Raw genomic sequence first — 65,524 nt, 5'->3', positions numbered from 1 at the left:
TATATGCAGTTCAAATTAATTTTTAGCGTAAAAATTCGAGATAGTAGTCATACTACTTGGATTCTAATAGATATCTCTGTTATTTCTCTTATTATCAGATATTGATATTCTTTATTTTTATGAGATTGTAATATTTTATTTGTTAATAGTTGCAGGTTTTCTTGTTCCTCTTGAACAGGTAAACTTTGTTCTACTGTTTTAACAGCATAGCCTATCTTTAGATTAAAATTTCCTCTTTTATAAACATATGAAATTGAGACTTTTGGTATGTTTCAGTTTTGGATGTGTTGTTCAATATTATTTATAACTACTTCTTCTTTATTTTTACTCTTAGAGTATTTTTAGACGAGGATAATGTTTTATTTGATAAGGTTTTAATAAAATTTTCCATTTATCGATACGAATACTGACTCAAGTCCACCTCTTACTTCTTGAATGACCTGAGCGGCTCTTCTTGGCCTGAATGGTCTGTAACGACTGGGCGACAATGAGTCTTAACTCTACCGTATAAATAGATAATTTTATTAGAAACTTATCATCTAAACACTATTCACACCTAGAAATAGTCTAACAATAAATGATAAGAAGGTCTAATGGCTTTGATACCAAAAAGCATGCCAAGATCTAAATTTTACTTTTATCTAATTTTATCTTAAAATCATTGAAAATACTGTAGTATAATCTAATAGATAACGTAAAAGCGCATTATAATATAGGAAGCAACATAGAATCATAATAAGGGAAATAACAGAGATATCTATTAGAATCCAAATAGTATGACTACTATCTCGAATTTTTACGCTAAAAATTAATTTGAACTGCATATAAACAAATTTTATTCAAATCAAAGCACTTACAAGTTACAAAGGCAGTAGCTGGAAAAGAGTGCCCATTCGTCCGACAGAACGAAAGTACTTGATGCAAATTACAATCACACATCTGACAAAGTAACAAAAGAAAAATAGGAAGAGTTTTTACATAAAATCACTCGTCTGCGCACATCATGCAAATAGGAGAAAATATAAACATAAGTATGAAAAGATCTTTACTCAATAAGAGCTTGCCATCAGAAAGAGAAGTCGACAAAGCTTTCAAGAACAAGTGTTGAGTAAGTAGAGAAGAGAGAAGGATTTGTAAAGATGAGATCGTAGAGAGGGAGATTTCGACCTACCTTCGAATGAAGGTGTTGAGGGATTTTATAGATGAAAGAAGTAGCTGTGGTGGAATATTCGAGGCTCAAAGAGGTGACATAACGTTGTGGTAGCTGAGGTGGAAGATTCGAGGCTCAGGACGATAAAACAGATGCGAAGAACTTGAGGTGGGAAGATTCGCGAAGATACAAAGAGAAGTGGTGATGTGATGTAAAGAAAAAAGAGAAGACATAAAGAAAGAGATGATGTGATGTAAAGTAAGAGAGAAAAGTAGAGAAGACGTAAAGAAAAAGCTGGACGTGACTGGACGTAACATAAAGCTAAAAGTAAAAAGCAAAGGAATTTTGCATAGTATCTTTTGTCGGTCGGTGGAATCTTCTTTTGTCATTTTCTTGTACTGTGGCAATCTTTAATATTCGTCTTTTGTCATATTCTGGTGGCATCTTTTGAGGTGGCATTGCGTCTTTCGTTGTGTTTTGGAGGTAGCATCTTTTCTTTTGAGGTGGCAGGAGTAGCGTTTTTTGCAGAGAATCTTTGTACAGAGTTGAGCTTTGGTTTTGAAACGATAGCAGGGAATCTTTGTACTTGGCGACAGCGGGGATTGTGCACAGGATGTGTTGGCGGCAGCAGAGATTATGTACAGGATTTATCCGGGCTTTTATTTGGGCCTTTGACTGAATTCTTCTTTTATAGGTTCAGGCTGAGAGGTAGCATCTGAAGCTTCTTCTTCAATAATTTTTAGTAATTGGGTTTCAAGTTCTTCCTTTGTTGCTCTTGGGTTTTGCTTTCTCATTTGTCTGATATATTCAGAGAATTTATTTAGGTCAAATTCAGGAGTATTATCAGTCTGATATTTTGTAAAAGAAGGAGGGATTCGTTTTAGCCTAATTTAAATCGGGTCCATGCTGAATATATCCCACCATTTAACAAATATTCGTTTTCTCAATCGAGGGATATATTCATAATTATTACTGGTATTTTCTGATATTCCATATTCCCATTTGAGGATCCACGGTATTTGATGTATTGCCATGAAATATAAATGATAATCAATATCCGTATCTATAATATTATATTCAGCAATTTAGCCTGAGCAGTTTGGAATGCATCTGGTAATATTTGGGTTCCTGACCCCCATATTAAGAACCAATATCTGAACCAACTCGGGAATCGTTCAAGAATAGGCATCTTAAATTGGATATACCATGTATGAGAATTATTCATATTTTGATAAGCAAATATTTTGTGCCATGCATCCATATATTCTGTATATTTATAAGATTTGTATTGATATTCTTGTGCTTGCATCTTTTTTCCTTGGGTTGGGGTACATCCCCAATCATCATACGATAATATTTTCTTTATCAGTATCTTAGAGTAAGATATAACTTTAGTAGTAGGATTAAAGAAGTGTTTAAGAGATATAGAACCTGTTTCCATGAGAACGGTCTCATACCATTCTCGAGTTTTGTTTTCATTGGAAGGATTAAGATCATTTTGGAGATATAGAGGAGCCAGCTTATTTGGGTATATATGGATATGTTTATCGTCAATAATAATATCTATTGAAAAGGTTGTTTCTTCAAATATGACATTGTGTGAGGTAGAGCTGGTTGCTTTATTTTGGTTGGATATCGGGGTAAATATAGGACTTGGAATTTGGGTAGATTGTTCAAGGTAATTCAAAGATCTGGCTGGTGATAATGGTGGGTGCATAGATATAGATGAGCCGGGGTTTACTATAGGAATAAGGTCCATTAGAGTTTGTAAATTCTTGCCTGGTCGTTGATTAGGAGTATGAGGAGTATTAATATTCATATTAAAGAGCTGTATTGCTAATGGGGTTTCTTCAAACTCAAACTCAAACTGTGGTAGATCGAGACCCCCCTACAAAAATTCACGGGTGAGGAAATCAGGGAGAGAGTTAGCAGAGCCGTGAAGATGTTCAATGGTAAAATCAAAAGCCGATAAAATAGCTTGCCACCGAGCAAAAATTTGTTTAGAAACAAGATTTTGAACATATTTTTGTAGAATATCTTTAGCAGATTTACAGTCGGTGCGAATAAGAAAATAAATATTAAGAATATCACTTTGAAATTTATTCACACGAGGAACTATAGCTAAAATTTCTTTTTTAATAGTCGAATAATTCTGCTGTGCAGAGTTCCAAGCTTTAGATGTATATCTAACTAATTGTTCGTTATTGCTATTACTTCGCTGTTTAAGAATTCCACCTAATCCTATTTTTGAAGCATCGCATTCAATAATTTTAAATGCAGTAGGATCGGATAAAACTACACAGGGTAGTTCTTTTGATTTGCTTTTCAGAAGTCGAATAGCATTTGTATGTTGATCCGTCCATTTAGGCGGATTCTTTTTTAATCGATCAAATAATGGTTTGGCAATAGTAGAAAAGTCTTGAATAAAATCTGTTATATAATTTAAACATCCTAAGAAGCGTTGTAATTCTACTTTTGTTAAGATTACATCAGGAAATTTATTAAAAAATTCAATAGCTCTATCAATAGGAATGATTGTGCCTTGGAAGATGTTATGTCCTAAGAATCGAACTTTTGTTTGACAAAGAGCTAATTTTTTAACAGAGACGACAAGTCCCGCAGTTTTTACTGTATTAAGGAATATATTTAAATGTTTAAAATATTGATGTATGTCAGTAGCAAAAATAAGAACATCATTTGATGTAGACTATCATAAATTTTAAATAGGGATTAAATACATCATTCATAATTTTCTGGAATTCAGATGGGGCATATTTTAATCCAAATGGTATAACGTTCCATTCATATTGTCCAAAAAGAAAATTAAATGCCGTTTTATAGCGGTCTTGTTTATTTATTTGTATTTGCCAATAACCTGACTTTAAATCAAATTTTGAAAAAATGCAGGCATTGAGAAGTCTATCTAATAAATCCTTTTTTTTGGTATTGGATATCTTATCCATTTTAAAACTTTGTTTAGTGGTTTATAGTTGATGACTATTCTAGGAACGCCTCGTTCCTTTTCTGCATTATTTTCTACATAGAAAGCGGCACAGCTCCATGGTGATGAGCTAGGCCTTATTAATTCTTTAGTTAGGAGAGAATCTATTTCATTTTTACATATTTCTACCATTTTTGTATTCATTTGAATTGGTCGAGCTTTAGTTGGTATTTTTGATTCAGAAAAGGTTTTTTCATAGGGTCGTGATACTATATGTTTATGTCGATTCCAAAAAGCAGTAGGTATTTCGCTACAAATTTATGTTTTTATTTGCTTTTTAATTTGACTTATTGTTTTTTGAATTTCAATTAGTAACAGTTGTTCTTCAATTGTTTTATATTTTATTTCAGCTTGTAATTGATATAAAAATGTCTCTTTGTTTTGTATGTTTTGTTTTACATTATTTATTTCTTTTATTTTTTGTTTATCAATAAATTCAAATTTGACTTTTATTCTTTCTATTGTTGATTCTATTCCGGTATGGTGTATATTTATCGGATATAGCATACTGAGAAATGGAGTTCCTAAAATCACCGCTTGATTTAGTCCTCTGACCATAATAAATGGTACTTCTAAGCAAATACCACTATTACATATAGCAGCATTTGATAATTTATAATTTATTTTTAATTTACTTCCATCGGCTGTATTTAATACTTGTGTTGTTTTCTGAAAGTATTTTGTGCGAACTAATCCTTCGTTTATACAATTTAAATCAGCACCTGAGTCTATGAGGGCTAATGTTTGGAAGGTAAATTTGTTTTTTACTATAATTTAAATTAATGTGTACCATTTTTGGTTTAGTATTTTGTTGATTAAATTTAATTGAAGTTCTTGGTTAGAGGATTCAGGTTTATCTTCTATGTTATGTAATAAATTTGCAAATTCTATGTCTTCTTCATCTTCAGAATTATTATCTGTTAATTCGGTTAATTCCAATAATTTGATTCTGTTTTTTAACTTAATTAGTTCAGATTTTACTTCATTAATTTTGTGTTTTAGCTTAGCAATAGTAGGTTCTTTTTTACTGTTATTCTTTTGGCCAATTCGTTTAAGAATTTTTTAGAAACTATATTCTTCTGGTGGTTTGATTAACGGAGTTGGTTTATTCCTAGCTTTTGCTATTTGAATATATTGACTGATTATTATTCTTTTATGTTCAGTATTATGTATTTTGTCTATAATTTCTAGAATTAAATTGTCTTCTTTGGTAAGTGTATGACAAAAACATTTATTATCTTGATCAGATAAAGATGATGTTTCATTTAATAAATCTTCATCTTTTATTATTCCTATATCTGATTCGTCATCAGAATTTTCTGAAGATGAGGAAGAGGTTGTTCTTATATCCTTATCTTGATCATAAAGCTGAATAATTTCATATAATTGATTTCTTATATTTTCATCTAATATTAAGGATTCTATCTTTTTCTTAACATTATAATTATTTTTATAAGGTCCTAATTTTCCACATTTGTAACACCTAGGTATTTTTCTTTTATATCTTTCTCTGTCTTTTGGGGTTTTCTCGTGTTTTTCGTCTTTATATTTAGGTTTCCTTTTATGATATAGTTTTTTGTATGATTTTTGTCTTTTTTCTAGCTTTCTATGTTTATGAGGTTTATTATGGGAAAGATCTAAACTATATCCGAATTGTTCGCAAAAGTCGCCTAGTTCCTTTTTTCCAGTCATTTTTTGTTTCTCAAGTTGTCATTTTAATTTTAGGTCGGTGCAGAGAGGTAACCCTTCTCCACAGATCTCGGCTGACAATTCGCCTAGGGTAAAGAGAGGATAAGGAATAATCCCCCCATTTTTTTGTTTTGAGACGATTACAGACTTTTTCAGCAAACAAATGGGAAAGGTCGGAGATGAATTTTTCTTTCCAATGATCGGCACTACTATCTTCACGTATGAAGAGTCTAGAAAAGAAAACATTTTTATACCATTTATAATGGGAAAGAGTTGGATATCAAAGATTATTTAGCAAGTCTTCAGATCGGGCTTCAAGCCGTACTTCCAACAAAATGGAGTGTAATTGTGTTTATTAATGTATTAACTGCATCAATTTTGGATTGTATGATATCTCGATTTGCTTCATTTTTAATGTAAGATTGTTTAGTGGCAGTTAAAATTTGTTGCTTGGATATATCATTTAGGTGAAAATCCCACCATCCTTTAAGCCAACCTGTAAAACCACAGATAATGTCCTGTGCTACATCTTGGTCATGGGCTCTAGAGACCTTGCATGCAGTGGCATACATGGGCGTATGTTTCATTGTGTTAAGGATTTGTAATTCAGACATTTCATCTATATTCCAGTTAACTATAGTTCTTCCTCAATGGGATACAGTATGGGATATCAAATCTTCTTCGAATTGTACATCGACTGGAGTGGATCTATGATGGTACATTCTAGATTGGGATGTAATTCTCATTTTTTTACCATAATCGATTATATTAATCTTATCTTCTTGGGTAAAGGCATCTTTAATATTAGTAATGGTATTTGGAATTTTTGGAATTTCATGGAGCATCATGGCAGCTGGTTCTGCTATTTTTATTACTGATTCTTTACTCTTAGATTTTTCTTTTTCTTTAATATCTAGAGTTGCTAATTTGGTAATTAACTGCTGCATTAATTCAGATGAAGATTCTTCTTTCATTTGAAATCTATCCTTATTTATTAGAGGAGGTTTAAAGAATATTACCTTTTTCTTTTCTTCTATTTTCTGTTGTGGTTGTTGGATAATGTTTTCTATCCTAGTGGTCTGTTTTCCTATGGTTTGTAAAAATAAATTTGTATAATTATTTTGTTCAACCAAATGAGGTAACAATTCTATTTGAAGATAATTTTCTCCAGGAAGTGTTTTATATGGAGTAGCTAGAGTTTCTAATTCTTGTTTTTTATCTATTATTTTTATACTTTCTTCGGGAGGATGAATACTACGGATATGTTTCTGTTGACTTGTAATATAAGTGTCATATTGATTTTCAAGAGTATGTAATTGGAATTCAGGAATTTTTATTCCTTTTAATAATAATGTTGTTTTAAGCCATTCAAAAAATCCTATAGTCATTTTTTCTTTTTTCAAATATTTATTATATCGTTTATGTGTCATCTGTATTAATTCTTTTGAAAAAGTGGTTAAATACCAATTTCGAAAATCTTTATTAGTTTAACTTATATAGTCATGTTTTATATAATATGTATTTACTTTTTTCTCCTTTTGTAATGTTAATAATTGAAAATCAGGTGATTCATTATAGATGGGTTGATATACTGGTTTAAGTATATTTTCCTGAGTTCTTATTAGTCCTTGTATTTTAGGTTCTGAAGTCGAAGAAGTTTCAGGTCTTGTAATACTAGACACAGACTTTCGTGAGGCTAAGAAAGTTGTTGGTAATGATCTTCTTGGCATTGGAAGATAAGTATCATCTGTACTGGTTATAGGAGGAGATTTTTTATTAAATTGGATCTCTATTTCGCTGTCTACATGTTCAATAATTTGATTTGGAATATTATTTTTTGGAGTTTTTACTGACTGATTGGAGGTTTGAATCTTCTAATCCTGTGGAAGTTTTATTTGAGACTATTGGATCGTTTTGGGAATTATTATATTTGATTTTTTAGAATTTGTTTGAAAGAAAGTCGTTTGTCCTTTTGTATCTATTTGTATTACATTAGGACATAAAGTGGTCATTATTTTTTAATAGATTCGATATACAATCGCTAAATTTTGAGATCCTTGCAACATATCAAAACCTTGTGTTTTAATATTGAAAGTTAATACTTTTAGTAAGTTAGGGTTATGTAAAGATATGACATAATTTGGGAAACAATTAAAATTAATTGGTCCGTTACATAAACTTGACTCAATTATTCCTAAAAGTGAATCAGAAAAATTGTTATGCCTTTCATCTCGTAGACATAATAAAATGGACGTATTTAATCCTAGTCTAGTTAACGGTTTTACCGCTACTTGTATTAATCCTATATGAAGATATTGATATTCTTTATTTTTATGAAATTGTAATATTTTATTTTTTAATAGTTGCAGGTTTTCTTGTTCCTCTTGAACAGGTAAACTTTGTTCTACTGTTTTAATAGCATAGCCTATCTTTAGATTAAAATTTCCTCTTTTATAAACATCTGAAACTGGGACTTTGGGTATGTTCTAGTTTTGGATGTGTTGTTCAATATTATCTATAACTACTTCTTCTTTATTTTTTACCCTTAGAGTATTTTTGGATAAGGATAGTGTTTTATTTGATAAGGGTTTAATAAAATTTTCCATTTATCGATACAAATACTGACTCTAGTCAACCTCTTACATCTTGAATGACCTGAGCGGCTCTTCTTGGCCTGAATGGTCTCTAACGACTGGGCAACAATGAGTCTTAACTCTACCGTATAAATAGATACTTTTATTAGAAACTTATTATCTAAACACTATTCACAACTAAAAATAGTCTAACAATAAATCATAAGAAGGTCTAATGGCTCTGATATCAAAAAGCACGCCAAGATCTAAATTTTACTTTTATCTAATTTTATCTTAAAATCATTGAAAATACTATATATATATAGCATATCCTGTTAGCTCACAGGCTGATAGTTACAATGTCAATCAATGGTCCAGATTGAATCTGGGTCTAATCCAATGGTCACGATTTTATTTTATATTTGAACTTTCAATTTTTTTAATACAAATCTAAATCACTTGAATTTTTGAGTATTTATTCTTAAAAAATATTATAATCTAATTAAAATATTTTAAAAATAATTTAAAAAATATAAATTGATCAAAACACCCCTAAAAGTTTCAGAAGTATTTTGGTTAATTTATTTTTTTCGAATTATTATTTTTAATATTTCTATTAGGTGTGCATTGATGAGTAGAATCTATGTCTAAATTTTCAAGTGATTTGAATTTATAGAAAATAACAATGAAAATTCAAATACAAAATAAGGTCGTGACCGTCAGATCAGTCCAGATTCAATCTGGGTCATTGGCTGATACTGTAGAGGTCAGCCCGTGGGCTCACATAATCCATTCATATATATATATATATATATACGCCAACAAAGCAGTGCTTCATACGAAATGGAGGGTGATTGTATATATTAGTGTGTTGACTGCATCTCCTTCTTGGATTATATTGTCTTGGTCAGTTTCAGTTTTGACTAGCCATTATTTTGAGGCATTCAATATTTGATTTTTTGATTCTTCATCCATATGAAAATTCCACCAATCTCTTAACCATCTTGTAAATCCACATATTATGGCCTTGGTTATTTGCATATTGGATTAGTTCAAATAGCTGTCAAACCATTGACAAGAACGAGATTAAATAATCCTGTTCTACTTTGTTTAAGAGATAGCCGACATAAAAGATTCACTGATTCTTTATTAGGAATAGTCGAATCTAGTCTCTGTAATGACCCAATATACTTTAATTGTTTTCTAAATTTCTCTGTAGCCTTAACCAATCCAAATCTGTTAAAAGTCCCAACTCTAAACCTAAAGACTCAAGGTTTTGATATGGACCCTGGTTCTCAAAACTTAGTATTTGTTTATAGGATCTGTTATAAAGTAATGAATACTTTATGCCCAAATGCCAGACAAATGGACTTAAAAGGACAAATTATATTTTTCCAGACAAATATGAAAAAATCAAATTTAGTCATATCCTAATCAATGGCATGGTCTCAGGTAAAGTAACCAGAGCGTTGAGTTTTACAATTTGAAACTCAGATTAAAGTTACTGAAAATAAAGATCCAGAACAAATAATAGAATACACTAACGGAGAAATAGAAATCTGTTTTCCATCTTCAAGAAGGACTACACTAAGGATTGATAATTCCAAATAAGAGTATAAGCTATCATAAAACTGACTGTCATAAACTTAAACTATAAACAAATATAACATCAACAAGCTATAAGCACAATGAACAACTATAAAACCTTACATTTCCCAACTATAGAGGCTTGATGAAAATATGCAACAACAAGACTTTAACTGCTAATCTTAACTGCTTGAACTCCAAGAGAAATCACACATATACTTAAGCACTCATCAATCTCTCACACACTTACAGACTCAGAAAAATGGAAGCTAGATGGTTGGATACACCACTAGAGATATCCACTAAGAGAGAGAGAGAGGAAAGAGAATGACCCAAAAGAATATTACAAGTCGGAGGTCAACAACTCAGCTCTTCCAGGCTCCAAATCCCCCTGTAGATGGGAGATGGGTTCTGCTTCTTATAGCCAGAGGAGTTAGGCGGATTTGAAATCTCTTTGAAATCCGCACCAACAATCTTTTTCAAGATGCTTATCTATTTTAGTCAGTTTTTTGTAGTGGCTACAGTAAAAAGTAGATTCTATCGATAGTGACTACAGTAAAAAGTAGATTATGTCGGTGAAGGGATACGTGTCCTGGATATGGGTGGAGTCATCCAGGTCCCTCTGTGAATTTTCTTTACTTTGAAGAAAATTCAATTCCTTAACAGTTATCCCCGTTCATTGGACTGTAGTCTTCTTGTTCATCACTCTGAGTAGAGGTGGACATTTTTTCATTGTCGTCTATGGCACTCCAGAGCTTCCTTTTAAGCTATTCTTTAGATAGTTTAGGGTTTTGTTGCTGTAATATTGTAACATATTCTGCTATTTTCATTTTTTCTTTTTGAGATGAAACTGAAGGTATAAGTTTCATTTTTATTTTGTCTGGACTAGGGGATTCATTTTTATAACTATCCCACCATTTGATGTATATTTATCTCCTTAATTCGGGAATATAATCCCAGCTATCTATAGGATCTTCTGAGATTTGATAATCCCATTTTAAAGTCCACGGGACCTGATATAAGGTCATAAAATATAGATGATAGTCTCTTTTAAGACTTTGACTATTCTAATAAGAGATTTTTCTCTGTGAAATTTGTATATTTGTGGGTCGAATTTGGCTTGATGATCCCCATATAGAAAACCAATTTTTAAACCAATTGGGAAACTCATTTGGCTCAGTTAATTTAAACTGAATATACCAGCTATGTAAATTTTTTGTATTATGGTATGCAAAAACTTCATCCCAAGCTTTTATGTCTTCGAATTAGTAATATGATTTAATTTTAAATCCTTTCGTATTGCTGATGCTTGGTTTTAAAGGATCTAGTCCCCATTCTTGGTAAGAAATAACTTTTTGATTTGGAATTTGGAGTATGCTATTTTTGCATCATTGTTTCGGTAGTGGTGTACTATAAATACCAAACCTGTTTCCATATGGATATTTTCATACCATTCCCTGCATCTTTCATTCATATTGGGATGCATATGTTGCATTAAATATATGACAGCTATTTCAGTCGGGTTTTTCGACTGGTGGTCATTTTCTATAATCAGCAAAGGAATATATGTTGTTTCCAAATATGTGGTTTTAGTACTAAGAATTTGAGTACTTATTGGTGTTTGAAGGGGAGATATATTAATATCTTGTATTTGCCTTCTTATTAAAGCGTTTGATGTTGATGGTGATGTCAGGGTTTTCCCCAGGCAAGGGATTATTTCCATCGATCGCTTTTGTTGATTCCTTCTGCCTTCCCTGCAAAAATTCTCGTGTTAAAAGGGAGGCAAATAATTAGTATTACCATTAATATGTTCTATAGTAAATTCAAAAGTAGAGAGAATACCTTATCATCTCGAGAAGATTTTTTTTGAAACGAGATTTTTTACATCTTTCTGAAGAATATCCCTGGCTGCTTTACAGTCAGTTCGTATAAGGAATGATTGGTTAAGCAGATTACTCAAGAATTTTGTGATAGCATAGACAACAGCAAGTATCTCCTTTTTGACTGCTGAATATTTTTGTTGGGCGGGGTTCCAGGTTTTAAAAGTAAACAGGACCAATTGCTGTTGATTATTGATTCTCTGTTTTAATACAGCACCAAGTCCCTTTTTGAGACGTCTGTTTCTACTATTTTAAACGTTGTAGGACTGGATAGGGCTAAACATGGTAATTCTTTAGCTTTTATTTTAATCTTTTTGACCACCTTTGTATGTTCATTAGTCCATTCTGGAGGATGCTTTTTCAGTCTTTAAAATAAAGGTTTTGCATCCAGGGCCAGATCTTTATAGAAATCAGAAATATAATTTAAACATCCAAGAAATCTTAGTAATTCAGTTTTTTCTTTTATTACATCTGGAAATTTAGATGCGAATTCTATTGCTCTATCAATGGGAATGATTCTTCCTTGAAAAATATTATGTCCTAAGAATCTTATTTTTGTTTGGTATAGATTTATCTTTTTTGCTGAAACTACTAAGCTAGCATTCTTTATTGCTTTTATAAATGCAATTAAATGTTTCGAATGTTCATCAATAGATTCTGAGAAAACAAGTACATCATCAATATAAACAATCATAAATTTAGTATGTAGATTAAAAATTTTATTTATGATATTTTGAAGTTCTGATGGTTCATTCTTTAATTCAAAGGGCATGACATTCCATTCAAATTGTCCAAATGGGACATTAAAAGTAATTTTGTATATGCCATTTTTATCAATCTAGATTTGTCAGTAACCTGATTTGAGATCAAATTTTAAGAAGATACAGGCGTTAGCCAGTCTATCCAGAAGGTCTCTTTTATTTGGGATCAGATATCTGATCCATCTAAGAACTTTGTTGAGTGGTTTATAATTTATAACCAACCTAGGAGCTCCTCTGTCTATTTCCGAGGCTTTTTCAACATAAAAGGCTGAGCAACTCCAGGGTGATGAACTTTTTCTGATAAGCTTTTTGTCTAGTAATTCTTTATTTCCTTTTTACAGATTTCAAGTAGCTTATTGTTCATTTGAATAGGCATTGCTTTAGTAGGAATTTTTTCCTCTCGAAAATCCTGTTCATAAGGAAGTTTCACAATATGTTGTTTTCTATCCTAGAAAGCATTAGGGATATCAGCGCGTATGTCCTTTTCAATGTCTATTTTTAAAGATTTAATTTTATTTTGTATCTCGGGAAGTAGTAATTTTTCTTCTATATTTTTATATTTTATTTCTTCTTTTAGATGGTAAAGAAATTCATCTTTAGAAAAAATCTTATCCCTAATATTATTAATCTCATGGATTCTATGCTTGTCAATAAAGGTAAATTTAACCTTATGTCCTTCAATATTAACTTATATCCCTGTGTCATCAATTTTAATTGGATAGAGCATGTTTAAAAAGGGAGTTTTTAAAATTACAGGTTGACTTAAACCTTTACCATTATGAAAGGGAATCTGAAACAAGCACCATTATTGCATACTGCAGAATCTGATAACCTGTAATTAATAAGCATTTTACTACCATCGGCAGTATTTAGCACTTGGGTAGTTTTGTTAAAGTATTTTGTTGGTACTAACCCTTCATTTATGCAATTCAGGTCAGCTCCTGAGTCTATCAGGGCAGTAGTTTGAAAACTGTATTCCTTTTGTACTACAATTTTGATGTTAGCAAACCATTTTTGGGTTATTATCTTGTTGATCAGGTTTACAAACTTGCAATTCTGTACCTTTTCTAACATATTCATATTAGCTTTAGACGCCTCAGATCCTTCCTTTGTTTTAGAAACGGTATCCTCCACTTCGGGTGGTAAAGAAATATCATATTCAGTTACCAGATTATCGGATTCTAATTCTATGTTTTCATTTTCAATTTCTTCCTTAGTAGGTTTTTGAGTTAATTATAGGATTTGAACCCTTGTCTTTACAGTTATTAACTCGTTTCTTACCTCATTTTTCTCATGTTTTAATTCAGAGATTGAGGGTTTTCTATCAACCTGGGTTTTGTTTTGCACTCTTTTAAGGATATCATGAAAACTATAATCTTCTTTTGTAGGAACAAGAGAAGACCTTGCCTTTTCAGATGGAGTTTTGGACATGTTGATATATTGAACTAAGCTTCCCTTTTAGTCTCTGGATCCGTTATTTTGTCGATAAGATCTATAATTAGATCTTCTTTTTTTGTAAGAGTGTTGATACTTAACCCATTCATATCAACGCTACCTTGTAAAAATTACGTTGGCAATTTTTTTCTTTTTTATTATTTTCATCATCAGAGTCTGAATCAGAACTACTAATGATAATATCTCCATCATCATTGATTTCTCCAATTAACATTTCATTTTCTGAATCAGAAGAATCAAAAGTTTCTTCTTTTATTTGGAGTATCTCAAATAATTGGGTTTTAACACTATTATCTATTTCTAGAAAGTTAATTTTTCTTTTAACTCTACATTTATTTATGTAATGGCCTACTTTGCCACAATTATAACAAACAAGAAATTTTCTTTTTTCCTTACCTTTAAAGGGTGGTTTGTCTTGTAAAAATTTCCTGGAAATTTTTTTTCTTTTCTTTGAAGATTGTTTAAATTTTTTCTTTCTGAAATTTTCGTGCTTTTCTTTCCGAAAGGGTTTTGAAAGGGGTAGGGCATTATAACCAAACTGTTCATAGAATTCTCCTAACTCCTTTCTCCTTGTTATTCTCTGTTTTTCCAATTGTCTTCGAAGCTTTAGGTCTATACATAATGCTAGACCTTCAACACAGATTATGACTGATAGTTCTCCAAGGGTATACAGAGAATAAAGAATAATTCCACCACGCTTATTTTTAAGCCTTGTTTTTACCTTTTCTGCAAAAAGGTGTGGTAGTCCAGCTACAAACTTTTCTTTCCAATGGTTTGATTTACTATCCTCTCTTGATAGTAATCTTGAGAAAAATACATCTTTATACTATTTATAATAAGAGAGTATAAGATATCTTAGATTTGATAATAAATCTTCAGATCTTGCTGCAAACAAAGCAGTGCTTCCTACGAAATGGAGGGTGATTGTATATATTAGAGTTGACTGCATCTCGTTCTTGGATTATATTGTCTTGGCCAGTTTCATTCTTGACTAGCCATTGTTTTGAGGCATTCAATATTTGATTTTTTGATTTTTCATCCATATGAAAATCCCACCAACCTCTTAACCATCCTGTAAATCCACATATTATGGCCTTGGCTATCTCGCGGTCCTGATTTCCACTCGCCTTGCAAGCAGTGGCATACATAGTCATGTGTTTCATAAGATCTACGATTTGATTTTCAGCCATGCCGTCTATATTCCAGTTTACTATGGATTTCCATGAATAGGAGACCGATGTAGAAATTAGGTCTTTTTCTATTTGAATATCTACTGCGATAGTACATGCCAGTTTGGGATACTGGTCTAATTTTTCTCCCATAATCAATTCTATTAACTTCTAAGCTTTCCGTTTTAAAAGCTTTTTCTATATCAGAAATTTCCTGATGAGGTTCTTTTTGTAGGACTTTAATATCTCCTTCCTTGGCTTTAGAAGACTGACCTTTCTCCCTTTCATCGATTTTCAATTTTTCCAATCTTTTAACCAATTCATCGACTAATTCCCTATTGTCTTCTTTTTTCTTTATTCCTTGTAAGCTAAACTTTCCTGTCTCAATAGTTTGAGGAGGTTTAAACATAACAACCTCTTTTTGCTTACCAATTTTTTTATCTTCTGCAGTTGGTTTTAAATTATTAACTGCATTTTCTATTCTTGTAGCTTGCTTTCCGATTGTTTGGAGGAAAACATTTGTATAATTATTTTGTTCAATAATAGATGGTATTCCTTCAAGCTCGGCCATATTATGGTAAGCTTTTTTAGGTCCTATTTTAAAGGGTGAGGCTTTAACTTCAATTTTTCTCCCCAAACTTTTCAAGCAAAACCCCACATTATTTATATACCATATCAGTTTCCATAAAATCCCCCATACGTGTGCATACTACTAAAGTCCAGTCAAGAAGTGAAGGTTCAACATTTATATGACATGCAAAGTGAAGTGTGACAAAAGAATGAGAAGAACTAGGGTCTATCAAAATTCTAGCTTCTTTACCACAAACAAAGAGCATACCTTGGATCACTGAGGTAGACGCCTTAGCTTCTTGTTCTGTGAGCGTAAACACCGGACCTTGAGTCCTTGGTCGGTTCTCCGGCCTCTTCATAGGGCAATCCTTGATTAGGTGGCCAAGCTTGTCACAACCAAAACACATTTTTGACCTCTTGTGGCACTCCGTCGTAGAGTGGTTATTCATTCCGCAATATGAGCAGGCCAGGCCTTGGTTATCCCTCATATTGCACGAAAAGGCCTTTTGAATTTTCTGGTTGCCCTGAGTCGTCCTTCCCCCAAAGTCTTTTCTAGGAGGTGGCTGAGTCTTCCTCCCAAAATTCCTCGATGGTGCAGACCTTACTTTCCAGTCTTTCTTCAATCGGAACTCTTCACAATCCCTCTCAATCTTCATAGCAAGGTTCACTAATGGGGAGAACATCTTGAGATTAGCTGATATTTAGCTAACGACCCCTTTCAAACGTGCTTACCTTACACGCCTCTGTATTGACGACGTATGACGCGTAACAGGAAAGCTCTGCGAATTCTGCTGCATATTGTTCCACTGACAGTTTCCCATGTTGCAGCTCAATAAATTCCACTTCTTTTCTCTCGCGGACTGAGTCAGGGAAGTATTTGTCATTAAATGCCCTCTAGAAAGTCTCCCCAAGTCGCTACAGTCCCTGACTCCTCTTAGGATTGCCTCACCGAATTCCCCGAGTGCTCAGTATCCCCTTCTAACATGAAGGTCCCCAGTCTCACTTTCTGCTCACCAGAACAGTGCAATACTTCAAAAATCTTCTCCACTTGCCTCCTCCATCTTTCAGCTTTTTCCACTCCTTCATGTCCTGAGAATGTGGGAGGGGCAAGTCTTCTAAACCTCTCAATCAACCCACTGTCTTCTGGGTATGAGATGGAGGCAGCCGGGCCCCGCATGTAATTTTTCATAATTTGGGTCATGGCCCCTAGTGTCTTGAAAAATTCTTCGAAGGCCTTAGTGTTCTCATTGCTAGAACTCGCATTGTTAGCACGAGTCCTTGTCATCTTGACCTAAAACAGGAACACTCAGTTACTAGCCTATTCAAAAGTCATATTAAGGACATTTCTAAGACTCTCTAGGCCAAGAATCCTATCCTGGGTACTCTGATACTATAAATTTGTCACAGCCCCCCCTGCCCCCATACCATACTTGCCGGACGGTAACAGGGTGCCGGACCATGACCAGAGGTAGTGAATGCCACTTTGGTCGGAGTGCACTCTATGCTTTATAAAGAATGAATCACAGCAAACCACGAAAGAAAGAGAAAGCTCTAAATGCAAACATGCAAAGATCTGGATGAAACAAAACCAATTTATATACAAGCTCCAAAATTCATTACAATTATGTCCAAACAAAGACCCAACAATAAAATATATAGCTTCAACATAAAACAACTATATGGCCCACAACCATCTAACACCTATAAACAAAAGAAGTTTCCTCGTCAAGTGTGGGTCTTCTGCCACTAAAAATAATCACCCAACCGTCCGTCCTTGACTCCCAAGCTATTACTCTACGTTGGAGAAGGTCAAAGGGATGAGCTATAAGCCTAGTAGGCCGATCAAGCATCATGCATTCTTGTCTACATAATGTTATTTCTAATCATCCCCAAGATTCATGCAAGTGTTATAACATGGAGCCATATATCATAATTCATTAGTAACAGAGGAATAAGCACAAATCAGACACTAGAATATCATACATCGTATGAGTTAACAGTCAAAATAACAGATTACTAAATCAGGCAAATATATATATATATATATATATTAACTACAGGCAATCCTAACATCACCTACTCCCGAAGTAGAAGTCCTATCAATCAGATCAAGCCAATCATGTTATTAGGGACTTCTACCTTTACACACATACACAATCCCCCAGCACGCTTTGGGGCTTTTTGATAGGTAGAGGCCTTGTAAAACACGACCCTCTCCTATGCCCTTCTGGCAAGAGAGCGTTACACTACTATTGGATGACCCAATGGATAGTGCCCATATAGAATTGGGGGGTGCGACCCTCCCAAATAATCCATTCACATCTTAACGCCTGTCCTATCATGGGGAGTCAGGGAAAAATCTCAATTATTGACACAATTTTCTTATTATATCACATTACACTATCGACAGATGACCTGTTGCGTAGTGCCTCATATCACGTCTCTGGCATGTCTAATTACAACCATGCACATTCACTATCACATAGGCATGTCTTATTACAACCATGCATATTCAATAATTTATAAGCATTCGCTCTCTCATAAGCATGTCTCATTACAACCATGCCTATTTAATATTTCACAAGCATTCCATATTTCATAAGTTGTCTTATTACAACCATGCTATTTCAATATTTCATAAGCATTCACTATTTTATAAGCATGTCTGATTACAACCATACTCTTTCAATATTTCATAATAGAGCATAAATTTAGCGTAACAGTCTCTTAGAATAACGAGCATAGTTTTCACTCCACAGAGAATTTCGACATGGTTCCAAAACCATTTTTGAAGTAGATTCACTCATCTTTCATTCAAAAGTAGTTTGAGCTCATTTAGATGTGATTTGGCTAGTAAACAATTCATTACAAAAACATGTAACAATTATAAAAATTCCCTGCAATGATTAATAATTTCCAAACAAAAATAGGTATTAACACAAGGTCTTTTTCATCTTAAAGGAGATCCACATGGGTGTTTTTCCACCAACATTTCATAACCAACAGAAAGACTTTCATTACTCAATCTATCATGTAAATAAGAGTCACAGTCTTGGAAAAGCAGGGCACATTCTAGCAAGCCACATCCACATTAAAAAATCATACTTATAACCATGCTTAAATTTCATGATTCAACAAACTTATGGAGTCATAGATACTAGATCTACTTACATGTACCAAAAAGTACTCCAAATTTCCCCCATAGGTCATGCCTCCAAGCTTCCAAGAATGGTTCCAAGAGGCTGAAATTCTAAGTGTTTAGAAGGGAGGTCGTGAGAGAGAGAGAGGGCACAATTTCTTGAAGAGGTGAGAAGAGCAATACTTATAACCAAAGAGGGGGAGGCAGCAGGCAGGTGGCAAGCAAGGGGCTATAGATGTCATACAGCAGAAACATGCATGTCGGCTAACCAAAACACACACGGGGGCTGGCCCTCTTTCATGCATGGTGGAAACCTCTCTCTTCTGGAGCGCACGATGGCATCGCGCACGACGACATACTCTCTCTTCATCGCACACGGTAACTTACTCTCTCCTCGTAACGCACGTCGACTTACTCTCTCCTCGTCGCGCATGGCGGCTTACTCTCTCCTCATCGCGTGCGGCGGCTTACTCTCTCCTCTTCTCTCCTTGTCACGCGTGGCGACTTACTCTCTCTTGTTGCTTACTCTCTCCTCATTGCGCACGAGGGCTTACTCTCTCCTGGTCGCGCATGACAGCTTACTCTCTCCTCATCGCGCATGATGGCATTCTCTCTTATGCCTGAAAACCTTGGTCCTTACACTGGCTCATGGTAATAGCACCTCCAATACCTACGGATGGCAATGGAGTTGGACCCGACCCATACCCGTCGGGTATACCCAACACGGGTACGAGTATGGGTCCAAGTTTTGGACCCACGGGTAGGATCCGGTTCCAATAAATGATACCTGGATAGTCTCGGGTCCGGGTATGGGTTTTGCTATACTAGACCCGGCAGGTACCTGAACCCAAATTTTTGTTTACCTAAAGGCTAAAGCCCTAAACCTAAAATTATTTCAGCACTTTTCGTCTTCCCCTAGTTCCCTAAACGGCCAAACCCCATTGCCATCCTCCCTCTTTGCAATTCTCCCTCTCTCAGTTTCGTGGAGACATAGATCTCTCTTTGGATCTCGAATGTCTCTGTCTCTCTAATCGCCCACCCTTCAGAAATTAGTTCTATGTTGTTTTCCATTGTAGGCTACAATAAAGGAAGCTCATAATGAAGGTGACAATAGACTCGGGATCCGATGGGCTAGACCCGAGACCTGACGGGTACGGGTTTGGGTCCAACTTTTGGACCCGACGGGTCAGGTCTCGGTCCAAAACTTGGACCCGAACACATTTCGGTCTGGGTCCCGGTCCAGTCGGACCCGATCCATTGCCACCCTTACCAATACCTAGATACCTCGTTGTGGCTTTCAATCTTACTCACACCATCCATTGACACCTTAAAAAAAAGATTAACTACCTAATTTATCTGAAAAAAGGGTTGGGGCCTGTCTTCCCTGCTAAAGTAACCAAAAAATTAAAAATAAACTTTGTTTTTTAGAGAGAGAGAGGCAGGAAGAGATTTACCCAAAAATAGGTGTGAATGGCAAGATAGGGTGTCAATTTCATTTTTAATGAAAGCATGGCAAAACAGTCCATGACCTATTTTCTTATTCTTTCCATGACCCATTTTATGATTCTTACGTCAATGAGTGAGTGCTAATTTAAAAAAATCCAAACATTATATGGCTAAAGTCTTTAAAAGTCACAACTTGCAGGTTTTTTTAGCATAAATTTCTCCATTGCCCTTTTTTTTTGGCACCCATTTCACAGGGGACCAAAGATTTTATACTATTTTTGGCAGCATTAAGTATTTATCTTTTCTATCTTCTAACCCTCTATACTCTTTTGACCTTATATTGTTTACCTAAACAAGATTTGAATTGACCACTTTTTATCAAAACGTGAAGTCCTGTTAATCCTTCATCTCTCTCTCTCAAAACTTCGTCAATCTTTCTCTCTCAAAACTCCTTTCTCTCTTGCCCCTCTCTCTCTATCATGCCCCAAATCAATAGGTTTTTGCTACAACTCTCCCCATTCTCTCTCTCCCCCTTTCTCTCTCTCCCTCTCAAAACTCCGTCATTCTCTCTCAGCCCCCATCCTCTTTTTCTCTCTCAAAACCCAATCAATGGATTTCTGCTGCAACTCTCCCCATTGTATCTCTCTCTCCTCTCTTTCTATTTATTTCTGAATAATTCTGTTTATTGGGTACTTTTTTATAGAAATGGAGAAACATTTACGTAGCTCATATGCGCTTCTTTTCTACTCTTCCAGGATAGAATTTTTCATGGGCTTTCCATTGCCAATTCTCTGGTTTTAATTTATTTCTTTTTGGCAAGCATGGTACTTTTATATATATATATATATATATCTTTGAGATTTTTACGTAACTTTATTATTCAATTTTCTCCTTCTTCTCTGACTTACCAAGTTTTGGGCATATTTGATAATCGGTGATAGTAAGGTGTTGTTTTATTGTAATATTTGCTACAATAATACATTTTGATAATTTTGAGTACTTTTTTTTTTTTTTTTGCTATAATGAGAATTGAGTACTATTTTCCTTTTCTATTCCTTTTTAAAGCTTAATCTTCTTACTAGTTGTGCTCTCTCATAAATGTTTTGGTTTTGAGTCTTGGGTCCTTGGTTTTTGTATTTGTCCTTTCTTCTAAATTTTATGCACTGACTTTGGGTCTTGAGAGAGAAAGAGAGAAAGGGGCTTAGAGAGAAAGATGGAGTTTTGCTAGGGAGAGTAACAAAGTTTTGAGAGGGAGAGAGAGAGAGAGCGGAGAAAGAGAGACGATGGAGAGAGTTGCAGTAACAGCTCACTGATTTTAGGCATGAGAGAGAGAGGGGTGAGAGAGAAAGGAGTTGAGAAAGAGAGATTGAGGGAGTTTTGAGAGAGAGACGGAAGGGTCAACGGGACTTTAGGTTTTGATAAAAGGAGGTCATTTTAAAATTTGTTTAGATAATAAATATAAGGTCAAAGGAGTCCACGGGTTAGAAAATAGAAAAAGATAAAGACTTAAAACCATTAGAAATAATATAAGATCTCGGATCCCCTAAAAAATGGGTGCCAAAAATAGGGGTATGAAAAAATTTACCAATTTTTAAAGCAATATATACTTTGATTTTGATTTATACATGAAATCAAATATTTGCTTTTCAGTTTTGGATATTTTATATTTGTCCCTAATCTTTCTTACCAAAATTTTTTATTATTGTGTTTTTTTTAAAAAATTGACTGAGTTGGCCAATTAGTCTCGGCAACTCAATGGGTTCGACTTTGACCCATGGTAATGTTTTAGGATGCAGTTTCACATGGCCTAGGTTTTACGTAAACAAAGTAAAACCTCACCTCAAGTCTTATTTTAAAAAGTACTTTGGGTATAAAAAGTCTTTATAATGGCTCTAAATTCAATTTTTAACATTGAATATGAAATTTGAATCTCAATTAATGGTATAAATCTTGAGGATCTATAACACTTATTTTTATGGCAAAATGAATTTAAATAATATGTTATGTACATTATTTTTAGGTCTTGAAATTCTAATTTCTTTTACAATCATAATAGTGAAGGACAAGATAACTGATTTAAAATTTTTTTAATGTTAGAACTACAATTTTTAGTGAGTTTTGAGATAACGCTTTACTTACTTTGAGAAAGCTACGGCCCTATCAAACCATGTTCCAATGTTTGAACTCCTGAGATTGACGATCGTTGGGACTACAAAGCGTGTTTTCCGTGACTACAAAGTTCTGGAAGCGGTGGTAATTGTTATTTATATTTATATTTTTTTTTGATCGTTAACACAAACGAAGCGATAGTTATTAAATACAAATCAAATCTCCAAGGTGTTGGTCCCACCAGATCGCGCTGAAGACTCATTCTTCTTGAGGCTCAAGCAACCATGCCAACATTTTGGTGCGCTTCGAATCAGCAGTCAAATGTATTTTTGACATTCCACCCATGTTTTGGGTGGTGTAAGAGTGAGCCGCTAAGATTTTTTGAAGCGAAGTTTCCGGAAAAGTGCAGAAAGGAAAATATGTGTATTATTTATGGATGCTGTTTCTACAAGGCCCCCGCCTCATTGAAAAAAATGTAAAGCATCATGCCAAACCTTGTCCCAAATACACTACAAGCATAAAAAATCTATACGATGGCTCTAAATTATATTTATATTATCCGTTATAAATTTTGTGGCTTAAAAAATGTCTCATGGACCTGTAAACACTTAAATCAGTAGTCAGTCTTAGATAATGTATTACAATATACATTATTTTTGTGGTTTGAAATTTTTTTTTCTCTTACATCCATAATATTCAAAGTTGAGATGATAGGTTTGAATATTTTCTAAACATCGTAATTAATTAATTAATTATTTTTTAGGATTTTTTACAATGACATCATTTATCTTTAGCATAAGGAGATTACATTTACTATAGCCCCCATATAAAATCTGACAATTTGGATGTGTTACAAAGTTCGAGAAATTTGTTTTTGACTTTTGAGCGAAGTCAATAAAATAAATGCAGCCACCCAATGTCACATCTCATGGTCAAGATTAATTGTGACCATCTTGTATTAAAGGTAAAATTGTCTCATTGGATACATTTTTTTAATATTTAAAATTGATTTACTTTTAATCATGTATACAATGCTCTCTTGGGAGCACAATTTATTTCTACTCCCTGCCAAATACCTTCTTGGGAGATTTTTCAATTTGAAATTTTGAGAACTACATAAGGATTGCTAAACGATAATTCTTTAAAAAATAAGTGAAATTTGTTTTTCTAATACTAAGATGTCATCATCTAAAAATTGGATCGTCTCTATTCCATCTTGTGACATTATTTTTTCAAGTACATTGATGGTACAATTAGAAACTATTTTGTATTGAGGTAATCTATGGATTGTAAAGGTTATATCTTCAAAATTTGGGGTTGTAAAATTCATTCTACCTGAAATTTTACCCGAGGGAGTTAATAGACAATATACTCCCAAGGGAGCCTAGAACTTATTTTAATTGAGGGGGTGCAGTTTTTATCGAGCCTAGGCCCTAAACAATCAAATTAGAGCCTACTTTCAACTAATATTGAGAAATGTGATTTCAATAGTAATTTTTTTTTGTAATAATCTTCAAAATATATTTTTATCTTTATTTGTAAAGTTTAAAAGCTTAAAAAATAGTGTAGATCGTCGTCGTATCTACGAAAACTTGAAAATCTTTAAAATTGATAGTCAAAAAATGTATCCTAAAATACACTATTTCCAAAACTTGAAATCTATTTTTTTTCTCATGTCCATGCAACTTGACATTGAGATGATCAAATTGAAGATATTTGAGGTATCAAAACATCCTCTAAATTTTTTTAAGTAGGCTCTAATTTGATTGTTTAGAGCCTCGGCTCTAGATAAACTTTTCCTTTATTTTATGACAAGGGAACTCACAATTTTGCTGCTTCCCCAATCGAAAACGAAGACGAACGAGCTAGCAACATTTGCGCTTCTCTCTCTCTAACGAGTTTCTTTCTCTCTCAACGGAGAAGGACGAACTGACAACAATTGTACTCCCTTCGCTCTCTCTCTAGTAACGGAGACCGACGGGCGAATAAAGAAAGATTGCTCTCTCTCTCTCTAGTTTTACTTTTAGGCTCCCGCTTGCTTGGAAGATGACAACGCCAAAGCCCTCTCTCTCCCTCTCGCCTGGAAAAGCACATGCCGTAACCCTTGTTTCTCTCTCTCTCTAAAGCTCCTCTCTCTCAGTCTCATGTAACGAAAGACCGCTCCTTTGTTCCTCTCTCGAGAACCTTCGCCTTTGCTGCTTCTGCTTCTGCTTCTGCTGCTGCAAGGTACTTAATTTGATCGAGTCTATTCTTCGTGGTAGGGTTTGCTTCTTCTTTTATCTTACAGTTAATGGGATTGGAGTGTTCAAGTATTTTCTCAAAGGAATTTGAGGAGTTATTGAGCTTCACTGTGGATATGAAACATGAAGTGGTGCTTAGCAATCCTTTTTTCGCTGTATTTTTAGTTGTTTGTAATGGTTGCCTGTTATTTTGTATTATTTGTGTCGGTTTATATTGTAACATGTATTCCATTTTATACTCATTTTGTGATGAGATCATGAGATTTCCTGGTGGTATGACATTCTCTAATTGATGCCTGATCATAAAACTGAAGATCAAAGAGAGAAATGAACCATGGAACAGTAAGTGAGGCTTGTTAGACAGAAAGAAGAGATTGGTAATTTGTGGGATATTCATTATCATATCTGTGGAATGGAGGAGTTAGAGGGAATGAATGAATCACAACACATTCTGTGTTGTTATTTATGGTATAGTCCTTCTCTGTCTATTATGAGATATTGGCACAAGGCGATACGGTTATTTTAAGAGTACTTTTTCTTTGTTGTCGATAACACTAGTCAAAATCAAGTTTCTGATTCTATGAGTACCAACAAAAGGTCATGAGCATGGTTTGTGAATTACAAGGATTTAAGAAGTAAGATTGTGCTTGTCACTTCTTAAGCTTTACCCAATTCATATGCGTATCTTATAATTACAGACTATGGATGAGTCTTTCCCTTAAGTTCCAGATGGATGAACCAATGCAAATCGATTCAAGGGACAAAGCTGAATGTCCAACCCCATGCAGTAGAGAAAGCTCGCGATGGTTATTCAGGGCTTTTAAATGAGTTCCATTCAATGTCTTTTTTTTTTTTGACAAGGTTATATAGGAATGGAACTTGAGACGTAGTGATATAAAAACCCAGCTGCTACTGCCTTGATCCAATCCCAATTCCCTAGTTCCATTCAATGTTCAAAAGCTCAAAAGTAGTCAATGAATCAGTTAGTGCCAAACCAAGTTGGCTTGTCATTGTAAAGAGTAAATTTGAAAAATCTGGGCAATTGTTTCAAAATTTTGGTTTAAGAACTAGAAAAGAGAGAGAGAAAAAGGAAAAAAAACAAGGTACCAATTATGGGAGTCAAGCACAGCCCATCAACCACAATGCTACTGCATGGAACAGACCATTTGTTGGCCAAATCAGAGGAAGAAAATCTTCCCTTGTTCATGCTTCCCTCTCACCTAACCTCTTACACCTCCCGCCACTTCTTCTCTCTCACATTGTTGCCCCTCATCGCCTCACCCTCTTTCTCTCTCTCGTCTCTCTACTTCCCCTCACCCTCACCCTCATCTCTCCTCTCTCACCTCCCATCTCCCGTCTACCATTAGTTCTCACATTTTGATGGATGTGCCTCGCCGTCACTTTTATCATGTGAAGAGCCTGCTTGGCCCAAGTTGCTGCCCCTATTTGACGGTGCCGCCGCCTTATACCATGAGACCTTGCTTTGCACAAGTTGCTACCCCTTGGAATGAGCACGCTTTTATTATGCCCTTTACGCAATTCAGTTTCTAGTTTTTTCCATCAGCCTCTCACACTCTTTTTACCTCCCATTATCTCATGTCTCATCATCCCTTTCTATACTGTATTCTGAGCAGCCAGTTTCTGGGCTGCCTCTTTCTTATTTTTCATGTAATTTTCATACTTTTATAAAGTTAACCATCTCTCAAAAAAAAAAATCATAAAAAGAACGCGTGGGAAAATTCTCAACTATTCATTTATCAGACTCTCTTACTGGAGGGGTTCAGTTGACTAAGAGAGTTTTTTTCGACTTGGAAATGAGTTTTTATTTAGTTGTTCTATACATGTACTTCTATTGCCAGCATGCTAACATAGTGGATAAAAGGTGAGTTCAACATTGTCAGCTTGGTAAAATGTTGTGCAGTTCTCTGCCAATATTTGTAAGTATAAAATTTCATAGGGTTATTAGTTTTCACTATTGAAATGAGTTGTTGGGAGCAAGTAGATTGAGGACCCCTTACGAAAATCGAAAGGGAATTTGAAGGGCAACTCTAGATTCAGTAATCTACCCACAAACAAGACATTGATTGTTGCAAGATATAACTCAATGGAAACAACAACAAAATTGTGCATGCACACGCTAAGATTGGGGGGGGGGGGGGGGGTCTTGTTACGGATCTGATCTCCTTTTCACACCAATTGCTTTAATTCCATGTAGATAGGTCGATATCGTCTCCTTGGGCCTCTCTCTTTTGATTACTAGAACCACGAGGATTGTCCACAATACGAATCCTCGGCCTCAATATATGACTTGAGAGTTTTTGCTTTCGCAAGAAGAGGGATATTTTTACTAGATTTTCCTTGAAGAGGGAGGAGAGAGATGAAGGAACGTGGGTCTATGGGCTTTCTTTAGGGTGAGAGAGAAAAATAGAGAAGCCTTTTGGTAGGTATATGCAACCAACCGCGCTTTACCTCTCTCTACAACCCCCTTTTAGAGAGGAGCCCACTCTATTGATTCTCTTTCCCATGTGATTATCCCAATCTAATTGGAAATATGTCCAATTAACCACATGGAGTTGACTTTCTCAAGGTTGGGAAAGTTTTCAACCAATTCTATTTAAAAATATTCTCTCTTTCGTCCACTCATAACAAATAGTATAATTCCATGGAGATCCATCTACCCACAAGGGGGTGACCATCCAAATCCAATGTCTTACTCGCTCTGTAGTGGGTACAAATAAAGATGTTGGTCCCTTTAATGTGAAGGCCCAAGACAAATCCAATACTTCATCGGTTTCATTGATGATTACTCGCGCAATGGTCATGTGCATTTACTCTCAATAAATTTGAGGCAATTGATTACTTCAAGAGATTGAAGTTAGACAACCTCTAACTAGCGTGGGAAGAGAATTAAGGTTCTCAGAATTGACAGGGGCGACAGTGTACCTCTGAACTATTTAGGAAGGTTTGTCAAGATAATATGATTCATTGGCGGAAACAATGTCCTATAGTTACTGGTGAAACAATGTTGTAAAGTAACTGTACCCTTATGAACATGGTGAGGTCCATGATGCAATAATAAAAGCTGTTTTTAAGTTTTTGAGGAGATGCTATGTTGACTGCTATATACATCTTGAATAGGGTGCCTTCAAACTCTGTGCTTAAAACCTTTTGTAAGTTATGGAACAATAAACAACTTGAATTAAGTCATTTGCATCTTTGGGGGTTTGCTGGTTTTGCCCATATCTCATCTCAACTAACCGTTAAGCTAGACAAGAGGTCCATAGGTGTACCTTCATTAGGTAACCTGAGAATTCCAAGGGGCATGTCCTTTCCTATGAGTCTGAAGAGGGTGGCTAAGAGTGCTCGGATCCCATGATGTGGACTTCATTGAGTTGGTGTTCTAAATTAGGAAGTAGTCTAGGATGACCCTAGACGCTAAGAGATGGTTGAACCTAAGCTATAGGATGATGTTGATATTCCTCCACAGACGACGATAGTAAGAGTGCTCCCATGGTCGTTGAGGAAAGTGGGAGTGAGCCACTGTTCGTTACTGAACCTCGAAGGATTTTAGGTGGCAGATTTCCTGGAGACATTTTGAAATTGAAGAGGAAGATCTGGCATGCATCTCCATTGATGATGGTGATCATCATCCAAGCCATGTCAATTAATGATGATGAAGCGTGTTAATATCAGGAAGCTTTGAGATCACCTAATGTAGGCAAATTTATTAGTGCAATTGATGAAGAAATTATTTCCATGGAGATGAACAAAGTCTTGGAACTCTTGGATCTTCCTTTAGAGATAAAGGCCATAAGGAGCAAGTCTTGAAAATTAAGTGAGGTCAATGAAGCTATAATAAGTTTATGGTGATGAATCGGGTTACCTAAGTTGAGGGCGCGAACTATGAGGAGACATCCCTGATCATGAGAATGCTTTCAATTGACATATTTAGGTTTGGAGCTTTACTGAATTACATTAAAACAATATTCCTTGATAGGAACCTGGAGGAAGAGATACATGGAGCAACCCAAGGGCTTTGAGGTCCATTTGCAAGAGTAGAGCCTTGAAGCTTGCCAAGTCTATTTATGGACTTAAGCAATCCTCTTAAGAGTGGTAAATAAAATTTCATAGAGTTCTGAGCTCTTATAGATTTTCAGTGATAGAGCAGGACTATTGTGTATATGTCGAATGCCATGAGAGTTTCAACATCGTGTGGTTGTATGTCAATGATATCCTATTGACAGTTAATGACAAGGAGACGATTGATGCCACTAGGGAGTTGCTTTCCTCTAATTTTAATATGAAGGACATGGGTGAGGTGCATTATGTACTCAATGTTAAGTTGATCAAATCATTCTTAGAGGTCCCTTGAATTGCTTTAAGATATTTACATTAGAAAAATCTTATAGTAGTTGAATTGTAATCCCATTGATACTCTTGTCGAGAAAGGTCATGCACTCACTCTGAAAATCTTTGTCCAAAGATGAAGGCTAAGAGAGATTAGATGTCTCGTCTACCTATGAGAGCATGTTAGGCAGTTTAATGTTTGCCCTGCTATGTACGGGACTGGACATAAGTTATGTTGGACTTGTCAGTCACTACTAGAGCACTCCAGGTTAGGAGTATTGGCTGGCCGTGAAGAGAATACTCTGATATCTCCTAAGAATTGCATACTACTTACTGGTCTTTCAGGGAAATGATTAGTTGTAGGGATTTAATGATGCATATTCGGTAGGTGACTTGGATGAGTGTAAGTGGACATTGGGATATGTCCTCATTCTAGGTGGAGCAATTTCCTGTGGTAGCAAGAAGCAGACGTGTGTGGCACTGTCAACCATAGAGCCAGCGTATATTTCTTGTTGTGTAGCATTGCAGGAGGTCGTATGGCTTAGGAGGTTCTTGTGAAGCTTAGGGTCATATCGAATGCTTATGATAGCATGATACTAGTTTTCATAAAGGATCCAAAGGTTCATAGTAAATCAAATCGCATAAAGATGAAGTGTAAGGCAAATCACATAGAGATGAAGTATCACTATATTAGAGATATCAGAAGAAAGACATTGTCATATACACATTCCCATGAATATGATAGTTGCGGAAGCTCTGACTAAGCCCATATCTCAAGAAATGTGTATGCCCCATGTCAACAGAGGGCTTCAGAGTTCTTGATTGTTTTCTATATGATGAACTTTGTCTGACTCTTTTATTGAATGGATGTTAATTAATTTTACCATTAGTGTGAGTGAGTTATGGTATTATGGTTTGTTAATGCACAACACATAGTTTGGATGGACATTCACACTTGTGAGCTAGGACACCCGATCATTGTCAGACAAATCATTAGCAGGCTTGCTCTGCTACTTGCACAATGTTGACTGCCCTCAATGTCAACAACATTGGAGGTTGACACATGTGGTGTACAAGTATCACCTAGATGTAGAGATCCAAATGAGATTCCATGATTTGGAATTGACGTGGACCACATGGCATCCACCAGGTCATGTAGCCTGTATGATAGCTAGGTGAAAACATTGGGGATGTTCAAATCATTCACTTGCTTGTGATCTTGGGGCGCATTGGGTGCAGCGGGACGCATAGCTGCGATTGAACTAAAATCTGCATTGTATTGTCAAGAGAATTGTGTAGGATGATCCCTGTTCCCTTTTGCACTACTTGAGATTAGCTGGTTATCATGTGACTCTAAGTTCCCTCAGAGACCTTGAGACTCTATTTGGAAGTGGAGGCTTGATGTCCCTACTTTAGCGGTTTTCCTCATGACCATATTTTATTCGGCTTGGTAGGAGCATAATTAGGAAAGCGATTAAGTCAAAACAAAATAATAGTAGGGTCATTGGAAGACCTTTGGTATCATGCCATGGCTGGTACTTGGAGAACAAGTGCATAATATTAATGTTCATTAGTGATCATTCATATAAAAGTTTTACTTATGTTGTTCTTTTGGAAAAATGTTTTAGAAAAGTATAGTATAATATATTATATTATTGCAAATGATATTCTTGGTGTGCACGAGAATTCTATTTTCTTGGATGAGCTAGGCATGTGTTCATGAAGGGTGTGAGTAGTCTCGTGGGCATTAAAGAGCTTGTGAGGGAGTCTTGAGATGCTCAATCCGGTTTGGTTAGGTATGTCGAGCATAGGACGCATTGCTCCTTAATGTTTCACAACGCATTACCCAATAGTGTATGGGGAGTTGTGATTTATCCTTGGTTAAGGTCCGTAAGGGTAAGAGATCGACATCTTTCTGCACCTAGTGCGACTGGGAGATATTGGAGTTGGATGGTCTGCCCCTTGTAGGTGGGTGAACCTTTATGGATTTGTATTATTTTTATTGGTGGAGGAAATACAATCTTTTGGTATAGAGTTGGCTGGTTGAATACTTATCCAAGCTTGAGAAAGTTAAGTTCTTGTAGTTAATTGAATTGACTTCCAATTAGATTAAAATAGCTACTTGGGGAGGGAATCAAGGGGGAGGTGTCCTCTATAGAATGGGGGTTTGAGAGAGAGAGAGAGAGGTTCGTTGCTTGTACCTCCCAAAAAGTTTCCTATTTTTCTCTCCCTAAAAAGAACCCCTAGATCCACATCCCTTTTTCCTCCCTCTTCCAGGAAACCCTAGTATATAGGTCCCTCTTTTGATGAAGGTGAGAACTTTAGGCCATCCATCGACATCTAGGATTTGCGCTGTGGGTAATTCTCATAGTTCTAGTAATCAAAAGAGGGAGATCCAAGGAGGTGGCATTGAACCCTCAACACACAAAAGGAGAAATTGGTGCGAAAGGGAGATTAGATTTGTAAAAAGGCATGTAAGCCCCATCTGTTCTCGCACATGTATAATTTTATTGTTGATATGCCACGGTGTCTTAAAATTGTTGAAATCAACTAGTTATAAATGGGCCTCATTTTGTTTAAAATTCCCTAGTAACTAATAATGCCAAAGTTTGCTTAGAGAAGTAGGAGGATAAAGGAGACATTTTTATACAAGGATTTGCTTGGGAAGTTTTTTCTTTAGAGCAAGAACAATACCTAAATTCAAAACTGCTGCACAGAAAATGAGCCAAAAATATAGAAAAGGTTCTTGCGATCTTGGCAATCTACTATATAGTTCTACTTCTATTAAGCAACAATTGCGGGTGTACACATGTCATGTCTTTCAATGAGAAAGGAACCTTACTGTAAGAGAGGAAATTAGAATAAATGACCTAAATAGAGGGTTTATAATAGGGCATTTTTGAAATTTTGGGGTATGCCAAATTTTATGGCCTAATTCTTTTGAAGTTTTATCTTTTATATATAAAATCCCGATGCGTTTTTAGCCTAAATCTTATCTGCTCTTCAACAAAAATATTGGTAGGTTCAGATAGGGTTTGGTAGAATTGGGTTGTCCCTTATTTTCAAGGAATGTTGTCTTAGAGAGAAGTAGGGTTAATGGATAACTATTGCTAGGTTTTAATAGGTCTTTATAGAATTGGATTATCCCTTATTCTTACGGATTGATTTTGTGAAAGAATACGGGTGATGGAGAGAGTAGATTAATTTGATTTTTTAGATAGGTATTAAAGAGTGAATATCAGCGGCTGTGAGAAGGGACTTCTGCAATATTTCTAGGAGAAAATTTGAGAGAAATAAAGGAACGGCAGTAAAACTTTGGTTTGGATAAGTATTAGTCAGTTTGAATGATTGTAAAAGGGATAATATGGGTAATTGAGAGAGAAGATTAGCCATTGAGACAAGGAACTTCAACCATGATTCTAGGAGAGACAGTTTGGGATGATATTGAAAGACTTGGGTGAACATAGGAAGTAAGAAACATTTGTGGGATGCAAAAGAAATGTATTAGACAAATACATATAAGGGCATGTTTGGAATGCCTGCGTGAAAGATGGTGAGAGAAAGTCCTTTTTCATGGCAAAAAGAAGTAATGAACAAGAAAGGACTACATATTCAAATAAATAAAAGTAGATCACCCAAAATCCATTATTGATCCCAGAGGAAGCCTAAAAGTTTTCAAATGGTCAACATTTAGTAGCACATTATAAATTTAAAATTGCTAGTAATCATGGAGATGCTCCTGTCTGCATGGTGTCCTGTACATGATTCGACTTGATAATGGACACATTGATAGAAGATTTGGGAAATGCAATGTCGAACTGCAGAGCAAGTAAGCCACAGTCAATAGCTACTTGGCAGTTGCCTAGCATGTTTCCTAGATGAAGTTTGTACCCCCTGACCTATTCCTTGATCACAATATTGTTTTGAAGCCCATGGCTCCTTCGGAGGTATCTGGGTTATGTGGGACCCAACCCTCTAAACTCTTATTGCTTCCCATGTAGGAATTTTCTCTAGGTATGTGACCTTCTCTAGACTTATCAATGGATTTCCCTTGGAAGCATATTGCTGTTTATGGGCCTAATACTAACTCACTGAAAGACCTTATTTGGGAAGAACTCGACCTAGTTGCCTCTTAGCCCTCGTCCACTTGGTGCATTAGAGGTTTTTTCAATGTTACCAAATGGTCATTTAAGTGCAACCCAACCCTAGGATATCCTAGTCCATGCTTGACTTTTCCGACTTTGTAGCCAGGAATCACATTCTCGACCTCCCCCTTCCAGAGGACTTCACCTGGTGAAACCATTTTGCCAACCTTTCACTGTCAAAGCTTGACAGATATCTCGCCACCCTCGATTGGGACCATGCCTTCCTTGGCACCTATGCCCTAACACTTCCCAAATCGACATCTGACCACCATCCCATTATCTTGGGTACTTTGCCTGCAGGGCAAAGCCCTAAAACTTTTCGATTCGAGCTAGCTTGGCTCGTGCAATATCTCATCCCTCATCCCATCCTGGTGGGAATCCTTTTCACACCAAGTACTTGGTTTGGCAGTTTTCGCCTCTAATAGAAACAACTCCTCAAAGTTGCTTTCAAAGACTAAGATAGCCAACTTCCTAGTTAAAATCGAGCCTAGAAGGAAGACCTAGTGTAATCCATCCAGTCCTGGGATTCCATTGAGGAGAGTCGTGCACTGACGCTCGACGAAAGTAATCAAAGAGCCCCATCCAAATTAGGCTACCGGCTTCTCCTACACATAGAAGAAATTTTCTGGTCCCAATGGTCCAAGGTCAAATGGCTCAAGTATGACGACCTCAATAACATTTTCTTTCACAACACTGTTGGATTCAAGGATGTATTTATAATTCATTCTTCTCAATACTTATCAACAATACCCCAAAGGGTTACTTTCCCTCTTCTAGAGGACTTAGTCTGGAAGTTCCATACTCATCCTTCTTGTTTGCGATAGTTGTGGAGGTCCTTAGCAGGTCCATATACCGGATGTATCAGAACGGCCTCCTCAGAGGCTTCATGATTTGGAATCAAGGTCCGAAAGTCTCTCTCCTCCAACGTGCTGACAACACCCTCCTCTTTTGGGACACCACCCCCCAATCAAGTGGACTCCCAACGTCTCTTACTTAAAAGCTTTGAAATGGGTACCGGCTTTAGAGTGAACATGGAAAACTAAAAACTGATTGGAGTTTCCACCGCAATGTTGTTAGTCACCTTGTGAGTAGATGAGCATGCACAGTAGACCACTTAACATCACCTGGGCTTGTCGCTTTGCGTTGGTAAGCCTAAACAGAGGCAATGGAGCCATATAATTGACAAGTTCAACTGGAGGCTTGCAGGATGGAAGGGGAGTTCCTTATATCTGCGGACTGCATAACCCTCAAGGCAACCCTCTCGAACATCCCCATTTTCCAAATGCCTCTCTTTTACATACCCTGATTGGTAGCCACCTGTCTTGAACAACTAATGAGAAATTTCCGTTGGTCGGGAGAGGGAGGAAGGTAATACTATAGTTGTTGGAAATGTCTGTGATTCCAAATTGTTTATGGAATCAGAATTGCGTGTATCAAAAGATGGTCTCATTCTATACTTTCCCTATATATATATATATATATATATATTTAATTGAAGTCCTTTACAATGTGTAGGAATATGATTTAGAAAACTTTCAAGTCAAAGAGATCCCCCTAGGTCCATAATTGGCACTTGGTCTAATTTGTACAGTTTTAGCTCACAGGCTTTCCAAATTCTTGTATGTGTCTGTGTGTGTGAAGCGCATATGCGTGTGTCATTTTTAACTGATTTCAGAGAGGATGTGAACTGTGCTTTCAACTGAAAATGCAATTGCTTCTTTTTGGGCAATGTCTTTCGGAAAGCTATTTTTCATCATTTAAAAGTGTATAGTCGGCCCCCATACACACACAAAAGCCATTGGATGTGCACTGTAGCATTAAGGTTCTGCCTCCATGGAGTCTTTGACTTTAGGCTCTAGAACGTCTTCTATGATTATATTCATCTTCTATGATATATGTCAAACAGCAGATGGTCTTGGGGTACTAAAGGAAATAAGTTGAAACTAAGCTTTGGAATAACCCTCTGTGCTGGTTTACCCTATGAGAAGACTAGTAGGTTTGAAGATTTGAAGTTTTGAACTATATGTGGCAGGCTTGAAATCTTTGATTGGGTTTTACACATTCTGATCCATGAAATATCTGTTTCCCCGTCTAATCGCGTTGGAGCTTGAGGGTTTCTGTTGAAACTTGTATTTTTCTTGTCTTTTCTCATTCTACAAAATCCAAAGTAGCCACAGCCTTGATCTTACAAAGGCAATTTCTCTCTATTGGAAAAGGAGCAGTAGCCAGCATGTCATGAGGTTTGCCCAATCCTAGTCATCAACCATTTTGTGTAGAAAGGTTTGACGAAATTCCCCCGAACTTCTTTTATTGGACGGGCAATGTAGCAGATAATGTTCTGTGCATTCCTTGTCTTCTTTACACGTCACAATCTCTGGAGGTGGTTACTGATAAATATCACCGCTACCCTTGGCAAAACTATTAAAAAAAAGGAAGCATTCTGTGTGATTCCAGAAATATCCTTGAATTCATGTTTTTTAAAACAGGACTTGACCACCCGGTTGAAATGGTAGAATGGAAACTGGTACCAAAACAGCTCCAGTTTGTTATGAAAGCACTTCCTTGTTTTCCTTTAACCTGATTGAAGTATTTGAAGTGGGTTCAACCAGCAGGTTGAGGTGGTGAACCGGCCAGTTCAACTAGAAAATTTACCAAATAACCCATTTCTTTATTTTTTATTTTATGTAAATCAAAATCTTCAAAGCATTTGGGCCAGTCGTTAAACCAGCTTGATTGAACCAGTCACTTTTCCAGTTCTACTTCTTGTCAGGTTAATAAGCAAGGGCGAATCTGAAAGAAAGTTTTGATTATGATCATGCTTGCATTTCAAGGATGAAGACATTCTTTTCTATACCAGCCTGAGGTACAAAGACTTCTTTGAGACCACCTAACAGCCTTTACTGCATGCTGAAAACAGTCTGCCTGCTTAAAGCATAGACCTCTGCACCTGCCTTCAAATATCCTCGGAAGAAGGGAAAATGCACTCCCTGATTTTAATTATGCTATCATCCAATACTCATTTCCCTTTTTTTTTTTTTTCAGTAAACGGGCCTGCGTGTTTCTCCTTGACTCTTTCTCCTCGTCCTCCACAGTGAGATCCCCAACCTACCTACATGGCCAAATGTCACTGGATTGCTTGGCTTATCTGTGTTTCGATGTTTTCTACACCATTTTTGTTTGCAGCAAATAATTTAAGTCACCTTGTCTGTTTTGCTGTAGGAGCTGCTGAAGGGCGGTTATGTTTGTCTTTTTACTTATTCTGTGCTTTAGATAGTCTTCTTTTCCTAATTATTTGTTACAAAATTATTGGGAGATACTATTTAGTTCTGTTACCATTTCAAGATGAACCCCGTTGAATTTCCAATTTCACCCTAAAGACAATTGGACTATCTTCGTATGTTGGGGATCCTTGTGCACTAAACAAACTTAATAACTACTAAGTGTTTGTGATTCATAAGAGAACATGTGATCACGTCTCTGGATTTCATAAATACCTCTAAAAGGCAAAAGACAATGGTACAGATGGCTTTATCATTTGTATGTCGCTCCATATTGTGAATTTAATGCCTTATTTCCATATTTGCAAGATCTAGAAAAACTGAAATCTTGAATAGGCAATCTGGGTTTGATCTAGGTATCGATTGGTTTCTAAGAAAAGGTGTTCAGTCTGTTTTAAGTATCAGAGAATTTTCATGTCATTCATGCATTGTTGACAATGCTTGCCACACGTGATTTGGGACGTGTTAGAACTCGGAGCATCAATTTTAAAAAGTTCTGCTTTGATGCAGTGGCATGAGCAATGGGCTCATCATATACTGATTTCTGACTACTAGTGAGCTTTTATGCAAGATCCAAAGTTTTGATGCATGGTTGCATGCAATTATTCTAGTGGAGTGGGCACCAGGCAGGGTAAGTACAGCATCATTCCTTTTTTTGCATTTATTAGCATTTGTGTATGTTAGTGCTGAATGTTTCAATGCGTGCTATTGCTATATATTTTCGTAACACGTTGCTATTGTAGTTCTGAAAAGGTTCTCATCCTTTCCTTCTTTTGTTTCTTTATATTTGCTTTATTTATAAATGATAGGTTTGTGTTATTGCTATCTGTCTCCTTAAAAAGTTCATGTTGTAGTCCTAATCAGAAGTAACACTTGCAGATAATGTTAAGGCCAAAGCAGCTTGGTCCCCTCTGCAAGGGTGCTCGCTCATTTATTGTCAGTGAGTCGCGAAGTAGTACGGTAGATGGCCCTCCACCTACGTCTTCTGAAGATGAAAACTCCCACTCAAGGCATCAACCTAAACACTCCTTATCTTCTATGAGGCAGCTGTTTTTCCATAGAATTTCTCCCTTTGCATGTCCAACTTCTGAGAAAGCAGGAATTTTGGTCTCTAAAGGAACGACTCCTACCACCGATCAAAGAGACCAAAGTCATAGCACTTCACCTAAGGTGTCAGATGCTCTATCATCATCTCCAAAAGGTGCAAGTTTCCTTGTCTATGGCGATGCTTGTGATTCTTCCATTCCAAAGGATTCAGTCTCAACAGCAATGTCAATATCTGAGCAGTTTATTAAGGCTGGTCTTACCACTATTGAGTTTTTCTCTGACTTGGCAAATTTCAGAGTCCCGAAGCTCGATGGCAGTGGCCTACTTGTTATGCCTTCAAATTCCATGGTTGATACCAATAGAGCTGTGTCTAATTGTTCCAAGTCCTCACAAGGCAAGTTGCCTTCTTCTAAATCGGCCCCTTTTTCTGGTCGGCCACATAACATAGATAACTCAGCTAATGTATTAGAGAGATCAACAAGTCCTGTGCAAAAAGTTGACAAGAGGGGCTCCCTTAAGGCCACCAGTACAGTTGAGGCATTTCAGCATGTTAATCATAATGATAACCACCCAACAGCTTCTAACCATAGACAGAGGACAAAGGGCCCCCACTCATCATCATACAAAGTGAAGAGCCCATCAAATTCGGGGACCGGTGGTGGGGACTGGAAAGTTGCAGGTAACAAAGAAACCAAGGGAAGGGTCAATTTTGTTGGTAGTGGAGACAAGGTGTTTAACCATAACCATAATTATAACCTTGCCATGCCAAAGGGGGTTGTAAATGGTGGCGGTAATGTTCGATTCTCACCTATGAATTCTGGGATCACAGTGGAGCAAGCTTTTCACATTCTCGAATGCCAGAAATGGGGAGCAGCAGCCGAAACAGCCCTTGCGAATCTGAAGGGCACTTTGAATGCGTACCTCGCAAACCAAGTCCTCAAGAGGCTGCAAGGCCACCAGGACTCAGTGGCTCTCGGCTTCTTCTACTGGCTTAAACGCCAGCCTGGTTTCAAGCATGACGAACACAGCTACACCACCATGATAGGCATCCTTGGGCGTGCCAAGAAGTTCAGTGCTATGAATAGGCTCCTTGACGAGATGTCGAGAGATGGGTGCACACCCAATGTGGTAACCTACAACCGCCTCATCCACTGCTACGGTCGTGCAAATCACCATGCCGAGGCTGTGAAGGTCTTCTATCAGATGCAAAAGTTGGGAATTGAGCCTGACCGTGTCACCTACTGCACCCTTATTGACATGCACTCCAAAGCCGGGTTCCTCGATGATGCCATGGATATGTATGCTAGGATGCAGGATGCAGGCCTCTCTCCTGATACCTTCACATACAGTGTCATTATCAACTGTTTGGGCAAAGCTGGGCGCCTTGCATCAGCTTACGGGGTTTTCTGTGAGATGGTCGAGCGAGGCTGTGTTCCCAACCTTGTTACTTATAACATCATGATTGCGTTGCATGCTAAAGCGAGGAATTACCCCACTGCATTGAAGCTGTATAGGAACATGCAGGCAGTTGGCTTCCGACCTGATAAGGTGACATACAACATCATCATGGAGGTGCTCGGCTGCTGCGGGTGTTTGGAAGAGGCAGAGGCGGTATTTGCAGAGATGGAGCACGAGAAGTGGACCCCGGATGAGCCGGCATATGGGCTCATGATTGACATGTGGGGGAAGTCAGGGGATGCCGACAGGGCATGGGGTTGGTTTGAGGCCATGCTGCGAGGGGGCCTGCATCCAAACGTCCCAACATGCAACTCCATGCTGAGCGCGTTCCTTAGGGCGCAGCGGTTCGCCGACGCACTCACCTTGCTTGATGCCATGCGCATGGTTCTTGGCCTGCAACCATCACTACAGACATATACTCTGCTTTTGAGCTGCTGCACAGATGCACTGCTCACACGTAGCAATGTGGGTGCATGCTTGGAGTTGATGCTGGTGGCAGTGGCAGGGCACCCGACACACACATTCCTGTTGCACCTTCCTGGGGCAGAGCCTGGTGGTGGGAACATCCGGGAGCATGCGGGCGGGTTCCTCGATGCAGTTAGGGCCGAGGAGAGGGAAGGGAAGAGAGGTTTGGTGGATGCGGTGATCGATTTCTTGCACAAGGCAGGGCTCAAGGAGGAGGCGGGGTGGGTTTGGGAGGCGGCAGTGCAAAAGGAGGTTTATGCTCAGGCTGTGAGGGAGGAGAGGCCTCTTTGGTGGGTGATCAATCTGCACATGATGTCGGAGGGTACAGCGGTGACGGCATTGTCAAGGACACTGGCATGGCTGCGGCGGGGCATGCTGGAGTCAGGGGTGGGCCCCAGGCGAGTGGACATTGTGACTGGTTGGGGGAAGCGTAGCCGGGTGACAGGATCGTCTTTTGTGAGGCAGGCAGTACAGCACCTGCTTTGCTCATTTGGCTTCCCATTCCTCATGGAGAAGGGAAATTCGGGATGTTTCGTGGGGTGTGGGGAGCCGCTTGGCAGATGGTTATCTCATTCCTATGTTGAGCGTATGCATCTCTTGTAACAGTAGTTCGACGTGCATGCCAGGATCAGAGGCAGTCGATGTCAATGCCTGGTGCCACCGAAGAAAGGTTTGTGCAAGGTTGAAAGATAACTTGCTCTTTTCTTCTTTGGTTAAATATTTACTTGTGTTGCTCTTATGCCATTGTATTTATTCATATGCACATGTGCACTTGTGGGGAAAAGTTTTGCTGGTTTCTTATCCCACACTCTGAGTTTGTTGTGTAATGGAATCCTATCCAGCCCGTGTGATGCACGGGCATAGAGTGTGATTTTATTACATTTTTGTAAATTTTTATGTTTTAGAAGTGATTTTTTATTTTATTTTTAACTCACGTGAAATCTAGATATAAATGGATTACATTTTAGGAATTTTTTTTTTTTTTTTTTTTAACTCACATGAAGGTTTCTATACTTAGCTCTTCAACTTCTTTCATTATTTTTAGCATTTGCTTTGCGCATTTTTCTCACGGCTTCTGGACACTCTTAGATGAGAATGGGCTAGGGTTTTGGCGGTAGTATTACCGAGTTCCATAATGGACTCCATTATCACCAAAGGTAGGGGCTCAATTCTCTTTGGTTTACCATTTTTTCACTTAGGGGCTTAAATCCCCATTAGCTTACCAGTTTTTCACTTACCTCTTTTTTTATCTATCTATTTATTTATTTGACGCTTTTAGATGGAATCAAGAACAACCTTTTCTACCAAAGTTTCACTATGAACCTCTAGAGCGTGGAATTAATCTTTGGCGAGAACATATTTCTTTTTTAGTTAAGGGTATATATTTCTAGGAAAAAGTTTATATAACAGTGAGGCTCTAAACAATCAAATTAGGGTGCACCTAAAAGATTTCACTAGAAGTCGTTGTTTTGATGCCCAAATATCATCAAATTGTTCATCTCGACCTTAAGATGTATGAACTTGAGAAAAAAATAGATTTCAAGTTTTGAAAATTGTGCATCTTATAATGCATTTTTTGAATTCTAAAGATTTTCAAAAGTACCTATAAAAACTATCAAGATTTTGAAGTTTTCATAGATTTACTTGATCTACACTAGTTTTTAAGCTTTAAATATATTTTAAGGCCATCACAAAGATTTTGAGTATTGAAATCACAAGTCTCAATACTATTTGAAGGTGTCCTCTACTTTGATGGTTTACGACCTCAGCTCGGTACAAAATGCATCCATATTTCTATATATTGCAGTTGCTGGAGATAGCCATCAATGTTCCAGAGTAGGAGGTCTCCATTCATCATACTACCTTGTCCATCTTCTGGCGTGCCAGACTTGGAAATGGCTATATGATCACAATTCTTCTATTTAGTTATTTTTTAATACTGTTCGAGCGAGACCAATTCTTCATGATCAAAATGTGGAGAAAGGGGTTTCAATCACCCTTTTAGATGTTATTTTCATTAGGGATCTCGCGAATTTTTGAGAAATTTCTCTCCTGTGATGAAGTAATCCAAGTGCATCCTTCAGTAGATGGGATTGTATATCTAGAGGGTTTATTGGTGCTTTCTAGAGAGTTAAATGTGACCTTTGGTTATTCGATTGTTTACTCGAATCAAAAGATGTGGAATGCCACAATCCTAGGGCCGAAGGGTATCCAATCCTTTTATGCATCATGAATACAAATGTGAATTCCCCCCCAAAAACTACTCTCAACTAATGTTTTTAGTTGAAAGATGACATTTCTATTCCACAATCCTAGGGCTGAAGGGTATCCATTCCTTCTAGCATCATGAATACAAATGTGAATTCCCTCCCCAAAAACAACTCTCAACTAATGTTTTTGATTTGAAAGATGACATATTTCAAGTAAAAATGTGATAGGTTTTCTATTCTTTATCTCTAATCTGTAGCTGATTCTGCATATTTTTCCAATCCTAGTTATTCCTTTTCCTTATGGTTGGAAAGGAAAAATGGGGCTTCAAGGTATCCCAGAGGATATTCATGGAGTGTATAGACGAGTAGTTGGGCGATATAGGGAGTCCCATGTTATTTTTGATGATGAAAACCTGTTATCTTTGTGAACAGAGGAGGTGAATGACTTTTTCAGCGAGTCAAGGGCCCAAGAAGGCCTGGTTAGAAGTCATTCAGGGGCCTCTAGTAATGCCAGTGATATCTAAACCGTCGTATGTGGGAGTCCCTAGGTGTCTGTATGGTCTCCCTCCTCTTCTCACTTTTTTTTTTTCTTGACAATATTTCACAATTTTATTGTTCAAAGAAGGTTAGTATCAATTTAAATAAAAAGAATATCCGAAGTAAGTAGTAATGGAGGGCAACACTTCTTTGCGCACAAGAATCAACCACATCATTAGCCTCTCTGTAAACTTGTATGTATGTGACACAAACTATTTTCAATATCCAAATAGCCAACCAAAGTAATCTCAGTCTCCACGGAGGCCTTGAAATATTATTGCACCAGTTAATAACATTCAGAGGGTCCTCATCAATAACACACTGTTGATGAAATCCTCTATCTTTTAGTATTTTCATCCCTTGCAAAACTGCTAAAATTTTTGCTTAATTTGCTGTTTTCTCACCACAACGGCCGGAAAAACAAAGCATGATCTCTCCATTAGAATATCTCACTACTCCCCCCCCCCCCCCGCCCGCACCAGCTTGTCCTGGGTTGCCCAACTAGCTACCACCAAAATTCAATTTAATAAAACCCTTTGCCGGTGCTTCCCGAAATTCTTTGATGAGAGTAATTAAAATTAAGATTAACACAATTGATTTAACAAACATATGTTGTTTGTCTTCAAATGCCCAATCACATTAATTATTGTTTATATAGATGGATGGCAACCATGCTCCCTATTATATTTCTCAAATATTTTATTTTACAAAAATGCTTACCTAAATAATTGGAATGAGACTTCGATGATGATGAAGATGCTGATTTTATTATGCAAAAATACTATTTATTTCTATAAAAAGTAATAATCATTTCATTACTAAAGATAATGATATTTTTTCTATGTTTCAATAAACTGAACCATGTAGAACCCTCTATTCGACTACCACCTACTTCCTTACAACCAAAGTTTCAAATATATTACCCGCCATAATTGGTTTTTTTCCTCATTTAAAATAAAAAGAATTTCATTCTATCTTGCATGGCGCAATCCTTAGAGAATATCACCTACAAATACATTATCGGTTGGTGTTTCATAAATACATACAATCTTAAAGGAAGAATATTTATGAATTAATCGTCAACATAAACGAGTTTTATCTATGTGAACAGAGGAGGTGGATGACCTTTTCAGTGAGTCAAGGGGCCAAGAAGGCCTGGCTAGAAGTCATTCAGGGGCCTCTAGTAATGCCAGTGCACGATGTCTAAACCGTCGTTAGAGGAGTCCTCATGTGGGAGTCCCTAGGTGTCTGTATGGTCTCCGTCCTCTTCCCAGGTTTTGTTTTAGGAAAATTATAAACCCCCCACCCCGCAGAAACAGTTATTCTATCAACTTACCCCTCACCTATACTTTCCTCACTATCTTTTTTTAAAACCCATCTTTCGTAACAAATACCCCCCCCCACTTAAAAGGAGTACAAAATTAAAGACCATACTACCCCTCCCTTACCGTACCTTTTTTATTTTTCACTCTCTCTCTCTCTCTCTCTCTTCACTCTCTTCACTGTCTTCACCGGCACTCTCTCTCTCTCTTCACTGTCTTCATCAGTGCTCTCTCTTTCTTCATTGTCGTCACCGGCGCTCTCTCTCACGATTTACCCACCGCTCTCTCTCTCTCTCTCATGATTTACCATCGCTCTCTCACTCACGATGTACCCATTTTCACTGGTGCTCTCTATCACGATTTACCCATTTTTTACTAGCGCTTTCTCTCACGATTTACCCATCATAGGTAAAAAACCAGGCTCTCTCTCTCTTCACGATTTACCTCTCAAACCAGACTGTGGTGCTCTCACTCTCTCTCTTCACGATTTACCCCTTAACCAGGCTCACTCAAACCAGACTGAAGCAACCGAGCTCGATTTTACCCCTAAATCAGCCCACATGTACGAAAAGGCGTTTACTATTGTAAAAATAAAAAATAAATTACTGTCCTCTCTATAAAAATAAAAAATAAATCGGGCTAGTGGTTTCTATATAGTTTTCTCTTTGATCCCATATGTATTTTAACTTTTGTGGATTTTATTTAGGTAAATTGTTGATGATTTATATTATGTGATATGCTTTTCATGGCTAGATAGATTCTTCGTGCATGTATTGAATATTTAAATCAGAGAGCATAAATTGATCCGAGAGAATGAATTGAATCCATGTGTATTTGTTTTTCAATCTTGATTATCCACTTTGTTAAAATTATCTAAAAGAATAGATATTGGTTAGATAATTGTAGCTCTTTGAAAAAAAAATCTAATAGCTTGCTAAACTTTCACAAGTTCAAGGCTAGTATTAAGATCTTGTAATGCAATGTGTGGAGTGTAAATTATTATAAATATTGTGTAGGACAAAAAAAAAAGGGTGATAACAGATTGGGTTATTGTATTTTTAGTGAAGAACTCCGATCAAATGTCGATGGGACTTTGGATTATATTGGTGGTGATGCATGTACATTTATAATTGACAGTAATACTAGGTTAGATGACATGAGAAAATAAGTAGCAGAGCGGTTCTCACTTGACATCCACTTAATGTCTTTGAGGCACTTTGTCTTGAGAAATAAAAGATTTATTATGAACCTATTAAACGATGATGATACTATTAGGATGTTGAACGCCCATGAAGGTGAGAATGAAATGCTTGCTTATGTATTTGATGGAAGTGAATATAGGAATGGAAGTATTTCACATAATATTATGGCAGTCGAAGATGTCAGACCCCCACAATCCTCTAATGTTTTAGTCTCTGTCTCTAAACAAAGCATTGCACCAAGGGTGTTTAGCACATGAGAGAAAGCACTTTCTGAGATAGAGCAACAGTTTGAATCTTTAGAAGATTTTTGAGAAGCCCTTAACAAGTTTGCAATAGCAAATCATTTCACATATCCTCTAGTTTAAAATGAGGTGTATCGCATAAGAGAAACATTTAAGGGTGAAGGATGCAAATAGGAGATATATGCTGGGAAGCTTGGAAAGACAAATGTTTTCATAATCAAAACATGGATAAGAAATCACTCATGCACTATTGGGACAAGCAATGATGTATAGAGAAGAGCTTCTGAGAAATTTGCTGTATCCTTAATCAAGGTTAAATTAAGTGACACTACACATTACAAGGCTAGAGAAATCATGAGTGATTGTTTCAAGATTATGGGTTAGAATTACCCTATTAGAAGTCTTGACATGGAAAAGAAACGCCCATCAAAGACATACATGGCTCGCAAGATGAGGCATATAACTAGTTACCTATATGTAAACCGTGTGATGGAGACGAGACAAGACAAGTATGACCAGATGATAGATTTCGTCGATTGTTCTTAAGCTTTTATGGGTCAATACATGGCTTCAAAAATGGATGTCGTCTACTTCTATTTCTCGATGGGATGTCATTGAAGGCACGGTACCTTAGGACTCTACTTGCTGCCAACTCACTCGATAGTGAAGGGCAAATGTTTCCTGTTACATTCGCAATTGTGGATGCCGAAAGTACCGATAACTAGTTGTGGTTTATAGAATCGTTAAAGGTTACTATTGGAACGGATCGTGAAATCACTTTTCTGTCAGATAGACGCCCTGGTCTAGTTGATACTGCTTGTCAAGTCTTTGAGAATGCCCATCATGCCTTCTGTAAGCGTCATTTAGAGGAGAATTTCAAGGAGGGAAAACATATACTTAATGATGAGAAAGCAATTGTATGAGCCTTTATCAGTGCATGTAGAGCATATAGGCAGCAAGAGTATTTTGATAAAATGATGGAAATTAGATCACTTTTTGAGGACCCTTTCCAGTGGTTCATGGAGGCATCCCCAGGCTGTTGGGCCACATCACATTTTAAGGGTAATCGATATAACCAAGTAATAACCAATGTGGCAGAGTCATATAACAAGTGAATTCAAGAAGTACGAGATATGTCAATTCTCCAATGCATTGGCTTGATTAAGAGACAAATCATAGAACTAATGACCACTCGCAACTTGAAAACTGAAACCTGGACTACAACACTTACCCCAAAAGCTCAAAACGAACTAAAAAGTGTCATAAAACAATCCCTTTCCGCGAGGGTCACTGTGGCATCAAATGGAGCAGTTTATGAAGCTAGGGGTGATCGTATGAATTGTAAGGTAAATATTATTTTACTAGAATGTGAATGCCGGGGTTGGCAAATAACGGGTTTGCCTTGCAAGCATGCCTGTAAAGCCTTTCAAGTACTGAATAGGGATCCTGTTGACTATTGTCAAGAATATTTCACAAATGCAAAATTCCCTGAAACATATTCCGTAGCTATCATGCCAGTTACCTTGATCGACTTGTCTGGGCATAGTTTACGTAGATAGTTTCGTCCAGAGGGAGTAAGAGTACTTCCATCTAACTCAAGGCACTACCCTGGCAGACCTAAAAAGAAGTGTATCGAGTCACAGAAAGTACCAGTGCAACATATTCATTGTGGTCGGTGCACAAGGACTGGTCATAATATGACAACTTGTAAAGCACCCACTTGAAAGCATAAACTTGTACTCAGCTTAATTATTTTTCCTTTTTAATTTGTAGCACCCACTTGAAAGTATATATTTTTATGTAACATACTGCTTTTTTTATGTATTTTGGTTAAAGAAACTTAATATAAAAAAAGCACTTTATTAATACCCACTTGTCTTCTCAGAAGCATTCTTTATTAACACTGATATCCATGCATGATCATTTCATTATTGTTTCTTGAGCCTTTTATTTTTCATATTTCTGGAGTCTTTTTATCAGCACCCACTTGTCTTCTTAGAAGCATACTTTATATGCATTTTCTTCTCAGCAGATGTGTATTGTACTTGTACAAATGTAAATTTTGCAGCCCTTTCATTTGACTTCTCTTTTTAATTTGATTGCTATTATTGTACTTGTACAAGTCTAAATTTTACAGTTGTAGTTATTTTTACATGATTATTTCATTATTGTTTTTTTATCAATTCATATGTTGTGCACATGTAAACTATGATGATATAAATAGATTTAGTGATGCAAGACCCAGAACAGTCAAGTGGAACAAGGAGCCCATCCAGTTCCTCCGATCAAAGGGAAAATGTATGATAGTCTATTTACTTTAGTTCATGATTTATATTAATTAGGTAATTCTTATATTGTTAATAATTGCTGTCATATTTTATTGAATTCATTTCAGAAGAAAAACGATTTTCGTATTAATAAATCTATTAAAACCTTGAGGAAATGGGAGCTAGATCCACGACAAGCAGCTTTTGTTGAAAAACCCAAATTGAGCTCCTTGATAGATATATGGGTCTACCATATCGATTACAATCTATTGAGGGCCTTTATATAGAAGTGGTGCAAGGTGACAAATACTGCATGTTTAACTGTTGGTGAGATGACTCCAACCCGATACGATGTGTGGCACATATTAAGGATATCTGTGGCAGGTGAGCCTGTAACAAGTATCAGACCTAAAGATTATAAGGCTTTCATCATGGAGTATTTGAGAGATTGCCCTAATGGTGATAAGTTGAACCGTCTTAAGCATACTTGGTTGATGATGAAATTTGGGCAACCACCAAAAAAACCTACCAAATTAAAATTGCTTCAACACACTTGAGCTTATCTCATGTGTTTAGTCGGCACAACTATATTTATTAATGCATCTCAGGGATCGATGCTGACAAGTTACCTGCAACTATTTCGAGATCTCAATGAGACAGGGAAGTATGCATGGGGTGCAGCAGTGCTTGCATTCTTGTATCGTTCATTATCTAAGGTCATGGATAGGGATACACATTTTAGTGGGTTAGCAACACTACTACAAGCAACTTGTATCGTTCATAAATTTTTATAGTCAATATTGAAATTTGGCTTCAAAATAATTGTTTCTAGCTATATTTTCAAATTCTAGCTATTTTTTTTTTGCAATGTTGGATCTATGAGCATTTTTCAGCTCTAGGCAAGAAGCCTACAACTATCATCATAGAAATGGGTAGAGCTTGTAAGTGGAAGAAACAACCATATAGCAAAGACCCATTAACAACGTTTGATGATATCTCAATTGACATGGTTAGTGATTTTCTTGTGTGTTTATGCAATTGTAGGTTTATACAAATACAAATAAGTTATTATTGTGTTATGTTTTTATTGTAGGTGACTTGACAACCATATGAGGAGTATGGTCCACGAGATACACTAAGTAAAGAAAATGTGTTGTACAGGTCATATCTGATATGTTCCAACATTGTAGAGTACTATATGCCTGACCGTGTATTGAGGCAATTTGAGAAGATGCAAGTGATTCCTGTTGGGTCACCCAAGTAGGATAGGAGGGAAAATGTCAGTTTACATCTCACAAGTTGGATTAACAAGTTGAGTACCGAGATAAGTGACTTGCGACAACGAGAACGCAACGTTGTCAAGGCTGATGTGGATAAATATGGTGGAATCCCTACAAATGAATATATGGCCTGGTACAACATGTTCACCCATAGATATAGAAATACTACCATGTGCCCCCCTCGCAGTCGCAATCAAATGTGCCCTACCTCGTAGGCCATGATTATAGAAATACTCCCATGTGCCCCTTCTTGTAGTTACAATCCCCTGTGCCCCCCCTCGCATGCCATGATAACGATAGGAGATTGATATATTGTCTAATTTATGCAATTTATTTTTTATCAACTTAATATGCATTCAAAGTAATTTTCTATTTTGTTTATCATTGTCTACTTGCAATGATTAGCATGTATAGGGATGCTACAAGCTGCACTTAGGCGGAATTTGCGATCATGAAGAGAAGGAGATGTCCAAGCGGAAAGGGCTAGGGAGGAACTCGATGTAAAGGGAAAGGGTATTGCAAGCTGACCAACAAAATAGCTGAAGCGAAGAAAGTGATTGACATGCTTTTTTTTAAATGATATTCGAATATGTAATATGAAAAGTGACTAATGAAAGTTGCAAAGGCTTTGAACCTTATTTTGAGTTGTATTTTTCAATTGATATGTATTTTTGAGTTTCTAAGATTGAAATGTTCATTCTTTTTGTACAATTGAAGCCACTCTATCATAACAGTTAACTAATAAAATGTCCCATTCTAATAGATTTTTGAACTTTGAAGTGGCATGTCTTCTTCTTACTATTGGAATTGTTGAATGCTAGTTGGGTAGCTGAAACACTTTCCCAAGGTTACTTTTGTTCTTGGAATTTTTTCTATTTCTCCTGGATGATACTATTCAAGGGGCACTATGAAACTTTAGGAATGGATGTGGATTATATTTATGTGAACATGTGATTTTTTATTTTTCTTTTTATTTTGACTTGAACTAATATTCTTGATGATGATGTTGTACCTATGGTTGTGTATACTTAAATTGATGTCCGGTACAATATTGATACTAGTTTGCAAACATCAAGTACATGATGTGCTTTATTAACTAAAACATGAAACATGTTCCATTAACTAGGAAACATAGTTTTGGGTAGGTCCGATGGTTTTGGGGGGCCGTTCGGTGATTTCAAGCGGCAGTCCGGCCATTTCGGGGGGCGGTTCGACGATTTTGAGGGGTAGTCCAGTGATTTTGGGGGCCAGTCCGGTGATTTTGGGGGGGAGTCCGACGATTTTGGGGGGCAGTCCGGTGATTTTGGCGGGCTGTCTGACGTTTTAAAGGGGTAGTATGGTGTTTAAGGTCACTGGAACTGCCCCAATCCGACGTTCTAAAGGGCAGTCCAATAATTAGATACGGCAATCTGGTGTTTGGAAGGGGCAATCCGGCATTCAATGTTATTGGAACTGCCCGGTCCGATAGCCTGGTAGTTTGGAAGGGCAGTCCGGCAGTTTTGAGAGCAGTCCGACATTTAGTGTCATTGGAATTGCCCATGGTCCGACGTTATGATGGGCAGTCCGGTAATAAAGAGGGTCAGTCTGGCATTTTCAAGGGGCAGTCTAGCGTTTAGTGTCACTGGAACTGCCCCGATCCGATGTTCTGAGGGGCAGTCTGGCAATTATAAGGGGCAATCTAGCGTTTGGGAGGGGCAGTCTGGCGTTTAGTGTCATTGGAATTACCCCAGTCAGGCGTTATGAGGGCAGTTCAACATTTTCATGGGTCAGTTCGTGTCATTGGAACTACCCCGCTCCGGCGTTCTGAGGGACAAATCAGTAGTTTGAGAGGCCAGTCTGGTATTTTGAAGGGGCCGGCATTCAATGTCACTGGAACTGCCCCAGTCCGACATTCTGAGGGGCAGTCCAGCGTTTAGAGAGGCTAGTCCGCCGTTTTTATATGGCAATCCGAGGATTTTTGCTGTTGACTGGCGCTCCGACATTTTACAAATGCGATCCTGTAATTATGGAATTATGAGAGGGCGATTCGAGATTCGTAACCTCGATCCGACATTTCTTTACCGAAAATGAGTTTTTAAATTACGGGAAGGGTATCTTCGTAAAAAAAAAATTCACTTTTTGTATTGGGGAAGTATTTGCTAGGAAAAAATAGTTGTGTAGAAAAAGTTGTTAGAAAAGCTAAGGTGGGGGGTTAGTTGAATGAATAGGTGATTTTGGGGGGGTTTATGCAATTTTCTCTTTCTTTTTCTTGACAATATTTCATAATTTTATTGCTCAAAGAAGGTTACTATCAGTTTAAACAAAAAGAACATCTGAAATAAGTAGTAATTGGAGGGAAACTCCTCTTTTCGCACAAGAATCCGCCACATAAGTAGCCTCTCTATAAACATATATGTATGTGACACATAAACTATTTTCAATCTCCAACACAGCCAACCAAAGTGATCTCAGTCTCCACGGAGGCCTATTATTGCACCAGTCATTAATAACTCACTGTTGATGAAATCCCCTATCTTTTAGTATTTTCATCCCTTGCAAAACTGCTAAAATATTTGCTTCATTTGCTGTTTTCTCACCACAAAGACCGACAAAACAAAGCATGATCTCTCCATTAGAATCTCTGACTATATCCCCCCCCCCCCCCCCCCCCCCCACACCACTTGATCCTAGGTTACCCAACTAGCTACCATCAAAATCAATTTAATACAACCCTCTGACGGTGCTTTCCAAAATTCTTTGGTGAGAGTAATTAAAATTAAGATTAACACAATTGATTTAACAAACCAATGTTGTTTGTCTTCAAATACCCAATCACATTAACACATTTAATTATTGTTTATATAGATGGATGGCTACCATGTTCCCTATTATTTTTCTCAAATATTTTGTTTAGCAAAAATGTTGTCCTAAATAATTGGGATGAGACTCGGATGATGATGAAGATGCTGATTTTGTTATGCAAATATACTATTTATTTATATAAAAAGTAATACTCATTTTTTTACTAAAGATAATGATATCTTTACTATGTTTCAATAAATTGAACCATGCAGAACCTTCTATTCCACTACCACCTACTTCCTTACAACCATAGTTCCAAATATATTACAACCCCCCCCCCATACTTGGTTTCTTCCACATCTAAAATAAAAAGAATTTTATTCTATCTTGCATGGCGCACTCCTTATACAATATCACCTACAAATACATTATCGGTTAGTGTTTCATAAACACATACAATCTTAAAGGAAGAATATTTATGAATTGATTATCAACATAAACAATTTTTATCTTGTGGAGTCAAGGGCCCAAAAAGGCCTGGCTAGAAGTCTTTTAGGGGCCTCTAGTAATGCCAGTGCACGATGTCTAAACCATCGTTAGAGAAGTCCTCATGTGGGAGTCCCTAGGTGTCCGTATAGTCTCCCTCCTCTTCCTAGGTTTTTTTATTCTTGACAATAGTTCATAATTTTATTAGTCAAAGAAGGTTACTATCTGTTTAAACTCAAAGAACATCCGAAATAAGTAGTAATTGGAGGACAACTCTTCTTTTCGCACAAGAATCTGCCACATCATTAGTTTCTATGTAAACAAGTTTGTATGTAACACATAAACCATTTTCAATCTCCAACGCAGTCCACCAAAGTGATCTTAGTCTCCATGGAGGCCTTGAAATATTATTACACCTATTAATAACATTCAGAGAGTCCTCATCAATAACACACTGTTGATGAAATCCCCTATCCTTTAGTATTTTCATCCCTTGTAAAACTGCTAAATTTTTTGCTTCATTTGCTGTTTTCTCAACACAAGGGCCGACAAAACAAAGCATGATCTCTGCATTAGAATCACTCACTACTCTCCCCCCCACCCCCCCTCCCCTCCCCTCCCCACACCAGCTGGTCTTGGGTTGCCCAACTAGCTACCATCATAATACAATTTAATACAACTCTCTACCGGTGCTTCCAGGAATTCTTTGGTGAGAGTAATTAAAATTAAGATTAACACAATTGATTTAACAAACATATGTTTTTTGTCTTCAAATACCCAAACACAATAACACATTTAATTATTATTTATATAGATGGATTGCTACCATGTTCCCTATTATTTTTCTCAAATATTTTGTTTTGTAAAAATGTTGACCTAAACAATTGGGATGAGACTCGGATGATGATGAAGATGCTGATTTTGTTATGCAAAAATGCTATTTATTTCTATAAAAAGTAATACTCATTTCATTGCTAAAGATAATGATATATTTACTATGTGTGAATAAATTGAACCATGTAGAACCGTCTATTCCACGACCACCTACTTCCTTACAACCAAAGTTCCAAATATATTACCCCCCATAATTGGTTTTCTTCCTCATCTAAAATAAAAATAATTTCATTCTATCTTCCATGGGCACTCTTTAGACAATATCACCTACAAATACATTATCAGTTGGTGTTTCATAAATACATACAATCTTAAAGGAAGAATATTTTTTAATTAATTATCAACATAAACAATTTTGTTTATTAATTACTTGAGTGGTTTAGTATATAACTTGAGAAGTTCTAGATTGTCTTAGAACTCAATTTCAATTACTTCGGCACGCGCGCGCACACACACACACACACACACACACACACATATATATATACACTTAAATCCACATTTTTCTAATATCTTTTGAATATTGGCTATGTGCATGTCATACACGTGTCAGATTTTTTCTTCCGTAATAATTAATTTTTCCAAGATATTGCATGCTTCCAAAATAAACATTGTAATAATCCTTTTCTTATGTTTCTATAAATTGCATCTCGCATGACTCTCTACTCTACCACAGTCATCCCTGTTTCATACTAAGTTCAATCCACAATATCCCAATTGTTGGTTTCCTTCGTTGTTCGGATATGAAGAATTTTATGTTTTATGTTCTTCTTTCCATGGACACACTCCTCAAGAAACAACTTTCTTGTAGGTTACTCTCTCTCTCCACTCTCTCTCTTTGTTTGTCTGTCTCTCTCTCCATCGTATCCTTCATCACATCTTTACGTCTACTTATAAACAAGATCTGAAGTCCCTAGAGGGCCGTGTTGTTTCCTCTAGAGAGAGAAAGTGAAAAGCTTGATCCAACGAGGGAGTTGAGCTGAGAAACAAATGTTGGGTTTTAAGACCTAGCCTCTTTTCAAGTTTTAAGGCTTTCTACATCTTTACATATCTAGTTCCCCATGACATAGGAACTTTCATGGGCACATCTCTTGAAGCCATCCGCAGACTCTAGAATAGAGAAGAAAGAAGCTGAGGGAGAAAAGCATTCTTCATACGCTTAGATTCTTCACTCTTCTACTAGGTTTGATCATCGTGTTGATCTATTGAATGTGGCATGCAATATTGTTTTCAAAGATAGAGTCCAATGTGTTCAATTCAGTGTGGTGGTATATTTTCTATCGAAAAGTACAAATTTTGTGGCTTTTAAAAAATGGGTAGATAAATCTTGGACTTCGACCCCTAGCTTGTGTAGAAGCAACCCAAGAGATAAAGACATGTTTTTTTGGATCTTTTGATGACGCAACCAAAGGTATTACACAAAAGTTTTAGAGATTTCGACAAGTGGACTTGATAGTTGAAAAATGGGTTCTAGCAATGAAAAAATCTCTCATTAAACCTAGATATGCAAATATTGCAGTGAGTGGTATACCAATTATAGTATGGTCGACGAAAGTTTTTAAAGAAATTGCCAGTTTATGTGGGGACACTAATTACGATTGATTGGAAGAAGACATCGTACCACTCATTGATATTTTTAGTAGAGAAAAAAAAAGTCAAAAGTAAAGAGTTTTAGAGAGAGAGAGGAACTTTTGTAGAAAATAATTATACCCCATACAAATCTTGTAGTGACTCTTTCATTATATGTATAAGAGTAACAATGGTGTAATATACACTTTCCTATATTATTACTTTCCTTTCTTGTTACAATTTCTGAATTGTGTTTTTATTACTCCCCCTCAAACTCGGCTGGGGAGACATTTGAAGCCCGAGTTTGAAACAAAGATCTCAAAAAATATCTCGTGGCAAGACTTGGTCATGATATTAGCTACTTGATTGCGAGAAGAAACAAAACGAGTGATAAATAATCTAAGAGAAACCTTTTCACACATAAAATGATAGCATAACTCAATATACTTTGTCCGAGCATGGAAAACATAATTAGCTGTCATGAAGAGAGCATTGATATTGTCACAAAAAAATGTTGGGAGCTGATGAAACCCCAATATCCCGAAGAATAAAAGAAAGCCATATCAATTCTACAGTAGTGGATGCCATAGATCGGTATTCTGCTTCAGCACTTGAACGAGCTACAGTCGATTGTTTCTTAGCACTCCAAGATATACGGTTGGAACCAAGATAGGCGTAGAAACCAATGGTTAAACGGTGAGTGTTTGGACACCCAGCCCAGTCTACATAAGAAAAAACATACAACTAAAGGGAACTATCAGATAATCCGAAAACCATTTGACGAGCCTTGGGTGGTTATCCGGATTTGCAACATGCGATGGAAGAGGAAATCGATGCCCTACATATTAACTCAACTTGGGAGATAGTTCCACGTCTTTTAGGTATTAATCCGAAAACTATTTGACGAGAACTAAAAAATGCAAGAAAAATATTTTGTAAATTGGCTAACAGATAGTAAATTCTTTTTCATCTCTGGTACTAGAAGAACATTAGAAATATTAACTTTTTCAAACCCAACATCATTATTTGCACTACCAACATGTGAAATACTTAATTTCCTACCATTATTGTATACAATTATAAAGGCAAAGGTTTTGCAGTTTTGTCACGACCCCGCTCCCTGACCCTTGCCGGAGGGCGACAGAGCGCGGGATCGCGACCGGAAGTCGCGAACGTCACTCGGGTGGGAGTGGCTCAAAGCATAAAAACATGGAATTGAGAGCAAACAACGAAAGAAAACTAGAATAATCCATTCATCAGATACTCTTAAGACTCTCTAGGCCAAGAATCCTAGCCTGGCTGCTTTGATAGCAATCCCGTGCTCTGTCGCCCCCCGGCAGGGGTCAGGGAGCGGGGTTGTGACAAGTTTACCTAGGTCTCCTATCATATGAGTTGAGGTACCAGTATCTACGAATTCTGAGTCTTGAGAATTTGCTATAGTCATTGCAGCAAGAACTTGATGAATGTCTTTTTCTTGGTACATGTGATTCAATCGATGCTAGCATTTTAATATAGTATGTCCAAATTTTCCACAAATTTGACACTTACTTTGGGGTGTCTGAGCTGACTGTTGTATCTGTGAATCTTGTTGGAACCTTTGATTCACATGTTGCATAGGTGTACCACCACTTTTTTGGTTTCCTTGAGGCACACCACATCCCCCATTATTGTTTTGTCATGCTTGAGCAAATCCACGCCCCTGAGAATTGAAAAACCGTTTACCACCAAAGTTATGTATGCTTCTACATCTGGAATTTCTAGCACCTCTGTTAGGTCCAAAATTTCTTTGTTGTCTAGCTAGGGCCATATTCTGATTTGAATTTGAGTGATCTTCAAAGACAAAGAGCTGATTTTTAATCTCATGGCTTTGAAGAAGTAGTATAATTTCAAAATAAGAAGGAATCATATATTTAAGCATAGTGGTAACAAAACTCTCATATTTTGGATCAAATCCATTGAGAAACCAAAATACCTTATTTTCATCTAGTATATGTTTGTCAATAGTAGTCTAATCATCACAAATAACCTTAAATCTGTATATGTATTTTGATAGGGTCGAATTCCCTTTCTTGCAGAGTTAGGGTTGCTGGGTAAGTTGGAATTCCCTAGCTTGAGAATTACCTATATGTACATTCTTCAGAACTTTCCATACTTCTACAGAAGTCTTAAGGCCAACAACATGACTGAGACACTCTTCTGACAATGTCTCTGTGAACCAAACTTTAAGAAGCCGGTTGGATTTTAGCCATGATTTGTAGTCTGGGTCTTCGATTTCACTCTTACCATCAGGAGAGAAAACCTTCTGACTTGGTTTAGGGCAATTACCATTAATGAATACAAAAAGTTCCTGACTCGCAATGAGAGAGAATTTGTTTTCCCATAATAAATAGTTGTTATATGTCAATTTAATACACACAAAATTTCCTATGCTCAAGGTGGAGAGATAGGGATATTTGTTTGGAAAGGATGAAGTATCCATTAAATAAAAATATATTTTGAAGATAGAAGGATTGATTGAGAAAGGTGAACGAAAGTTTCGATGATATGGACGATTCTTTTATATGGGATGTGAAGACAAAACAATGGAGTTCATGTGATGAGTAACTAGAAGATGCAGAAAGATGGTGCAAAACAGGATTTGAGAGACGTTGAGGAAAAGGATGGATGCAAAGAAAATTTAAGAGATATGGAGGAAAAGGCAAGTTACTGAAAACTAAAGGATGCAAATTAAAAAGATGGGTAATGGGATGCAAAAGATAACAAGACAAAGTCCTACTGCAGTGACGATTTTTTTTTCACGAAATTTCTAATATGAAATTTTCAAAACAAAACATGTAATGAAAGGAGAGTGAAAGACATACTTTGGATTAAATTGAGATTGGGATCGATTATGTTCTGATACTATAAAGAGTTTTAGAGAGAGAGAGAGGAATTTTTATAGAAAATAATTGTGCCCTACACAAATCTTGTGGTGGTTCTTTCCTTGTATATATAAGAGTAACAATGATGATGTAATATACACTTTTCTATCTTGTCATATGCAATATACATTTTCTTATCTTGTCATATGCAATATACACTTTTCTATCTTGTCACATGCGATATACATTTTCCTATGTTATTGCTTTCCTATTTTGTTATAATTTCTGAATTTTGTTTTTATTAAAAAGTCATTGTATTATGAAAGTTGGTCTTTTCAACTTTCTCTTGACAAAGTTAAGTCAATTTTGATCAAATTTGGCCCCAAGTTTTCTAACGGTTTAATAAGTATGGACGAAGAGATAGCAAATTTTCCAATGGTCTAAAAATCACCTAAATCCAACTTATGGTTTGAAAGTTATGGATCGATAAAAAATGTTTAAAAAAAAAAACAATTTAGTCCTGCATGACATGGAGTGACCAACACACATTTTCAGCCATATTTTCATTAGGCCAAGCGAATCTCCATGACTCATGTGGGGCCAATGGGATTAGAGTTGGTTTGGAACTTTTAGAAATTCTCTGGATGAGTTTCTTGAGGTGGTTTTTGAATTCTCTGGATGAGCTTCTTGAGGCGGTTTTTGAACGGGATAAGTGCAAAATATGACCTTTTAACCCTTTTTTCCAATTGGATTGGGACTCAAACTTTGGATCCATAAATATCAACTACACCCCTAGGCTAGGTCTTTATAAACCCCTTAATATTTCCAAAAAATCTTAAAAAAGTCGAGCCTAAAAAATCTCAAAAAATAGGAATAATCCTAAAAATACTTAAAAAATTAAAAAAAATACATGAAATCCCAGAAAATTAGGAAAACTAAGAAATTAGCTAAAAATCCATAGAAAAATAAGAAAAATCCTGAACCCCTAAAAAATTAGGGAAAATCCCTAGAAAACCTTAGGCTAGAGACCTTAAGCTCAAATCCGTTCAAAGTTTCTCTAGGCCTATAAATTGATTGGCCCAACTTCACTTTTGATTTATAAATTTTTAACTCGTTTTGCATGAATTTGAGTTGATCGACACAAATTTACGTGTAAATAGGCATGCGTATGATGTGCCGTCTATTGGTGCTATTGTGTCCATACTTTCAGTAAAGGTTCAAGAGATTATGGTTTGGTGTAGTGGTTCTAGTGGCGCTAGCGTGAAAATTTAAAAAATTGTTAAAATTTCTGAAAATTTTAATTTTTAGGTTTTCAATAAAATAGGGATAGTACATTATGATTTTTAATTATTTTACTTAAAATACATAAATACTGAGAATTTAATTTATATTTAAGTTTTTGTTGACCGCTACATTCCATTTTAAATACAACCCATTGCACTAAAATAGATCTATAAGAGACGATTATCAAGGAAATTTTTTGTTATCATGTAGCAATATAATGATTTGAAATTTGAGTTATTTTGCACAATAGTGAGAAGCTATTTGCGTAGTTTGGACAACATCCTGACTTTTGGAAATAAGCTTAAAAACTTTGCTACGTAGGATAAAATCCCAATCCGAAAAACTGCAAATGAGACTTGAATTTTGTCAAATATGAAGTTTAGCTTCCTCAAAGCATCCTCGAACTCAATACGTTTATGCTCTTTTTCTCTCTCTCTCTCGCTCTCTTTTGACAAATCTCAGGAGCTTTTTATTTATTTATTGATTAACTGCTGTGAAAGCATAAAATTACAATGATGGAATTAAAGTATCAGAAATAGAAAGAGAGGAAAAAGGAGACGCCGAGTTTAGCTAAACGATCGGCAACATTATTCGCCTCCCGATAAATATGAACAAAAGAAACCCGAAGGATAACGGAAGAGCATATATCACAGATCTTCAGCCAAAATACCTGAAGAGACCAAGGGACTCTACGTTCGTTGTTGCACTAGTTGATAACATTGAGTTAGTCTCCTTCAACTTGAATAATTCCTTGAATACCGCTGCTAGCAATGATTTGTAGACCTTGAAGAAGAGAAACCATCTCGGCCTGGTTAGCCGTGGTAAAACCACAAGGACCAGCATATGAAAAAATAGTGGCACCCTCATGATCTCTAAAAAGACCACCGACTCTAGCTTGCCTAGGATTTTCAAAGAGCTTTCTGTTGGGTTTATGTGGCCTTTAAAGGCATTATGAGTATGTATTGAAATACTTTTATAGTGAAACATAAACTCAGTGGGAGTGTGGTCCCTCGAGGACCATACGAAGCGAATAATGTTTGCTTATACCGGACTGTGCTTATCGATCTAGGCCAATCGCTTGGAAAACCCAAGGTACCTGGGCATCAAGAATTAACCGAGGAGGGTTTTGAATTAGCCTTTGATGAGGTCGGAGCATATGCCTATATGAGAGAGCCGAGGGACTGTGTGACCCTTCTGTATGATGGTTGGCCTACTGAGACGGGAGCCAAAACCTCATCCATGTTCCATCACAAGGCATGCATATCGATAGATCGTTCGAGAAAGCCAGATATCTACCTTTGAGTGATATGCATGTGCGGGAGATACCCCTATGCACCATAGAGCTGTAGTTGTATCAAGTCGTGGTGACTTTGACTTGTCTCTACGGTATGCCTGTAATCCACATACTGGGATTGCAACCCCTTGATTCATCGACTTGACTTTGGTGACCCGCTAATGAGCCCCTGCTTGGACTGTGGGTCATGGGAAACACTGGGTCGATTAGATAAAGCTAGTGAGGTATGTAGTCCACAGTTGGAGGTGGAGTACCCCATATTTATAGATTGAATTCTTAAAACTATATGGATCATTTTCCTATCATATTAATTTAATTGTATTCATTTTATTATTAAAATGAATTTAGTTTTATTATTTGAATTTTTATGAATCTCTCAATATTTTATTTGTAATTTTTGGTTTTATAAAAATACAATTATTGATTTTACAAAGTTATAAAAAATTCAAATATATATTAATTCATTTTAATTTAATTTTAATATTTTTTATAAAATTCCATGGAAGCCCAAAGTGCACATGGGCTCACCATGTGGCATGTGGGTGGGGGCCCACATGTGCCACAATTGGATTCTCTTGTTTGCTTTATTAAGGTAAGTTTGATTTGTGGTATGTGGTCAAATCTTGGAAGGAAAATATTGACCATGGCTTTGTTTGTTTTATAGCAAGTTTGTTTTAAAGAGATATGGTCAATTTGAATAGTTAATAAATATTGACCTTATCTTATTTATATTTAGTAGTATTTATGTACTTGATAATATTTGACATATCTTTATGGAATATGTGAGATGAATCATGTCATTTTATGGAATGCATGATATTTATTTTATTTAAATATATTGATGGGAAAATGGTTTAAGAAAAGGGGAATAATGGTCCAAGCACCTTCCATAATGTTGATAGCCCATCTATAGAATGGATGGCTCAGATCTCTCACCCCACAAGTCACTTTGATCAACGGTCTAGATTCAATCTCATGAAAAATATAAACTATGGAAAAACTCTAAGAAACCTTAAACCTAAATATACACTATAAATAGGGGTGCTCTTCCCCAATCTCTACACACAACCTTTTTTCTCTCTCACCTCTCTCTCTACTAGAGGGCACGCTCCACTCTCTGTCCTCCATCTTTCTCTCTCTAATTTTCTCTCTCCAAATTTTAAGTGGTACTCTCTCTCCTCTCTAGACTTAAGTTAATTTTGGGGGTTAAAGTTTTAGTAGAGAATTTAAAGGGTGGTTATCTCGTTTGGCCGAAATAAGCTATTCCGGTTCGAGATTGAAGCTAGATCATAGATCCCGCGCCATTGGATGTAGCAACTCGGTGTGGGGTGTAAAAAACCCGGTTGAGGTAATCTCCGACATCTTTTCTTTTATTTGTTAGTTCTCTTCTTTTATATTTTGAAGCACAGTATTAGGTTATATGAATGACATCAAGTAGTTGAGATTTATTTTATTGATGTGTTATTTTTTTTTGAAATTTTTATTGTTTGTAATAAGATCATTTGTGAGTGATCTTGTTGCCACAATTATAAGGGGTAATTATTATTATTAAAAAAAAACTGTATTTTTCTAGCAAAAGATCACATAAGTCTTTCTTTCACTTCCATCAAAATTGAGTTTGAAAGCACCTTCAGGAGGAGGGACCCAAAAGGAAGAAGGACTGTTTTTTAGAACATATGAGAAAGCTAGGATCTTTAAGTTAACAAAGATGTCTACACTTGAAACCTATCCATGGTAATATAGAACCAATCCTATAAGTGTGCCAAATTTTATCTTTAATGCTAGCAAGATTCAGAGACCTCCCATCAAGCGTACGTCTATTGCGTTCAAGCTATATTTGCCATAATATAACACTTCTGAAAATATTCCAAATAAGAAGTCTTTTTGGAGGTAAATAGGGAAAATTAAGATGGTTAATAATATAAATTAAATTTGTCGGCATAATCAAAGTAAAACCCAAAAACTGAATGCCCACTTCCAAATATTGTTTGCAAAGGAGCGATGCAAGAAAAGGTGGCAACAGGTTTCTTCATCATTCTTGCTCTCTCTCTCTCAAGTACAATGGATGTTCTTTATCTCTTCGATCTAATGGCCACTAAGCTCGTGGACTGTAAGAGAAGGAGAAGAAAATGAAAGCTAGAGGAGAAAGATGATGAAGCTGGAGGGGGTGGAGATGGAGAGGTAAATGGTAAGATCGTGATAAGGCTTAAGAGGATTTCATAGACAAATGAAGATGATAAATAAAAGACCCAACGGCTCTCTCATTGCGAAACACAACCATCTCTATAAGCCATCCATACAGTACATTCCCCTGCTCCTCCCCAAATTCTTTTTTCTCATTCTATATTTCAAATCGTAGGTTCTTAGAATATTGAGCGCTTCTTATTGACATACAAACTAGTCCTGAGCTTTTTGTATAAATGTTACTAGATTTTATGTTTTAACTCCACATTGGGGAGGTATAAGAGATTGTGCCTAGTTTATAAGTTTTAGTTTAATCCCACGTTGGGGAGTAGTGGAGCTTATTAGGAGGCCAGATAATGCAAAGGTGGTGCACTCTACTCCTTCATGTGCCTTGCTTGGGTCTAGTTTTCACCATAGTAGATAGGAGGATTGGGACCATAGTTAGCAAATCCGTCTCTTTTAAAAACACGGAGCTCTTATGAAAAGTTCAGGAAAAAATCAAGTTTTTTTAAGAAAAACGGTAAAAACGCGAGTCTATGAAAAAACAAATTACAAGGGGACAAATTTTTTTCCCTGTTATGTGTAATTTCTATTTTTCATGCTTTTTTTTAAAAAAAACTTATGGTTAAGAAGAAAAATTACAGATTACGGATGAAAAAAAATCACCTCTTCCTTTCTCTCTCTAAAATCAGCTCTACCATCTCTTCTTACCATTCCAAATCTTGCCTGAGCCCAAAAAATGAGTACCCAAATCTCGGCAAACATAGCATGGTTAGGGTTTCTTTCTCTCTCTAAAATCAGCTCCATCATCTCTTCTTGCCTTTCCAAGTCTTGCCCGAGCCTTAAATATGAGTACCCAAATCTCTACCAACAGGGCATGCATGGTTAGGGTTTCTTTCTCTTTAAAATCAGGTTCCCCAACTTTTCTTGCCTTTCTAAATCTTGCCCAAGTCCTAGGGTTTCTTTCTCTTTATAAAAACAATGATCCCAACTTTTGCCCAATCTTGGTTAGGGTTTCTTTCACTCTCTAAATACATAGTAATGAAGTCCCGTCCCAATTGTTGTGTTGCCCCAATTGTTGCCCTGGTTGAGGCCTCGTTTAAGCTTCTTCAAGACATTGTATGAGAGGACATGAGTTTTTTAATATTACTCATTTCACAAAAATGACGACAAAAAAATTATATGCTCCAAAGATCATAATGTACTTCTACACTTAATTAGAAAACATTATTGGGATTATTATTAAGCTACCATGCTATTTTATGTTATTGGGATTATTATTAAACTACTATGCTAGAAAACTATAATACAAATTAAGCATATATTTATCCCATTTTTTGACTCCGATTTTTTTTAGCCTAGTCCAACGTATTGGTGATATCTTTACATGAAGTATTTTTGCCGATTTATATTTTTGACGTGAATTTTTCTTCCAGCTTTTAAAAATAAAAACAAATTGTTTTTGATTTTATGGTGAGCTGATTTATTGATAGTCCCCGACTTGATTAGGACCATCTTTATTAATAAAATTGGCCAATAAACAGACAAACAATAACAAAAATAAATAAATTTTTTTAAAAATAATGAAAATGAAAATGTGAGAACCGGCTGAATCGAATCACTACTGCCCTTATAGTACGGGGTGGTTCCCTATTAAAATCAGTTGGTTCTAGGTGGAATCAACCAATTCCGATTGCCAACTAGGACATTCCCAGTTTTGATTGGGAACAAAATCGGTCCCGTCGATTCTTAGTCTAGATAGACTGGTTTGATCTACTTATAATATAGTAAATTTGTTATACTGGAAGTCTTCTTAAAATAACCATAAGATACAGTCAAGCCAAATGCCAATAAATGCGAAGATGTCTCAATTATAGTGTAGTACAAAAGTTGATGTGAAAATGGGGGGTGCAGTCTGTATACGGATGCATCCGTAGGTGTAGTAGGCGTAGGTGTAGGTGTAGAGGCAACATGTACTTTCAAAATTTAGCATGGTATATAATTGTGATATAAAATGTTTTTAAGATTATCTCCAAATTTATTTTTCTATCTAATTATAAAATTTTAAAAGTGGCTAAAATCAAATAGATCTATAAACATATGAAAATCTTGAAAATGGACGATGTAGATAATATGTTGTAAATCACACTATTTTTTAGACTTAAAAATCTTTTTATTTTTCGTAGTCATACATCTCGAATCAATCAAAGGGTTTTTCAACATTAAAACTACATTTTTCAATGGGTTTTTGAGGGGTATATGTAGTTATATATTATAACGTAGCATCCTTATATAAACTTTTTCCGAAAATGGGACACTACAATTAAAATTATAATAGGGTGCGGTTCTATAAGGTTGCAACCTTAAACAAGGCGCACCTCCAAATCTTATCATAACATGTGATTTTTGTGTAAAAAAATCTTATGATTCTCTCAAAATCTATTTTCATATCAAATTATAAAAAATTAAATTTCATAGATGGTTAAAATAAAGTAGATCCATAAACATATGAAAACCTTGAAAATGGACAATGCAGATAATATGTTGCAAGATGCATTATCTTTGGGACTCAATCTTTTATTTTTATTTTTATTCATAAATCACGATGTCCAGATGATCAATTAGAAGGTTTTTCAACAATAAAACTATATTTTCCAATGGATTTTTGAGGTGCACTTTTAATTTTACATTTTAAAGTTGCAACCTTTTATCAACTTTTTCGACTATAATATATCCTATAGGTTAATATAATGGGTGTGGTTTCTATAAAGTTGCAACCTTAATCAATCCAGTTAAGGCGCACCTCCAAATTTTATCATAATATGTAATTTAGTATAAAAATTCTTATGATAATCTTAAATTCTATTTTCATATTTAATTATAAAAGTTTAAGCTTCAAAAAAGGTGTGAAAATCTTGACAATAGGCGGTCTAGATAATAAGTTGCACGATTTCTGGACTCAAAATCTCTTTTTCTTTTATATATTCAAACATCTCGATGTTAAGATAATCAATTAGAGCGTGTTTCAACATTAAAACAACTTCGATGGATTTTTGAGGTGCATCTTCAATTCTACATTTTAAAGTTGCAATCTTATATAAACTTTTTTCTAATATAATAGGTGTGGTTAGATTGCAGCCTTAAACAATTCAATTAGGGCACATTATCAAGAAAACTCTTCTCAATGCTTATAGGAGAAAATGAACAGTGATTTTACCTACCTTCATCACCATCCAAACTTCATCGTACGGTCACAGTTATCAAATATAATTTCAAATTTTACTTGTTTTTTACAAATGAAATTTGGAGCGTGTGTATATCTTAGTGAGGCACACCTAATAAAAATATGAAAAAAATAATTTGAAAAATATAAATTGACCAAAATACCCTAAAAATTTTTCAGGGGTATTTTGATTAATTTGTATTTTACGAATTAATTTTTTCGTATTTTTATTAGGTGCGTCTCACTAAGATGTACACATGCTTCAAATTTCAGATCATTCTGATTAGTTAAAATAAAATGAAAATTGTAACACTACTGGACAACTGTGATCGTACGATAAGTTTGGATGGTGATGAGGGTAGGCGAAATCACTGTTTAT

The 65,524-nt window shown here is 36.3% G+C and overlaps 1 protein-coding gene across 3 annotated transcripts; it reads left to right on the top strand.

Annotated features, from left to right (window-relative positions):
* The first annotated feature begins 24,671 nt into the window (after positions 1-24,671).
* Positions 24,672-49,333, top strand: LOC18424654 (pentatricopeptide repeat-containing protein At1g74750). Of its 3 annotated transcripts, none has more exons than XR_016046046.1 (3): positions 24,672-24,755; positions 37,419-40,179; positions 48,975-49,333. XR_016046046.1 is itself a non-coding variant. In XM_088854032.1 (3 exons), exon 3 carries the CDS (start codon positions 37,422-37,424, stop codon positions 40,110-40,112), a length of 2,691 nt encoding a protein of 896 aa, XP_088710158.1. In that variant the 5' UTR covers positions 24,672-24,755; positions 37,050-37,170; positions 37,419-37,421; the 3' UTR covers positions 40,113-40,439. The 3 variants fall into 3 exon arrangements, 2 of the variants coding, with proteins under 2 accessions (XP_088710158.1, XP_006829300.2); XM_088854032.1 differs by lacking the exon at positions 48,975-49,333 and adding an exon at positions 37,050-37,170 and having other exon boundaries at positions 37,419-40,439; XM_006829237.4 differs by lacking the exon at positions 48,975-49,333 and having other exon boundaries at positions 37,419-40,439.
* The last annotated feature ends 16,191 nt before the right edge of the window (positions 49,334-65,524 follow it).

This window comes from Amborella trichopoda, chromosome 12 (genome assembly GCF_054954075.1).
Source record: "Amborella trichopoda isolate Santa Cruz 75 chromosome 12, AtrichopodaSantaCruz75HAP2 v2.0, whole genome shotgun sequence".
Taxonomy (NCBI): Eukaryota; Viridiplantae; Streptophyta; class Magnoliopsida; order Amborellales; family Amborellaceae; genus Amborella; species Amborella trichopoda.
The sequence above is the reverse complement of the archived record's forward strand: the minus strand, read 5'-3'. Positions and strand labels throughout refer to the sequence as shown.

Bases quoted from the DNA above. Each gene is read 5' to 3' on its own strand.
- LOC18424654 (XM_006829237.4), top strand. From the start codon at position 37,422: ATGTTAAGGCCAAAGCAGCTTGGTCCCCTCTGCAAGGGTGCTCGCTCA.